Source organism: Pelophylax lessonae (genome assembly GCF_965119305.1).
Source record: "Pelophylax lessonae genome assembly, chromosome: 9".
In the NCBI taxonomy this organism is placed as follows: Eukaryota; Metazoa; Chordata; class Amphibia; order Anura; family Ranidae; genus Pelophylax; species Pelophylax lessonae.
In genome coordinates this window covers 56,821,332-56,892,692 of record NC_138776.1, presented here as the reverse complement: position 1 = coordinate 56,892,692, position 71,361 = coordinate 56,821,332, and the positions used below count along the sequence as shown (strand labels likewise).

General features: G+C 44.3%; 2 protein-coding genes across 2 annotated transcripts; both read right to left on the bottom strand.

Moving 5' to 3' along the window:
• Positions 1-14,526: 14,526 nt before the first annotated feature.
• On the bottom strand, positions 14,527-37,542 carry LOC309563781 (pancreatic lipase-related protein 2-like). Its single transcript, XM_082268385.1, has 4 exons — positions 37,412-37,542; positions 36,856-36,967; positions 33,240-33,401; positions 14,527-14,628 (listed from the first exon to the last, which is right to left on the bottom strand). Exons 1-4 carry the CDS (start codon positions 37,500-37,502, stop codon positions 14,556-14,558), a joined length of 438 nt encoding a protein of 145 aa, XP_082124511.1. The 5' UTR covers positions 37,503-37,542; the 3' UTR covers positions 14,527-14,555.
• A 954-nt stretch (positions 37,543-38,496) lies between these two features.
• LOC309564214 (pancreatic triacylglycerol lipase-like) lies at positions 38,497-62,208 on the bottom strand (the record flags this gene model as incomplete). Its single annotated transcript, XM_082268841.1, has 8 exons — positions 62,161-62,208; positions 59,372-59,523; positions 51,194-51,319; positions 42,524-42,658; positions 42,199-42,307; positions 41,444-41,563; positions 40,527-40,655; positions 38,497-38,627 (listed from the first exon to the last, which is right to left on the bottom strand). Exons 1-8 carry the CDS (start codon positions 62,186-62,188, stop codon positions 38,497-38,499), a joined length of 930 nt encoding a protein of 309 aa, XP_082124967.1. The 5' UTR covers positions 62,189-62,208.
• Between the last annotated feature and the right edge of the window lie 9,153 nt (positions 62,209-71,361).

Below are 71,361 nucleotides of genomic sequence, written 5' to 3'. Positions count from 1 at the left end.
GAGCGAACCATGAATGCCAACATGTACTGTGATATACTGAAGCAGAGCATGATCCCCTCCCTACGGAGACTTGCCAGTATTCCAACATGTTAACAACCCCAAACACACCTCCAAGACAACCACTGCCTTTCTGAAGAAGAAGGGTAAAGGTGATGGACTGGCCAAGCACGTCTCCAGACCTAAACCCTATTGAGCATCTGTGGGGCATCCTCAAACGGAAGGTGGAGGAGCGCAAGGTTTCTAACATCCACCATCTCCGTGATGTCGTCATGGCGGAGTGGGAAAGGACTCCAGTGGCAACCTGTCAAACTCTGGTGAACTCCATACTCAAGAGGGTTAAGGCAGTGCTAGAAAATAATGGTGGCCACACAAAATATTGACACTTTGGGCCCAACTTGGACATTTTCACTTAGTGGTGTACTCACTTTTGTTGCAAGCGGTTTAGACATTAATGGCTGTGTTGAGTTTTTTTGAGGGGACATCAATTTACACTGTTATACAAGCTGTACGCCTACTACTTTACATTGTAGCAAAAATGGGAGGGGTGTACTCACTTTTGTGAGATACTGTATATGTAAAGCACTGCATAAATTGTCGGCACTATATAAATACCTGTAATAATAAATAAATAATAATCTTGTAGATGTTTTCCACTGCCTTTATACAGGTGTGCACTGGATGGACAGAGGTACAGTAAATGGTGGTCATTCAATGCGTCAGTTCAGATATAGGGTGAATTGCATCAGATTCTCCGCAGTACCTTTCAGAATTAAACGTATATAACTTAATAAAAACGTAATGCAAATTAAATGGACCCTATTAGGTTTACAGAAAATCCAGAACAAATGTCCTTCCATTTCTTCTACTTCTTCTCTGTTCCAGCACTGCAGCTTCCTCAGATACCAGTGCTCTCACTGTGACTACATTCTCTGACCACTATGTCACCATGAAGTACAGTGGGAGACATGGGACATTGGAGAGGGGAGTATAAAACCTCATCTATTACAGGGAAAGGAGGGGAGAAAAGAGACACAGGATATTGGAAAGATAAGTATAATATCTCTTCTATTATAGATAATGGAGGGTGGTAGGAGACACAGGACACCAGAAATGGGAGTATAATACATCATCTATTACAAGGAATAGAGGGGTGGTCAGTGGCGGCCCGTCCATTGGGGGCACAGGGGCGCCACCCCCCTATCCATGCATCCAGCCTATGCATCTATGCAATCTACATGAAGGGCACCGGACGCATGGATTCCAATAGGGGAATTTTTTTTTTTTTTAAACATGTGATTAGAGCCAGATACTCTAATAGGCTTCAAAAAAAGGGTGGGCTCGGGGCGCAGAGCACTGCGCCCTGAGCCCACCCAGTTGTATGACAATAGTTGTATGGCCCAGTTGTATCACACTGATTTGCCTCCCAGCCAATCAGGAAGCGGGTCGTGACACCCCTTTCCTGATTGCCTGAAAAAAGAAGCGATATTACTGGCCATTGGCCAGGAAGAGGGAGGAAAATTACGGCGGGAGGAGACTCACAGCCGCTCGGGGAAGGAGTAGGTAAGGATGCTGGCTGTCCGGGTGGGCAGCCAGCCGTCTGTCCTCGGAGGGGCTGGTAGAATTGATTGCCGGCTGGCCGTCCCACTTGGGGGGGGGGGGGTGTTGGTTTTTCCACCCCTCCCCACATTTTCATTCACCAGCCGCCACTGGGGATGGTAGGAGACATGCTACACATTACAGAAAACAGAAGAGAGATAGGCAAAAGACACTGGATGGGAAGTATAATACCTCTTCTATTACAGGGAATACTGTAAATGGTAGGTAGGAGACAGGAGTACAATGGAGGGGGGAGTATATACATCTTTAAAAAGAAAAGCGAGTTGGGGGTACAAATGACACTAGAGAGAGCAGTATAATGCCTCTTCTACTAAAAGGAATATGGGAGAGTTAGGAAACACAGGACAATGGGGGGCAGGACAGCAGAGATGGAAGTATATACATCTATTAAAGGAAACTGGGGGTGGAGGGGTTACACAGGACACTAGAGAGAGAAGTATATTACCTCTTCTACTGGAAGGTATGGAGGAGGAGTAGAGATAGGAGACATATGACAATAAAGGGGGAGAATAATACCTCTTCTACTACAGGAAATGAAGAGGTGGTAGTAGACTTAGGATAATGGAGAGGGGAGTATAATACCTCTTCTTTTACAGAAAACAGGGGGGGGGGGGGGAGAAACAGGACACTGGAAAAAGGAGTATATTACCTCTTCTACTAGAGGGCATGAAGGAGAGGTAGGAGACACAGGACAACGGAGAGGGGGTTATGATATATATTTCTATTACAGGGAATAGAGGGTAAGTAGGAGACAAAGGACAATGGATATGGAAATATATACATCTATTAAAGGAAACCTGGGGGGGGGGGCAGGACACTAGAGAGAGGAGCATAATTCCTCTTCTATTAAAGGGAATGGAGGAGAGGTAGGAACACAGGACATTGGAGAGGGGAGTATACTACCTCTTCTACTAAAGGGAATGGAGTGGTGGTAGAAGACTTGGAACAATGAAAAGGGGAGTATAATACCTCTTCTAGAAAAAAGGGGGGGGGGCAAAGGAAGAAATAGGAAAATAGGATACTAGAGAAAGGAGTATAAAAAAGCTTCTATTACAGGGAACGGAGGGATACATGGAGACACAGGACAATGAAGAAGGGAGTAAAGTACCTCTTCTATTACAGGGAATGGAGGGGTGGTAGAAGACAGGAGATAAAGAAGAGGAGAGCATAATATCTCTTCTATTACAGAAAACAGGGGAAGGTAGGAGGCGCAGAATACAGGATGGGGGATACATAATACCTATAATTTTACAGGGAATGGGTGGTAGGTAAGAGACACACTGGACAATGGAGAGGGGGGTTATAATACCTTATCTATTAGAGGCAACTGGGGGGGCAGGAGGAGACACAGGACACTGGAGAGAGGAGTATAATACCTCTTCTACTAAAGGTAATGTAGGGGAGGTAAGAGACACAGAATTCCGGGGAGGGGCAGTATAATACCTCTTGTACTAAAGGGAATGTAGGGGAGGTAGGAAACACAGAACACTGGGGAGGGGGAGTATAATACCTCTTCTATTATTGGGACCTCTCATCTGAAATATTTTTTAGCTTGACAAGGTTTCCTAGACTTCCCAAATCCCAATTGAAACCTACTTCAGCTCTGAGTGACAGACGGAATATGAAATGCTCACTCTTCTTCTCCCGCAGAGATCCCAGGAAGACTGAAGGCAGCTGTTGTTGTGAACTTCGTCCCTCTGAATGTCACTCCTTCCTGACAATCTTATCATTATTATTCCCTCGTCATCGTTGAGATTTTAATGACACATCCAGTAAAAAGATGAATATTGTAAGCTCAAAGGATTAAAAGTTCTAAATATTATAATGACATTTAATGGAGGGGGTGTTTTACAAAGAGGACTCACCAGGATAGGAACATTGTCATTTTCCTGGATCACCCAGGCTGGCACACACAGGGGAATTAACAGCACACAAAGGAAGGAATTATGAACTAAGAACGAGAAGAGGACAGGTCTCTCCAGTATCTTAATATACTCAAGCCATCAATAGATATGTAGCAGGTTTTCCAGGCATTGAGCCTGAGGTGGGTCTGCCATTGTTACCAGTTATCTCTCCAGCCCATGTGAGCTGTGATCCCAGGTGTGAGAACTGAGACAAGGAACATTTCGGCATCTTTGGTTTGTGTTGTTTTATTGAGTTTAGGGGATGGGAGAAGGGAATTAATGGGATACTCCTTTGGCTCAACTAGGTACAATTTTGGGACTCTTCTAGGAAAATGACTGACGCTTGAATATACTGTAACACTGAAAGTGGTGCTGGAACCTCGACTTTAATTCAGAATATCCAGGACTGTAGAATACTTGACTTCTGACACTGCTTTGCCCAAAAGTCATTAAACAACGCCCTCCAGCCTTGCGCTAGCTTGAGGTAGCTCTTTGTAAATTCCTGTGCTTCTGCAACTCTCAACCTTTACACTCCACACTGTACACTGACTCTTCAGGGCCCAAACTGCAGGCGCCCCCTTTAAACTTCAGGGTCCTTAACCTAGGTACCCCCTCTAATACTTCAGGGTCCTCTGACCAGGCACCCCCTTTACAGCTAGCTGACACTTGAAACCCAGAACCTTCTCCGGAGTGGTCCCCTCTGACACTAGGTAGATCCCCAGGGGCAATCCGCAGTACTCATGACCTTTGTAGGCTTTCCTGGGACTGGACCCCTTTCTCTCTCCGCTGGTTCTTGGCACACCGGATCCCCTTCAGCTCAAGTCAGCATTCTCTGTATTCTCAGGCAGCACCCAGAGACATCCGCTTCCTCTGGCAGGAGGAGAGACAGCCGTTCTCTCCCTCCTGGGACTCTGCTCCCGCCAAAGACGCTGAGTCATGCACTCCCCTCAAACTTATACCCACTCCCAGAATTCTCTGCAGAAGAATCTGCCTTCTGGGGTAGTTACAAGCCTAAATGTGTCCCTGATTGGGTTTCCTTCACTGCCCTATAAGATTCCTCTCACAGAGCCAGTGGGGAGACTCCCCTCTCAGCAGACACGCCTGGAAGCCATGACACCCTGACCAGAAATAAATCATGGCCCTGCTGTTAGGCAGACAAGGCCCACTATGCATTTACCTAGCACCTACCTGTAGGGTGCTACATCCACCCCACACCAAACTGAATCAGGTCCCTCTGACTTTTAGGCAGCCGCCTCCTGTCAAAAACTCTGCCAAAAAATCAGGAGTATCCCACAAACCTGAAAAGGGGGAGAAGTATCTCCCACACTCTGATACTTGTTTACCTTTCTATCTTCCACACTTTGCTGTCATCCCTCTTGGATCACTCTGATCACATTCAGACAAGCACACTCTGCGATTTTAGTCCACTTTCTTTTGGGTTTGGCTTGGTCTTCACACTAGCCTTGTGCTATACAGTCATATCCTTTCTGGCTACTACTAAGTGATACATTGTACTTCTTATACTCTGATATAAAATACCTACATCTTTCTATTCAGTGCTGCATTATGAAACATGCTCAGACATTATTTACCACAAGTGTCCTCGACTGGCTCCCCGTTTCATTGCCGTGGACTCATGTTCCTTCAGCTCCCGGGTCAGACAATTAGCGTCCCCACCATATGGCAATGTTGCTTTCACCAGTGAAATATGGCTCCATGTAAGTATGGTTTCCCCACTTGGGTCATACAATTATTGAAAATCCATACTTGCTGATTTATCCCCAACATCTATTGGTTTTTGACATTACATACAATACTTTTATTCCTTTGACAGGTTTACCTGTATATACTCCTGATGAGTGGGCTACAGACCCACGAAATGCGTCAAGTTTTCTACTATGTTGTACATTATATTTAAGACAATTTTGTGTGTATCCTGCTCACTCCATGATATATGATCTTTTATATCAATATTGCTGTTAAAATCTTGCCATGCCATATTTTGTACTCCATCTGTTGGTCAATGCATGTCTTTGCTTACATGTTTTTTACTCATTAAATTTGTGTCAGATTGCACTGTCTGTCCTTCTAATGATTGAGTCCCCTACCACCAGCACCTGTCTTTCCTTTCCCTTTCTCCTGGCCTCACTGGAGAAGTTCTTCCCCTGGCAGCTAGGGGCGTCGCTCTGCTCCAGCAATGCTGGTCCCTGACTGGTTTCCCCAACATCACGCAATGGGGCGTATTTATAGGGGTGCTCCAGCCCAGGATCGGCCTCCTTGCCTTTTTCCCTTCTACCTACCCTTCCTAACTGTCACCCATCTACTCTGCTCTGATGCCTGCACCTCCGTTTATCCGCCCACCTCTGTGCAGACCCCTGCCTGCACCTGACGGGTACAATCCCAGCTCTCCTTCGGTATGGACAATCATCTCAGTGTTGCCAGCCGCTTCCCTAAATTCAGGACCTGAGCTTCCAAGGAACCAATGTGCTTACATTTCGTGCATTTGTATTCGTCCTTGATCGCATGATCGAGGAACGTATACATATCACAAGATGTACACCGAATCGCATCTCCACACCCGCCGGGCATTGTACCTACTAATCTAATCGAAAGGGGATTCAGTAATTTAGGACTATCCTGTGTGGCTGTTTTCTAGCTTCCTAACTCTGCTTTCTCACCCTCTGGTACTCCACTATAATCACTGACACTCCAAGACACTCAGGTACTCACAGATACTCCCAGACACTCACAGGTACTCCCAGACACTCAGGTACTCACAGATACTCCCAGACACTCACAGGTACTCACAGGTACACACAGCACTGTCAGCCGCAAAGCACTGTCAGCCGCAGAGCACGTTCAGTCGCAGAGCACGGTCAGTCGCAGAGCACGGTCAGTCGCAGAGCACGGTCAGCCGCAGGTCACGGTCAGTCGCAGGTCACAGTCAGTCGCATGTCACAGTCAGTCGCAGGACACAGTCAGTCACAGGTCACAGTCAGTCGCAGAACACAGTCAGTCGCAGAGCACAGGAATAGGTACTCACAGATACTCAGATAGTAAAAGGTACTCACAGACACTCAGGTAGAAATAGGTACTCACAGATACTACTCTACACCCACAGTTATAGTCAGTCAGTTACAGTTCAGTTACAGTCACAGTACAGTTACAGTCACAGTACAGTTACAGCAGTTACAGGTCTGGGACCCTTGCAACATAGGCGTCGCAGAACCCCAATTTCTGAGCCAGCTCCCCTCTCTATAGCTTCTTTTGTTTCCCGATCAAGAGGCACAGTTACTTCGGGACCTGGGGAGCTGCTCCCAGCTTCTGACCCCCATTCCCATTCAGTCTCATCAATAGATCCCCAATCATCCATTCCTTCTTTAATTGACCCATATCTCATGTAGAAAGATGGGGAATCAACTCGCACAGGACACTTTCTCCCTCACTACTGGTGCTAGAGGTTGAAGCTTGAATGGCTGCAGGTTTATCAGGCTTTTGGATGCTGATGGGGGAGGATCCGGTTATGGCCACCGAGGTATTTGCGTCCTCTGGCCATTCTCTCACAGTTTGTGTGTACACAGATGCCCTCCCTACGGAGCTCTGCGACCAAGCCCTCTTCCCGCAAACTACAGGCCTGCCGACTGCTGGCAGGGCCTCCAGCTGAATCATTAACCTGAACATGCCCCTCCCAGGCTCTGCGGAGGAACTTTGACTCATTCCCCGTCACCTCCTGAGTGAGGCCTGTCTCCCACATAACGGTGAACTTCTTGGGATGGCCCTCACTCTTCTCTGCCCGAAGCACCAGATCACCACATTGCCCACATTGAACCCACACTTGCACCCTCAAAGTAACAGTTGCACACTGGGGACATACCACTCCTAGAAACTCCCGGCCTCCTCCCGTGCACAGCGTGAGTCCGCCGCCCGGCACCATCCGGATACCAGTATCCCAGACTAGAGGGGGATCGGGCTGGCAGGTCTGCTCCCGGCTCTGCTTTGCAGGATCTTCACCCATGGTGGCAGTGATAGCAGGAACACTCTTCGCTCCTCTCACAAACTACATACAGTAACAGACTCATAACACCAAGTCTACACACCCTGTTAGGATAGATAACAGCAGACAGCTGTTTATGGTTTTTTGATCTGGTTAAGGCCTCTTTCACACGGGTGTTCCGTATGTCCATATATGACCCCATCCGTTTGCGGGTGATATACGGACATAATGAATGTCTATGGGATTGCGGATGTCCGCTGACACCCGATTTGCGTCCTTTCAGTTCTGTTCCCTTTTTTGGAACGGAACAGAACCCTTTTTTTCTTCCGTTTAAAAAACGGAAAGGACGCAAAATCGGATGTCAGTGGTGTCATCCGCTGACATCCGCAATCCCATAGACATACATTATGTCCGTATATCATCCGCAAACGGAAGGGATGATATGCGGACATATGGACTGGATGACACAAGTGTCATCCGTGTCCGTAAAAAAAAAAAAAAAATACGATCCGCTCCGTCTTAAAGAGGCCTAATGCTTTTTTTCTGTTCTTTCATATACAGATTGTTGTTACTTTTTGTTCTTATTTATTTTTTATTTTTGAATCCAAAGCAGACGTGTGTCTTTTTGTTGTAAGTGCAGTGGTAAGCTGAAGAAAACCTTGGATTTACAGACATCTCTGCTGGTTATAATATATTATGTTGTGACATTAGGAAAATATGTAAGACAGAAACTAAGTTCTTGTGTTATCTTGTTAAAATTAACAACAGAGCAAGCAAAGACAAACTATAATATTGCCAGGAAAAGGTTGTCTTTTTGCACCTGAAACTGCAGTTCTTGAACAAAGAGTGTGATAGGAAAAAAAAAAAAACAAGCCATTGAGATATATTTTATGCAAGCTGGACCCAGTAATGAAGGGTTCACTCGGCTGTATCAGAGCAGTAGTTGTATGCAAGGTGCTACTAGACAAAGTTAAGCCCCGTACACACGTACCGATCGTCGGCCGCAAATATTCGGCCGCCGACCGATCGGCCGATTGTAGGCTTGTTAGTATGATGCTTCCGACAGCCGACAGCGCATTTTCGGCCGAACAGAATCTGTCGTGCAGGCATTAAAATTTTTGTTGGCCAACACCAGAACGGCCGATTGTTCGCCAGTCAGTACAGAATTCGGCCGACAATCAGCAGATTTGCAAGACTGGGCATGCTCAGAGAAGAAAAAAGACACGGAAAGTTAACCATCACATGACATCACTTCTGCAGTCGGCTGCTGTTGGCCGACAAAATTCGTGTGCAGTCTTTGGCACTTTTCAGCGGACAGGACAGCCCTGGACAAAAGACGGCTGGGGCTTTACAGACAATTATGTTTGTCAATTATTGGACGTTAATGGTCCCACATTTCTGTGCAGCAATTATTGCAAACAGCCAAACCAAATATTTGTCTAATGCAAGGTTCACAAAATATGAATTTGTATTGTTGTTTTTGTACAAATCTAACAATAAAAAAGATGTACCATTGAATCCAGCCACTTTATTGCCTTTATTGGAGGAGGCTGGAGACAAAGAAAACCCACATGTGTTAAACTTGATGATGTAGGATTCAGCTGCTTTGAGCCCAGTGCAGGACACACTTGAAGACCCCGATATTTGATTTTTTGTAGATGGATCCTGGTTTCATACCGAGGATGGCAAGATACACACTGAATATGCAGTTCACACTCAAAAGGACACTCTGTATTCAGAGTCACTGGATCCTTCTTCCCAAACTCAAGAAGCAGAGCTCCATGCTTTAGCAAAGCTAATGCCCACCTAACCAGAAACCGGAAATGGTGGCGTGATGTCAGCAAGTAGGCTCCTCCCGATGCGCTTTGTGCACACCCACGTTCTCAGAGGTATGCCATATGCATATTCATAACTCGGTCTCACTGCAGCTCATCATACTAATGCCAAAGGCAACAGTGCCACCTATTGACAGAAGGGAGGAACCACAGCTAAACCAAGCTTAGGAGAAAACCCAACTAATCACAAAGGCTGCAAATCCGCTGGGTTAGTTACCACCTTGCACAGCTAAATTTACCAGTAGCCCTTGTTTAAGACAAGGATGCTACATGTATATATAAACAAAATAAAACCAAAACAAAATAAATCTAAAAACTATAGGTTAAATGAGAAAATAAAACACACACCCAAAATCAAAAATTTAAAACAATTTATTTTTGGCTTTATGACCCCTCCTGACCCCCACACAGTTTTTCTTTTTTACTCTTGACCCCCTGTTTGTTGCACACTCCGGGCCCATGCACCGTGTTTTACACACTCCTGCGCTATATGCAATGTATTGTACATCACATACTCCTGACCAAAATGTGCATTTTCCTAACCATGCTGGTTGCCAAGCAGTCCCAAACACATTTAATTAAGTTCTTTGTCTGAGAGTAGGCTCAGAAAAAGTATTAGCTCTTTTCAGTGTTCACATGTAATGGAAGAGTTTTATTTACTGTTTAGTTTCTGTTTAGGTTGAGAAAACCAGTGGACTTCACCAGACATGCATCACCATAAGGGCCCCAACTCAGCTGGCCAGTTGCAAGGATTGTCCCTTATTATTCCTATATTACCCATAATGCTGAGGCCATTTTAGTACCAATGTCTCTGTCCGAGCCCACAGGCCTAACTACTCAAAACTCTACCCTTCCACTAAAACCTTATTCTTTAAGTGCATTGCAAAGGCCGGCAGGCAGACCTGAACTTAAAGTATTTCTAAAGCCTCAAGGTTTTCTATCTTAATTCATTCTATGCATTAAGGTAAAAAACTTTCTGTGTCCCAGACTCGCCCCCTGACCCCCCTATACATACCTGAATCCCATCACGATCCAGCGCTGTGCATGAGAGCTGTGGCTCTCCTGGCCTTGTCCCTCCTCCCTGGGCAGATCGATAGCAGTGGGAGCCATTGGCTTTGGCAGTTAGTGTTGATGGGGAATCCCTCATGTGGAGCTTTTGTGTTCTCTTGCCAGGGTAGGGCGTGGGGAGCCAGACTGTGATCACTTGAAAAATCAAACATGCTGGTTGTACCCAAGTGGATCGATGGATTGACTTGGGTACATTCAGCCTGCCCATAAATAGTTCAAACCTCGACCGGTTCAGCAGGGACAGGCTGAGATTCAAACCATTTATGGTCAGCTTTAGGGGTATTGTGATTTCCTTGTTTTGTTACCACCAGACTGTTCTTGGTATAGACTAGTTTCAATTCGCTCACCGTTGTTTGATTTGGCCTCCTTTGATTTATTATGAGGATTGTGTCGGAGTGGTAAACAAAAAGTTAATTAGGTGTCTTTACCCCAGGTCAGACTCAAAGGGTGTTTCTCCACTGCGGTGGTGCGCTCAGGGCCAGCCTTAGGTGTTCAGGCGCCCTGTGCAAGCTAATCTTGGGGCGCCCCCAATCCTCACCCCTCACCCCCTGGTCACCTAAACATACACAAAGAGGAATATAATACTGTAACAAATATGAGAGAGATGCAGTGGCTGCGGGCATGGTACAGCAGATGCAGGCGCTGCGGGCATGGTGCAGGAGATGCAGGGGCTGTGGGCATGGTACAGCAGATGCAGGGGCTGCGGGCATGGTGCAGGAGATGCAGGGGCGGCGGGCATGGTGCAGGAAATGAGGGGCTGCAGGCATGGTGTGGGAGATGCAGGGGCTGTGGGCATAATGCAGGGCTGTGGGCATGGTACATGCAGGGCTGTGGACATGGTACAGGAGAGGCAGTGCTGCAGGCATAGACCAGAAGATGCAGAGGCTGCAGACATGGTGCAGGTGATGCAGGGGCTGCAGGCATTGTACAGGAGATGCAGCGGCTGTGGGCATGGTGCAGGAGATGCAGAGGCTGCGGGCATGGTGCAGGGGCTGCGGGCATGGTACAGGAGATGCAGGGGCTGGGGGCATGGTGCAGGAGATGCAGAGGCTATGGGCATGGTGCAGGGGCTGCGGGCATGGTACAGGAGATGCAGGGGCCGCGGACATGGTGCTGGAGATGCAGGGGCTGCAGGCATGGTGTAAGAGATGCCAGGCTGCGGGCATGATGCAGGGCTGTGGACATGGTACATGCAAGGCTGTGGGCATTGTACAGGAGAGACGTAAATGGATGCCCTCCCAGCAATTTAGGCCCATACTGTAGCCATCTTTCGGCTATAGCGTGGGCATACAGAGGTTAAATATCAATGGTATTTGAAATATGCAGCATGAAGGGGAATATTGCATTAGCGACCAGTGTCAGTTAAATAACCCCTTTGTGCTGCATTAGTGCCAGTGGTATCAGTGTTGATAAACCCCTACTTGCTACAGCATAAATGGGTTAATTAATTGACAATGGTCACTAATGCATTAATCCCCTATATGCTGCATATTTTAAATACCATTGGTAATTATGTAACTTCACCCTTCAACCTCACCCTCACCCCTCTCAGTTAGCTGAATAATTAGCTTGCTTACTTTTTAGATTAGTTGGCCCGGTTGCTTCCTCCTCTAAGTCGCACACACTGGCTGCCTGGCTGCTCTCTATGGTACTCTCCCAGCCGGCCTCTCAGTGACGTCATGCCTCGCCGGGACTCAGAAGTGCCTGTCAGGCAGAGATTACTCTGTGGCTCCGCCTGACAGGGAAGTAAAGGCTGGGTCCCAGGCTTGTGCCGGGTGCAGGAACGCACTTGTCACATCATTGCAGGCAGCTCATTGTAGTCCCTTCCGCCCACCCCTTGTACCGGCCCCGGCTGTGAGCTGTGATGGCTGCACGGCGCCCCTGTTGCCCATGGTGCCCTGTGTGGCCACACAGCTCGCACACCCCAAAGGCCTGCCCTGGGTACGCTATACTAGTGTACAACTAGCTTTACTCAAATTACTAGTGGTAAAACTCAGAGGGAGGCAACAAAGCAGTCTTTATTTTTCATATTTTGTACACATCGTCAAGAAGAAAAAAAAAATAGAAAATTAACATCTGAAAACATGACCATATATGTTCTGAGTTTTACAACTTTGTGTAGCCTGTGAACATTTGCAGTGAGAGGGAATGTCAGCCTACTCTAACCAGCTAACACCTAACACAGGTTCTGGGGTTGATTAAATCTAACCCTGGAACTTGGAATCTGCTTAAATCAGATACCTCAGTCATTACATTGACAGCCATTTGTCCAGCAAATCTGCATGCACACTTGTTCTGTGCAAATTAGGCAGAAACAAATGTTCCTTACGGCACTTCTTTCTCTTCTGAACAAATATTAAAATATGAAATTATGGCCACTAGATGGAGCTGAGAAGCATAGGGAAGGCATACACCCTAGTAACAAGAGATACGATGTAACATATGTTTACTTTACCCTTAGAGCCCATTCACACTAGCGAGACTTGCGAGGCAACTTGTGTGCCCTCAAGTCGCCCCAATTCACTTGACATAACAAAGCAATGTTAATCAATGAGTGCCGTCTTAATTGGCACTACTGAAGTCGCTCCGACTTCAGAAAAGGGTCCTGTACTACTTTGAGGCCACCTGTGATCCGACTTGTCCCATATACTTCAATGGGAGTCACCTCCTTATCTTAATTGACGCGACTTGTGATCCGACTTGTGATCCGAATTTCCATAAAAATGGTCCTGAACAAGAAAAAAAAAAGCATTTTTCTTATAATTTTTATTAGAACAGGAATATGGCTCCTCTCCACCTGGCCGTTTTTCTTGCAGGCATTTATCGGGCATTTTTGGAGACAGGCATGATTTTTTTTGGATTTAGTGTCTGGGGGGGTCCAAATAGTGTCCCTGTGAAGTTTCATCTCTGTAGCATGTCCAGAACCAGAAAAAAAAAAAGCATTTTTCTTATAATTTTTATTAGAACAGGAATATGGCTCCTCTCCACCTGGCAGTTTTTCTTGCAGGCATTTATCGGGCATTTTTGGAGGCAGGCATGACTTTTTTTTGGATTTAGTGTCTGGGGGGTCCAAAAAGTGTCCCTGTGAAGTTTCATCTCTGTAGCATGTCCAGAACCAGAAAAAAAAAAAGCATTTTTCTTATAATTTTTATTAGAACAGGAATATGGCTCCTCTCCACCTGGCCGTTTTTCTTGCAGGCATTTATCGGGCATTTTTGGAGGCAGGCATGACTTTTTTTGGATTTAGTGTCTGGGGGGTCCAAAAAGTGTCCCTGTGAAGTTTCATCTCTGCAGCATGTCCAGAACCAGAAAAAAAGCATACTACAGCGATGAAACTTCGCAGGGACACTTTTTTCATATTCTGATTGGCCAAATACAAAGTCGTTCAAAATCGTCTATCATACAAGTCGCCTAAAAAAATTCACAAGTCGCGCCGAAGTCACGCTAAAAGTTGCGCTAGAAGTCGCCCCTTTATGAGGCGACTTAGAGGTTGCGCTAGTGTGAATGGGCTCTTGGTAACATTATTTTGCTAATTCCCTCTGTGTTCTCTAGAATTGTAACACTGTATCTCATGTTACAAAGACATAGGTTATATTTCCTTTTCCCCTCAGCTCCATCTACTGGTCATAATGTGGTTATTTCCTACTGCCCATAATAAAAGAACATTCATTCAGAAGAGAAAATAACGAGCATACATGCAGATTGGCTGGATGAATGGGTATGCATTTTTTTTTTCTTAATTTTAATAAATAGACCACTAGGAGTTATTATCTTGCAGTTTTAAACAGTAAACCAATTGCACCCTGTTCTGAGTAATTATAGACTTGCATTAAAATAAGGAACAGCAAAGAAGAATCACCCCGCTACACTACAAAACAGAACACAGGATTTGCATGTGTAAAGAAGAAAAATGGCTGCCCCAGTAGTTGGAGTCAGCCATCCTGCATAAAGAGGGGACAGTAAAGTTGATACTTTGGGGGGGTTATAACCAACATTTTACCTATCTCTTGCAGCTGATCACATGCTTTTTAAAATGCAGAAGATACACAAGGGAAAAAATCATTACCATATTTTTTGCATTCAGCCTTTTGTGGGGTAAATGGGTAAAAAAAGCGCCATCTTCTGGTCAGGTGAAGGTTACAGTGGTTCGCACAGACTGAGAATTTGGGGGGATCGTGGCGACACGGAGGCACTGCTACAGAATGAGTATCTGAACATAAAGAACATAAAGAACATTCAGTTATTGATAAGTTTGTTCTGTTTTGTAGTTTTAAGAAGTTTGGCTTATGCTAAAAATTCATAGGGGCATATTTATAAAGCAGTGAATGTGACTTTCAGCAAACATTCACTGGTAGTGAATTAGTCACTGTCATTTAAAACTCATGCACCTGGAAGATTCACCTGCAGATAAGGTTTGCTGAATGTCAGACTCACTTGCTTCAAAACAGAGTTTAGGACACACTTTGTTAAAGCTCTCTGAATGCCAGTCAAGGCCCCTGTCACTAATTAAAATGGTTAGCTTACAGTCCTGTTTTTACTTTGTGTTTGCTTTGCTTTGGCTTTGTTTCCAAAATTATACCCCATGTCGCTTTAGTGGTGCTTCAAAGTGTCTTCAAAGCCTCCAAGGAAGTCTATGGCAAACCTCGCTTGAAGCACCTGCCACTTTTGAGAGGCTTTAATTCAGCTTTAGCTTCACTTTGTTTTGGAGAAATTGCAAGTATGAGATATCAACACACACACACAGGATATCTGCCAAGCTTTATTAAAGCTTCAAAAAAGCACCACTAAATCACCATTGAAGCATCTCAGAAGCATCAAAAACACATCAAAAAAGCATGTTGAAGTTGTAGGCGTTTTAATGTGTGTTGAAGTCAATGCAAGTGTAAATGAGCCCTAAGTGTATGTAAACTTTTTTTAAACTTTTGAATACAATAGGGAAGAGTTTTATTGGTTTTTAAGTCTCTACTGGGTAGATTCAGCCTCTATTTGTGTTGGTGAGCATTGTCACTGGGACAGAAACTCATGGGAAATCCAACATTTCAGAGTCATCATCAGAACAAAAGGTGAAGGTAAAGGTGAAGGTCTTCCAATAGGGAAACCTATTCTGATGACAACTGTCTAAGGATAGTTTCACACTAGAAAAAAAAACATACCCTAGAGTCCAACAAGGTATCGACACTGCTCCTATTAGATAGGGGGAGCTACTCCACTAAATACTAATAAAACATACTCACAAGGGGAGTGATCACGATCGCATGGAATTTGATTATAACATGTCTTGTGATGTGTGTTATATATGTGGATTTGACTTTTCTACAATAAAAGCCAGTTTTATATGCAGATGGTAGTAACCGCACATTTACCACCCTCCTCTCACTCTTTTTCATATCTCCATTTGAGGATACTACAATGTCTATAATGAAGAGTTATTTATAGCTGTAAAGGGGGTACCTGGTCAGAGGACCCTGAAGTGATAGAGGGGGTACCTAGGTTGAGGACCCTGAAGTGTTAAAGGGGGTGCCTGCAGTTTGGGCCCTGAAGAGTTAGTGCACAGTGTGAGTGCATCAGTTGATAGTTGCAGCAGTACAGGAATTCACAGCGGGCTACCTCAAGCCAGCGCAGGGCTGGAGGGAGCCAGTCAGTGACTTTTGAACAAAGCCGTGTCAGAAGTTCAATATTCTACAGTCCTGGATCTTCTGGACTAAGGTCAAGGTTCCAGCACAGTTTTCAGTGTTACATTACTTTCAACCGTCAGGAAGCGTTGGCTAGCGTCGGCTGGCGTCAAGACAGCGCTAACAAGCACATTTTTGCTAAAGAGTCCCGAAAGTGTACCTAGTTGAGCCAGAGGAGTATCCCACTCATTCCCTTCTCCCATCCCCTAAAATACAATAAAACAACCAAACAAAGATGCCGGAATTGTCATTGTCTCAGTGCTCACACCTAGGGTCGCAGCTCACATGGGCTGGAAAGGTAAACGGTAACAATGGCAGACCCACATCAGGCCCAATAGCTGGAAAACCTGCTATATATATATATATATATATATATATATATATATATATATATATATACATATACAGTATCTCACAAAAGTGAGTAAACCCCTCACATTTTTGAAAATATTTTATTATACCTTTTCATGTGACAACCCTGAAGAAATGACACTTTGCTACAATGCAAAGTAGTGAATGTACAGCTTGTATAGCAGTGTCAGTTTGCTGTCCCCTCAAAATAACTCAACACACAGCCATTAATGGCTAAACCGCCGGCAACAAAAGTGAGTACACCCCTAAGTGGAAATGTCCAAATTGGGCCCAAAGTGTCAATATTTTGTGTGGCCACCAGTGGCGGCTGGTCCGTTGGGGGCGCAGGGGCGCCGCCCCCCCATCCATGCATCCGGCCCCCTAATCTACATGCGGGGCGCCGGACGCATGGAGTTCAATGGGTTTTTTTTTTAATCACCTGATTAGAGCCAGAGGCTTTAATAGGCTTCAGAAGAGGGTGGACCTGGTCGCAGAGCAGTGCGCCCCGAGCCCACCCATTGTGTGACAATAGCGAATGAAAATTCGCTATTGTCACACAGATACTCCTCCTGGCCAATCAGGAAGCGGGTCCGAGAACCGCTATCACGTACCTGGTGGAGACCAAGCTGTAGAGGGGGCTTCTCTTGCACCTCCTGTCCAACACCCCTGATAGAGATGACAGGCAGTGTAGGACACAGAGTGGCACGAGGGCCGGTATAGCGGGTGATGTCTTGGCAGAAGGCTGATGGCTGTGGATCACCGGATGAACACCTGGAACTGGAACTCTGTGATGCTGGATGAGAAGGCAGTAGCGAAGTCGGAACACAAGCCAAGGAGTTGTCAACAGCCGGACAGCATGGGTACCATAACGTGAGACAAAAGCGGAGTCAGGATACAAGCCGAAGTCGGTACACAGTCTGGCAGCAAGGTACAAAGGCATAAGGCAAGGCAGGGTCAAACACAAGCTGAGGTCACAGGTAGGCAGGCAGGAATCCAAGGAGAGTCAAAGGCAAGCCGGGTCAGTATAACGGGAAATCCACAAGCAGGTCAGGGCACAGGTAAACAGGAACACAAGCTGGAAGACCACTCAGCAATGTGCTCCTGTCACCGCTTGGTATAAATAGGCCATTTGGCGCCAATTGCGTGCGCATGTTCGCGCATTGGCGCATGCGCATTCGCACATTCCTTCCCGTGTGCTTGGGCATGCGCACTGGGCGTCTCTTACACCCGCTTTCTGATTGGCTGAAAGGCGAACGCATGCCATTGGCCGAGGAGGAGGCGGGAGGACTCGAGGAGACGCGTGGGACAGTGAGGAGAAGCCGCCGCTGCTGCAGGTAAATCTCTCTGCATTGAAAGGGGCACACTGGTGACTGCATTGAAGGGGGCACAGTGGTGACTGCATTGAAGGGGGCATGCTGGTGACTGCATTGAAGGGGGCACGCTGGTCACTGCATTGAAGGGGGCACGCTGGTCACTGCATTGAAGGGGGCACGCTGGTCTCTCTGCATTGAAGGGGGCACAGTGGTGACTGTATTGAAGGGGGCACAGTGGTGACTGCATTGAAGGGGGCATGCTGGTGACTGCATTGAAGGGGGCACGCTGGTCACTGCATTGAAGGGGGCATGCTGGTCACTGCATTGAAGGGGGCACGCTGGTCTCTCTGCATTGAAGGGGGCACACTCGTGACTGTATTGAAGGGGGCCCACTGGTCTCTCTGCATTGAAAGGGGCACGCTGGTGACTGCATTGTAGGGGGCACGGTGGTGACTGCATTGAAGGGGGCATGCTGGTGACTGCATTGAGAGGGGCACGCTGGTGACTGCATTTAAGAGGGCACGCTGGTCACTGCATTGAAGGGGGCACGCTGGTCACTGCATTGAAGGGGGCACGCTGGTCTCTCTGCATTGAAGGGGGCACGCTCATGACTGTATTGAAGGGGGCCCGCTGGTCTCTCTGCATTGAAAGGGGCACGCTGGTGACTGCATTGTAGGGGGCACGGTGGTGACTGCATTGAAGGGGGCACGCTGGTGACTGCATTGAGAGGGGCACACTGGTGACTGCATTGAAGGGGGCACGGTCGTGACTGCATTGAAGGGGGCACCCTGGTGACTGCATAAAAGGGGGCACGGTGGTGACTGCATTGAAGGGGGCATGCTGGTGACTGCATTGAAGGGGGCACGCTGGTGACTGCATTGAAGGGGGCACGCTGGTGACTGCATTGAACGGGGCACGCTGGTCTCTCTGCATTGAAAGGGGCACGCTGGTCTCTCTGCATTGAAAGGGGCACAGTGGTCACTGCATTGAAGGGGGCACGCTGGTCACTGCATTGAAGGGGGCACGCTGGTCACTCTGGATTGAAAGGGGGCACACTATACCTTGAATACTGAAGGCCCCTTTTACACTTTTTTGACCTCAAAGTCACGCAATTTTTAACAGCCTTTTTTGCTGCAAAGCAATGCCTATTACATTTTTCTGTTTGCGCCCCCCCAAAAATTTTGAGCACCTGCCGCCACTGGTGGCCACCATTATTTTCCAGCACTGCCATAACCCTCTTGGGCATGGAGTTCACCAGAGCTTCACAAGTTGCCACTGGAGTCTTCTTCCATTACTTCATGATGATATTACTGAACTGGTGGATGTTAGAGACCTTGTGCTCCTCCACCCTCCGTCTGAGGATGCCCCACAGATGCTCAATAGGGTTTAGGTCTGGAGACATGCTTAGCCAGTCCATCATCTTTACCTTCAGCTTCTTTAGCAAGGCAGTGGTCATCTTGGAGATCGTTATCATGTTGGAATACTGCCCTTTTGCCTAGAGAGGGGATCATGCTCTGCTTCAGTATGTCACAGTACATGTTGCCATTCATGGTTCTCTCAATGACCTGTAGCTTCTCAGTGCTGGCAGCACTCATGCAGCCCCAGGCCATAACACTCCCACCACCAAGCTTGACGGTAGGCAAGACACACTTGTCTTTATGCTCCTCACCTGATTGCCGCCACACACGCTTGACACCATCTGAACCAAATAGGTTTATCTTGGCCTTATCCGACCACAGGACATAATTCTAGTTATCCAAGTCCTTAGTCTGCTTGCCTTCAGCAAACTGTTTGCAGGTTTTTTTTATACATCACCTTGTGAAGAGGCTTCCTTCTGGGATGACATCCATGCAGACCAATTTGATGCAGTGTGCAGCGTATGGTCTTAGCACTGACAGGCTAACTCCCCACCCCTCCAACCTCTGCAGCAATGCTGGCAGCTCTCATATGTCTATTTCCCAAAGGCAACCTCTGGATAGGACGCTGAGCACGTGCACTTAACTTCTTTGGTCGACCATGGTGAGGCCTGTTCTGAGGGGAACCTGTCCTGTTAAACCACTGTATGGTCTTTGCCACCATGCTGCAGCTCAGTTTCAGGGTCTTGGCAATCCTCTTTTAGCCTAGGCCATCTTTATGTAGAGCAACAATTCTTTTTTTTCAGATCCTCAGAGAGTTCTTTGCCATGAGGTGCCATGTTGAACTTCAAGTGACCAGTATGAGAGAGTTAGACCGATAAAACCAAATTTAACACACCTGCTCCCCATTCACGCCTGAGACCTTGTAACACTAATGAGTCACATGACACGGGGAGGAAAAATTGTTATTTGGGCCCAATTTGGACATTTTCACTTAGGGGTATACTCACTTTTGTTGCCAGCGGTTTAGACATTAATGGTTGTGTGTTGAGTTATTTTGAGGGGACTGCAAATTTACATTGTTATATAAGCTGTACACTAACTACTTTACATTGCAGCAAAGTGTAATTTCTTCAGTGTTGTCACATGAAAAGATATAATACAATATTTTCAGAAATGTGAGGGGTGTACTCACTTTTGTGAGATACTGTATATATATATATATATATATATATATATATATATATACATATACATATACATATATACAGGTGCGTCCAAAAAATTAGAATATGTTTAAAAAGTTAATTTATTTTAGTAATTCAATTCAAAAAGTAAAAGTCATATATTTTTTTATAGATACATTACACATAGAGTGATATAATTAAAGTATTTCTTTTTTTAATTTTGATGATTATGGCTTACAGCTAGTGAAAATCCAAAATTCAGTATCTCAGAAAACTAGAATATTACATAATATGACCAATAAAAAAATATTTAATACAGAAATGTTGGCTTACTGAAAAGTATGTCCATGTACAGTGCACTCAATACTTGGTTAGGGCTCCTTTTGCATGATTTACTGCATCAATGCGGTGTGACATGGAGGCAATCAACCTGTGGCGCTGCTGAGGTGTTATAGAATCCCAGGTTTCTTTGATAGTGGCTTTCAGCTCATCTGCACTGTTGGCTCTGGTGTCTCTCATCTTCCTCTTAATAATACCCCATGGATTTTCTATGGGTTTTAGGTCAGGCGAGTCAACCACATGAAGCAGTAACAAAGCGAAGGCTGAGTGTCTGCATTGGGTATTATCCGCTGAAAGGAGAGATCAGGGAGTGTGTGTGCTGCAGGCAGTGCAGGGAGGACCGCTGTGCGGGATTGGGGACCGGAGACAGATCGCAGCGGCTCACTGAGACCACCAGGGTTCCGATGAATGCATGAGGACACCTATACAGCCCCTCCATTATAGTGGATTGGATCTTGCAACACATATCCTAAGCCCACAAGGGATCTGTGACCAGCCCAATGAACCACTTACCCACGCTAGACCCCAAGGAGTCGTCTGGAAAGTGGGCTGCACATTTGGTAAAGGATTCCTCACTATGTCTGCATGCGGAACACTGGCACTTTCTCAGAAAACACATATAAGGACTGTTTAAATAATAGTGAAGATTATCTCACATCAGCACTTCTTGCACTTTTTGGCACTAAGGATTGTGGCAATATTATATGCAGTTGGCACTAGTGTTGAGCGAACACGGACTGTATTATTCGTGTTCGTACCGAATAATTGGATTTTTTGTACCCGAACACGGACACGGACACTTTACTGTATGTTCGGGTAAAAATCCGTGTTCGGTCGTTTTATTTCCGGGTTTTGCATGCTTTGGCGCTCTTTTCATGGCGGGCTTTCAACAGCCAATCAACAATCGTTTAACTGGTGTGCCTTAAGCCATCCCAGCCATGCCTGCAAATGTCTCAGTAGCTGTGATTGGCCGTCTGAAGCATGTGACCAAGTCTTTATAAGTTCGAGGCAGCCGCAGCGGCGTCATTATGCTGCTTAGATTCAGGGACAGAGCACACATCAACGTGCTGGCTGCTGATTAGGGAAAGATAGGCAGGAAAAAACCATTTGTGTCCGGATAGAATTGAGGGACAGGTCGGAGTGTTTAGGCAGGGCGAGTTGTAGGCATTTTAGGGATAGAGTCTGCTGAATTATAGGGTCAGTGTCTTCTACAAACTACAATCGATATTGCTGTGTGGGGGGTGGGGTGAATCTGCACTCAATCCTGATCTACGATCTCTTCTCAATCCTGTTAGGGACAGAGTCTGCTGAATTTTAGGGAAACTGTGTTCTACAAACTACAATCGATATTGCTGTGTGGTGTGGGATTGGAGATAGGCAGGTGTCAGTGATCCACATCCATTTTTCTGTGTGTGAGCTGCAGTGAACACAATCTTTTTGGGCTGCAGTGAACACAATCTTTTTGGGCTGCAGTGAACACAATCTTTTTGGGCTGCAGTGAACACAATCTTTTTGGGGTGCAGTGAACAAAATCTTTTTGGGGTGCAGTGAACACAATCCTTTTTGGTGTGCAGTGAACACAATCTTTGTGGGGTGCAGTGAACAAAATCCTTTGTGGGGTGCAGTGAACACAATCTTTTTGGGGTGCAGTGAACAAAATCCTTTTTGGGGTGCAGTGAACAACATCCTTTTTGGGGTGCAGTGAACACAATCTTTTTGGGGTGCAGTGAACAAAATCCTTTGTGGGGTGCAGTGAACACAATCTTTTTGGGGTGCAGTGAACACAATCTTTTTGGGGTGGAGTGAACAACATCCTTTTTGGGGTGCAGTGAACAAAATCCTTTTTGGGGTGCAGTGAACAAAATCATTTTTGGGGTGCAGTGAACACAATCTTTTTGGGGTGCAGTGAACACAATCTTTGTGGGGTGCAGTGAACACAATCTTTTTGGGGTGGAGTGAACAACATCCTTTTTGGGGTGCAGTGAACAACATCCTTTTTGGGGTGCAGTGAACACAATCTTTTTGGGGTGCAGTGAACACAATCTTTGTGGGGTACAGTGAACAGAATCTTTGTGGGGTGCAGTGAACACAATCTTTGGGGGGTACAGTGAACACAATCTTTGTGAGGTGCAGTGAACACAATCTTTGTGGGGTGCAGTGAACACAATCATTGTGGGGTGCAGTGAACTCAATCTTTGTGGGGTACAGTGAACACAATCTCATACTTCTGAAGGTTTGAGGGTGCTGCCTGTTCCATACTCCCCCTACTCCTCATCTAGCCTTTTAGGGGTACAAACAATAGTAATTGGGGCCTAGTGTGGTTGTGTACGTGTGATATACATACACTTTTTTGGGATCATATTTTCTATTCCGCTATTTAATCAAAAACCTTTGGGGATCAGTTAAATTGGGGGATAGTCTGTGTTGGTACGTGTGAGAGAGATCCACCTTTCCAAGTTGTTGGGGTTCATCTCATACTTCTGAAGGTTTGAGGGTGCTGCCTGTTCCATACTCCCCCTACTCCTAGCCTTTTAGGGGTACAAACAATAGTAATTGGGGCCTAGTGTGGTTGTGTACGTGTGATATACATACACTTTTTTGGGATCATATTTTCTATTCCGCTATTTAATCAAAAACCTTTGGGGATCAGTTAAATTGGGGGATAGTCTGTGTTGGTACGTGTGAGAGAGATCCACCTTTCCAAGTTGTTGGGGTTCATCTCATACTTCTGAAGGTTTGAGGGTGCTGCCTGTTCCATACTCCCCCTACTCCTAGCCTTTTAGGGGTACAAACAATAGTAATTGGGGCCTAGTGTGGTTGTGTACGTGTGATATACATACACTTTTTTGGGATCATATTTTCTATTCCGCTATTTAATCAAAAACCTTTGGGGATCAGTTAAATTGGGGGATAGTCTGTGTTGGTACGTGTGAGAGAGATCCACCTTTCCAAGTTGTTGGGGTTCATCTCATACTTCTGAAGGTTTGAGGGTGCTGCCTGTTCCATACTCCCCCTACTCCTAGCCTTTTAGGGGTACAAACAATAGTAATTGGGGCCTAGTGTGGTTGTGTACGTGTGATATACATACACTTTTTTGGGATCATATTTTCTATTCCGCTATTTAATCAAAAACCTTTGGGGATCAGTTAAATTGGGGGATAGTCTGTGTTGGTACGTGTGAGAGAGATCCACCTTTCCAAGTTGTTGGGGTTCATCTCATACTTCTGAAGGTTTGAGGGTGCTGCCTGTTCCATACTCCCCCTACTCCTAGCCTTTTAGGGGTACAAACAATAGTAATTGGGGCCTAGTGTGGTTGTGTACGTGTGATATACATACACTTTTTTGGGATCATATTTTCTATTCCGCTATTTAATCAAAAACCTTTGGGGATCAGTTAAATTGGGGGATAGTCTGTGTTGGTACGTGTGAGAGAGATCCACCTTTCCAAGTTGTTGGGGTTCATCTCATACTTCTGAAGGTTTGAGGGTGCTGCCTGTTCCATACTCCCCCTACTCCTAGCCTTTTAGGGGTACAAACAATAGTAATTGGGGCCTAGTGTGGTTGTGTACGTGTGATATACATACACTTTTTTGGGATCATATTTTCTATTCCGCTATTTAATCAAAAACCTTTGGGGATCAGTTAAATTGGGGGATAGTCTGTGTTGGTACGTGTGAGAGAGATCCACCTTTCCAAGTTGTTGGGGATTATCTCATACTTCTGAAGGTTTGAGGGTGCTGCCTGTTCCATACTCCCCCTACTCCTAGCCTTTTAGGGGTACAAACAATAGTAATTGGGGCCTAGTGTGGTTGTGTACGTGTGATATACATACACTTTTTTGGGATCATATTTTCTATTCCGCTATTTAATCAAAAACCTTTGGGGATCAGTTAAATTGGGGGATAGTCTGTGTTGGTACGTGTGAGAGAGATCCACCTTTCCAAGTTGTTGGGGTTCATCTCATACTTCTGAAGGTTTGAGGGTGCTGCCTGTTCCATACTCCCCCTACTCCTAGCCTTTTAGGGGTACAAACAATAGTAATTGGGGCCTAGTGTGGTTGTGTACGTGTGATATACATACACTTTTTTGGGATCATATTTTCTATTCCGCTATTTAATCAAAAACCTTTGGGGATCAGTTAAATTGGGGGATAGTCTGTGTTGGTACGTGTGAGAGAGATCCACCTTTCCAAGTTGTTGGGGTTCATCTCATACTTCTGAAGGTTTGAGGGTGCTGCCTGTTCCATACTCCCCCTACTCCTAGCCTTTTAGGGGTACAAACAATAGTAATTGGGGCCTAGTGTGGTTGTGTACGTGTGATATACATACACTTTTTTTGGATCATATTTTCTATTCCGCTATTCAATAAAAACCTTTGAGGATCAATTGAATTGCGGGATAGTCTGTGTCGGTACGTGTGAGAGAGATCCACCTTTCCAAGTTGTTGGGGTTCATCTCATACTTCTGAAGGTTTGAGGGTGCTGCCTGTTCCATACTCCCCCTACTCCTCATCTAGCCTTTTAGGGGTACAAACAATAGTAATTGGGGCCTAGTGTGGTTGTGTACGTGTGATATACATACACTTTTTTTGGATCATATTTTCTATTCCGCTATTCAATAAAAACCTTTCTAGGGCAAGATCTTAAATTACAGAAATATGAGGAGACCGTCAAATAAGGGCCGTGGCCTGGGTCGTGGTGCTGCTGGTAGAGCTCCTGTTGCAAGGAGAGGACATGGTCGATCTGTGCCAGCTACACGCACAAGTGAAACACCTTCCTCAAGTGTGAGTAGGCGACAGAACCTGCATCAGTATTTGGTAGGGCATCAAACGCCCCTAGAAGTGATGAGGCCAGAACAAGTTGAGGCGATAGTAGATTGGTTTGCTGCTGACAGTGCCTCCAGTTCCTTCACATTGTCTCCCACCCAGTCTACTGCAGAAAGGTCAGAGTTGGCACCTGCAGCCAATGTCCAACCGTCTTTCACCTCACCCCCTTGCAAATCAGGCCAGCAGTCTGAGCCCCAAGCCATACAGCAGTCTCTTATTCTTTTTGAGGACTCTGTCAGCAGGGTTTCCCAGGGCCATCCACCTAGCCCTGCCCCAGAAGTGGAAGAGATTGAGTGCAGCGATGCCCAACCACTTATTTCTCAAGATGAGTACATGCAAGGATCATCGCAGCACGTCTCCGATGATGACGAAACGCAGGTGCCAACTGCTGCGGCGTTCAGCATTGTGGAGACCGACAAGGAGGGCAGGGGTGAAGACTGGGTGGAAGATGATGTGGAGGACGATGAGGTCCTCGACCCCACATGGAATGAACGTCATGCAGGTGACCTGAGTAGTTTGGAGGAAGAGGCGGTGGTCGCACAGAGCCACCAGCACAGCAGAAGAGGGAGCAGGGTGCAGAAGCGGAGCGGCCGTGCCCTAGACACTACGCCCGCTACTGCCCAACGCAGCAAGGGAACGAGCGCACCAAAGTCAGCTCAAAGGAGTTCTCTAGCGTGGAAGTTCTTTAGAAAATGTGCTGATGACAGGACACGAGTGGTTTGCACCCTGTGCAATCAGAGCTTGAAGCGAGGCATGAACCTTCTCAACCTGAGCACAACCTGCATGATCAGGCATCTAAGTGCAAAGCACGAGCTGCAGTGGAGTACACACCTTCAAAACCAAGAAACGTCTCTGGCTCATCCTGCTTCCTCTTCTGCTGCAGTCTCGGCCGCTCCAGCCACATCTGTAGTGATACCGGCACCTGCCACCCCGCAAACAGACGATCTTTCAGCAACACCACCACCTGGGTCACCAACAACCATCTCCACAATGTCCCGTGGAAGCGTTCAGCTTTCCATCTCCCAAACACTTGAGAGGAAGAGGAAGTACCCCCCTACCCACCCGCGATCCCTGGCCCTGAATGCCAGCATTTCAAAATTATTGGCCTTTGAAATGCTGTCATTCCGTCTGGTGGAGACGCACAGTTTTAAAAACCTTATGTCGGTGGCTGTCCCACAGTACGTCGTGCCCAGCCGCCACTACTTTTCCAGGCAAGCCATCCCTTCCCTGCACAACCAAGTGGGGGAAAATATCAGGTGTGCACTGCGCAACGCCATCTGTGCCAAGGTCCACCTAACTACGGATACGTGGACCAGTAAGCACGGTCAGGGGCGTTATATCTCCCTAACGGCACACTGGGTAAATGCAGTGGCGGATGGGCCTGAGGCGGATAGCAATTTGGCGCATGTCCTTCCACCACCGAGGATTGCAGGGCGCTTCAGTTTGCCTCCTGTTCGTAACTCCTCCTACTCCGCTTCCTCATCCTCTACCGCCTCCTCATCCGGACAGCGTAACACCTTCACCACCAACTTCAGCACGGCCAGGGGTAAACGACAGCAGGCAGTTTTACAACTTGCCTGTTTGGGGGACAAACCACACACCGCGCAGGAGTTGTGGAGGAGCATGGAACAGCAGACAAATGAGTGGTTGCTGCCAGCGAGCCTCAAGCCCGGCCTGGTGGTGTGTGATAACGGGCGAAATCTCATAGCAGCTCTGGGCCTAGCCGGTTTAACGCACATCCCTTGCCTGGCGCATGTGCTGAATTTGGTGGTGCAGAGGTTCCTTAAAAACTACCCCGATATGTCAGAGCTGCTGCAGAAAGTGCGGGCCGTTTGTGCGCACTTTCGGCGTTCTCACCCTGCTGCTGCTCGCCTGGCAGCGCTGCAGCGTAACTTCGGCCTTCCCGCTCACCGCCTCATATGTGACGTGCCCACAAGGTGGAACTCCACCTTGCACATGCTGGAAAGACTGTGCGAGCAGCAGCAGGCCATAGTGGAGTTTCAGCTGCAGCACGCACGCGTGAGTCGCTCTGCGGAACAGCACCACTTCACCACCAATAACTGGGCCTCCATGCGAGACCTGTGTGCCTTGTTGCGCTGTTTTGAGTACTCCACCAACATGGCCAGTGGCAATGACGCCGTTCTCAGCTTAACTATCCCACTTCTATGCCTCCTTGAAAAAACAATTCGGGCGATGATGGAAGAGGATGTGGCACAGGATGAGGAGGAGGAGGAGGATGAAGAGGTAACATTTCCAAGGCTTTCAGGGCAGTCATTCGCAAGGGGCTCCGAGGGTGGGTACCTGCACACGCAAACGCCAGGGACGCAATTGTCCAGCAGGGGCACAGTTCTGGAGGATGAGGAGGATGAGGAGGAGGAGGAGCTGGAGGAGGAGATGGAACCATGTTCACAGCAGGGTGGCACCCAGGCCAGCTCATGGCCATCACTGGTGCGTGGCTGGGGGGATACAGAGGACACGGACGATACACCTCCCACAGAGGACAGCCTTTCGTCGCCTCTGGGCAGCCTGGCACACATGAGCGATTACATGCTGCAGTGTCTCCACAACGACCGCCGAGTTGCCCACATTCTAACTTGTGCTGATTACTGGGTGGCCACGCTGCTGGATCCCCGTTACAAGGACAACGTACCGTCCTTAATTCACTCACTGGAGCGCGATCGCAAGATGCGCGAGTACAAGCGCACGCTGGTAGACGCCATGCTGCTGGCATTCCCATCTGACAGCGGGGCCACAGTGGAAGCACAAGGCAGAGGAGGAGGAGGAGGAGGTCGCCAACGCAACCAGGGCACCGCCAGCACCTCAGAAGGCAGGGTTAGCATGGCCGAAATGTGGAAAAGCTTTGTCAGCACGCCACAACAAACAGCAGCACCAGCAGCTCAGATGGAACGTCTTAGCAGGAGGCAGCATTTTACCAACATGGTGGAGCAGTATGTGTGCACACGCCTACATGTAGTGAATGACGGGTCTGCCCCCTTCAACTTCTGGGTCTCCAAATTGGGCACATGGCCTGAGCTTGCCCTTTACGCCTTGGAGGTGCTGGCGTGCCCTGCAGCCAGTGTATTATCTGAACGGGTATTTAGCACGGCTGGGGGCGTTATAACAGACAAGCGCAGCCGCCTGTCCAGAGACAATGTGGACAAGCTCACGTTCATTAAAATGAACCAGGCATGGATCCCACGGGACTTTTCCGTACCTTATGCAGAATAGCAATGGATACCGACCTTACCCACCCATTGTTCCATTTTTGCTCTTTCTCACTCTTTTGGGGTGTACCCTCATTTAAAATTTTTGAAAAGAAGCAGTGTTGGCTACCTCGTCCTCCTCCTCAGGGCCAGATTAATGTAGGGGCTATTGGAGCTGCAGCTCCAGGCCCCTACCTTTTATATAGGCCCCGGGTTGGCCATATTCACTGTTACCGCTCTTCTGTCACTTGTAAACACAGAAGTCTGGCTTCTATGCTCGCTTCCCCAGGCAGCACCCTCAGAACCTCCCCACACAGCGTGAAGGCCGGACAAGGAGGGACAGTTGGCGATGCATGGATGTGTTTATGGGCTTCAGAGACAGCATCCCATGTTGAATTAGGCATGCATGGCTGCACCCTTCCTCCTCTGGGTGCATGGCAAGGCACGGCCCTTAAGGCCCTTCAAAATCCTCAGCACCAAGCCCATGATGCTGTTAATCCGGCCCTGGTCCTCCTCCACCGCCGCTTCCACCTACACCGCCCATAGGTGTGCGCAGCCTATTGCATTAAGGTGTGCACCCCAAAGTTGAAATACACATGCATGTGTTTGCCAGCAGGGAGAGTAATGTATCGGGGCCATGTACCTGTAGGCAAGGAGAAATAGAGCAGAGCAGGTCCCAGGGAGATCTTTCCCATCTCCTCACTGGCAATGCTATGTGCCCTAGGTGATTAGGGTGTGCCCAGGCACACCCAGCACACCCTGTGCGCACGCCTATGTCACCGCCACATCCACCACCACCTCAACCTCCCTCCTACTCCATATGGGCCTCGTCCTTCAGAGATGAAGAAGAACATTGTTTTATTTTTCTGTTTTTTTTTTGTTGTTTTAAGTTATTTCCCTATCCACATTTGTTTGCAGAGCACTTGCCATGCTCTTAATTACGTTTTGCTGCCATTTGCAGCACTCTAGCCCTTTCCTTTGGTGTTTTAGAGCCATTTTAGTGCCTTAAAGTTCGGGTCCCCATTGACTTCAATGGGGTTCGGTGTCCGGGAAAAGTTCGGTAAAAGTCCGGGACACGGACCCGGACTTTTTTTTAAAGTTCGGCCGAACCCGTCGAACACGGACATCTAGGTGTTCGCTCAACCCTAGTTGGCACTATAAGGATTTTTGTTTACAAACCGTATTTTCAAGCACAGCCACCTTATCCTTTTTTAGCACAATTGCATATTGTTGCACATATTGCTGGGACTATTATGAATTTATTTGTATTGATTACATCAATTCTCCAATTCTAAGCACAGTCACTTTAATTTTGTATATTGTCGCACATGATATTGTTTGCTAATATCGTGTTAGTTGTTTGAGCGCTGTCCCCTTGTATTGCAATCCACATAATTTTATTATTTTTTTGTTTGACTAGCAGCTCAAAACCACTATTAATTTGATATTATTCGTTTTTCACAAATTATTCATTTATCTAATATTTAGTCAATAATTTTAAAATATTTATTTGTTCACAAACATCAAAAATACCTAGGCGCGTTTACACATATTGTTCTTCACAGTGATACCATGATCATTAAACCAGGTATTGGTACTTTAGGAAGTGTGGACAGGTGCCAAGTGCTGCTGGAAAATGAAATAATTTTCCACAGTCCGGGATGATTTGAGGAGTCATGCCATTTACTGGTGTTGGTCGACTGTGTTTTATCAAGTCCAAAGTCAGCGCAGCCCTCTACCAGGAAATTCTAGACCACTTCATGCTTTCCTCTGCTGACCAGCTTCATGGAGATGCTTATTTCATTTTCCAGCAGGACTTGGCACCGCCCATACTGCCAAATATACCAATGCCTGGTTTAATGATCATGGCATCACTGTGCTTGATTGGCCAGCAAACTCGCCTGACCTAAACCCCTATAGAGAATCAGTGGAGTATTGTCAAGAGGAAGATGAGAGACACCAGACCCAACAATGCAGATGAGCTGAAAACCACTATCAAAGAAGCCTATGCTTCCATAACATCTCAGCAGTGCTACAGGCTGATCGCCTCCATGCCTCACCCTATTGATGCAGTAATTAATGTGAAAGGAGCCCTGACCAAGTATTGAGTGCAATGTACATGGACATACTTTTCAGTAAGCCAAGATTTCTGTATTAAATATTTTTTTATTGGTTGTATTATGCAATATTCTAATTTTCTGAGATATTGAATTTTGGGTTTTCACTAGCTATAAGCCATATTCATCGAAACGAATGCAGTAATTCATGCAAAATAAGCCCTTTTATTGGTCTTATGTAATATTTTAATTTTCTGAGATACGGAATTTTGGGTTTTCACTAGCTGTAAGCCATATTCATATATTACTCTGTGTGTGACTCATTTATATAAAATGTATGAGTTTCCCTTTTTGAACTGAATTACTGAAATAAATTAATTTTTTGATGATATTCAAATGTTTTGAGATGCATCTGTATGTGTGTGTGTGTCACCCTCTAGTGTGCTACTAGAATAGTGTAGGCAAATTTATTTGACTCATGGTAAAGTGAGTCTGAATCTGGGTCTGGTTACTGTAGGTCAGGCTGGATGACTCACAGATGCAGGTCTGTATATATATATATATATATATATATATATATATATATATATATATATATATATATATATAGCAAGGTTTCCAGGTTTGTGGCCTGATGTGGGTCTGCCGTTAGTACCGGTTTCCCCAGCCCATGTGAGCTGTGACCCTGGGTGTGACAACTGAAGCAGTGACAACTCCGGCATCTTTGTTTGTGGTTTTTATTGGTTTTGTAGTTGATAGGAGAAGGGAATGAGTGGGATACTCCTTGAGGCTTAACTATACACAATTAGGACTTTATCCTTGAAAAATGCCCGTTGGCGCTTCTTTGACGCCAGCCGACGCCAGCCAACGCTCACTAACGCTGAGAATACCTTGATGAACACAGAAGTACTGAATCCTCGACTTTTAGTCCAGAAGATCCAGGACCAAATACTTTAGAACTCCTGACTATATTTGGCTGTGTAATTCACTGAATACTGGCCTCCACTTTGGCCAGCTTGAGGTAGTATGAAGTAGAACTCGGTTTAGCTGTGCAGGCAACTGACACACACTCTGTACACTTTAGGGCCCAACTGCAGGTGCCCCCCTGAACTTGAACTCTTCAGGGTCCACTGGCTATGCACCCCCTCTGTAACTTCAGGGTCCTCAACCTAGGTACCCCCTTTACAGCTAGCTGACACTGGATCCCATAACCTCTTCCGGAGTGGTCCCCTCTGACACTAGGCAGACCCCCAGGGGCAATCCTCAGTACTCACGACCTGTGTAGGATTTCCTGTCACTGGACCCCTCTCTCTCTCCGCTGGCTCTCTGCACACCGGATCCCCTCAGCTCACTCAGCACGCTCTGGACACTCAGGCGACACCCTGAGACATCCACCTTCCTCAGACAGGATGAGAGACAGCCGCACTCTCCTTCCTGGGACTCTGCTCCCGCCAAAGACACCCAGTCACGCACTTCCCCCCAAACGTATATCCACTCCCAGAATCCTTTGCAGCCTAACCTGCCTTCTGGGGTAGTTACAAGCTGGGATGTGTCCCCTGATTGGGCTTCCCACACTGTCCTATGAGAAGCCTCTCACAGGAGCCAGTGGGGATACTTCTCCATTCAGCAGGCACATCTGGAAGCCCTGACACCCTACCTAACAAATCACAGCCCTGCTGTTAGGCAGAAAAGGCCCACTATATCTTTACCTAGCACCTACCTGTAGGGAGCTACATATATATATAGTGCTTTGTTGTAACGTAGATCAATGAACCTGTTTGTGTTTCTTCAACATAAGACCCACAAGTGCCTATTCCACTGGACCATTTGTATAAACTTGCATTGAGTGCACCCAGGCAGTCTTTGCTCCAGAGGCTTGGTAGAGTTTTGAGTGGGAAAAGCCTCAATCCATGGGTCCACTTCTCATCTGGTAGCCAGACTGCATTATTAGTCTCAGCTGTGAACAGACCTTTATATTCCTGAACTGACTGATGCTCAGGGCTCTCTTTGGCTCTCTCTGTTTTGAGTTTGCTGCTGGGTGAGGGGCTGACTACTGACAGAAAACTAAAAAGGTACTACTGTAGAGCTGCCTGTTTGTGCTGGAGAACCTATTATCCTATTGATCAGGAACTGACCTGAGTGACAGTAGTTGTTAGCTCAGATGTGCAGATATTTTGTTTGTTTTATGCTATGGACTTATTGTATAAAGACCTCCTCATTAAGACTGGGTTTTTACTACCTTTCTGAATTTAGGTGCAAGACAAACCTGCTTGGACTGTTCCTGGGTGTCCCTGTCTCATACATGGTTACCCTTGCCAATACCAGTTGAGCCTGTCCCCATGACAATGTATATTTACTGTATATATGAAAATGTTCAGCCAAAAGGCCTAAATTGAACTCTGGAGCACAAAGAGAATACGGCCCCTGGTTGTCTCTGACCTCCTGGTATACCAGCATTTGATCTATGAATTAATAGTTTGTGGAACTTTTTTAAAAATGACTCCACGGGGAAATACTCACGTTGCTCCATCCTTCCCAGATTGCACTGTCACAGAAGAGGCACCTAGGCGCACATTTCCAAGCACGACACCATTCCAGATAAATGTCACCTTACTTATTTGTCCAACATTAATCTCAGCATCAATAAACTCTGTGTATAGTGCATCTGTTTGAATTAATCCCCTATAGAATACAAAACCAGTACAGTTTGAATAAATCAACGCATTTTTTTTTCTAACAAGTACAAAGACACAGAGAGAAGCAATGACCCTCCCAGACGATTGCACATATATCATGAAAATCCTAACAAGGAACTTGTTTCTTCCTTTTGGTTGGTTAACCACTTGCCGACCGCCGCAAGTAGATTTACTGCGGCAGTCAGCCCCTCACAGGCAAAGTGATGTAAATATACGTCACTAGCCTGTGAGGCTCTGGGGAGCGAGCGCGCGCCGCAGGCGGCACGCTCCCGCGCGGTCACGGACTCCCCGCGTGTGTGACCGGCGGACCCGATGTCCGCCGCTCACTCTGCGATCATCGGGGGAGAGGGAGAAAGGCAGGCAGCTTGTGTAAACAAGCTGCCTGTCATTCTCCCCTGTGCAGAAACACCAATCATACGGTTCTACTATGTAGGACCGTTGATCAGTGTAACTACAGCTCAACAGACAGCCAATCACAGTTAGAATCACGCCCCAAGGAACACACACAGCCCCTCCCTCTCAAATAAAGTTAACCCCTTCACTGACAGTGTATTTTTACAGTAACAGTGCATATATATAGCACTGATTACTGTAGAAATGTCACTGGTAACCCCAAAAGTGTCAAAAATGTCAGTCAAGGGTCCGATCTGTCTGCCGCAATGTCACAGTACTGCAAAAAAAATCGCAGATCGCCGCCATTACGCGTTAATAAAAAAAAAAAACAAAAATGACAAAAATCTTTCCCTTTGTTAGTAAACGCAATAACTTTTGCGCAAACCAATAAAAATACGCTTTTTGTGATTTTTTTTACCAAACATAGGTAGCATAAAACAAATTGGCCGAAAATGTTAAAAAATTTTGATTTTTACTTTTTTTTTGGGGGGAATTTCATATAAAAAATATTGTTATTTTTGCAAAATTGACGCTCTTTTTTTGTTTATAGCGCGTGATCAAAAAATCGCACAGGTGATCAAATACCACCAAAAGAAAGCTCTGTTTGTGGGAAAAAAAGGACGTCAAATTTGTTTAGGTACAGCGTCGCACGACCGCGCAATTGTCCGTTAAAGTCACGCAGTGCCGAAAATCTTCCAGGGCTTAAGTGGTTAAATGACTGAAACTGTTTCATTTTTTCTGTTCAATAAGTTCATAACAAACCTATTATTCCCGCCAGAAAACTTGTTAGCTGATAACTTCCTGTGCTCTCTTCTTGTGCTGGCTATGACCAGTTATGATGTTTTCAGCTATCTTTGAGGACTACAGAACAAATGAAGTCCATATAAAGTCCAATACAAATATATGATAATAGGTAGAATCCGTGATTTTCAATCCAGATTCCCAATGGTCATGTGCTTACCAGAAAGGTTAACATATAGAGCGAGTAGTCCAAAACCAAGGCCTTGCCGACTTGATTGTAGGAAAATCAGGTTAAGCTTGCAATAGTTGTGTAATTATTGGGTCATAAATTGATCAAAAAAAAAGAAAAGCCGACCACCCAGGACACCCTTACTTGCTCTTCCTGCTGCTGCACGCTGCACACCAGATGTGACACGTGTCTGGTGTGCAGCAGCAGGAAGAGCAAGTGATGGTGTCCTGACTTCTGGGTGGTTGGCCTAGAGGACCGGAGGTTGAGCTGGGCTGAAGGAAGGGATCCGGTGTGCTGTGGACCGAGTGGAGCTGCTGGGCAGAAGTTTCCAGGAAAAACAGTGTTGTGGTGATAAATCTTGGGGGTCTCTTTGGAGTCATTTCGAGCGGAGCCTGCATATAATTTATGAGCTCTACAAGTGTCTACATTATTTGAGTCCGGTACAAGGCGTTATATAAGGTGGAGGATAAGCACCAGTCTGTTGGTTGTATATGTGATTGCCTGTTTGCTCTATGGTAAGGAGTACCCACAGGTGCCTTTCTCACTGGGTTCTATTTCCCTTCACCTCTGTTTATTAATTTGACTATGCCTATCTGATTTACACTATGGAGTTCTTTCTTTTTCATGGTGGTGACATCCATTTGAGAGTTTTTCTGGATTAACTCCGTGTACAGATAGTGATATTCATTTATCCTAAGATTCCTACAAGCATTTACATCATCTCAGTCTGGTAAGAGGCCTTTTTATATGGTGGAGGATAAGCACCAATCCCTTGGTTGATTTATGCAATTGCCTGTCTGTTTTCTGGTAAGGAGTACCTACGGGTGTCTTCATCGCATTGGATCTTACCTCTTTTTGATGTATCTCTGTGTATACACAATTTGTGTTCTGGTAAGCAGCGCAAATACTGGTGGAGGATTTCATATATTCACTCTAAAATTTAATTTGAATATCACCTCTTTCCTTTTTTATTTTTTCACTGGATACTTATTCACATTGGTGTCATTTAAACAATACTGAATGTACCCATTGTTGTTGGGTTTTACGCTATTGCGTTTTTTTCTTTTTTTTTTGATCAATTTATGACCCAATAATTACACAACTATTGCGAGCTTAACCTGATTTTCCTACAATCAAGTCGGAAGGCCTTGGTTTTGGACTACTCGCTCTATATATTAACCTTTCTGGTAAGCACATGACCATTGGGAGTCTGGATTGAAAATCACGGATTCTACCTATTATCATATATTTGTATTGGACTTTATATGGACTTCATTTGATCTATATCAATGTTTAGCGCAACTTAATTTTATACATTTCACTGGGGTGTGGTCACACTTGAAGTTGCAGCTTTGTTTTTGTTTCACTAGCGCGGTTATTATTTCAATTTTTAGGACTACAGAACACCCTTGGCTATGGAGAAGAGAAGTGCGGTAGGTGTTCTCTACGCCTATCCTAGGGTGAGAATAATGCATCTCCATAGTAAGAGGAGTTACAAAAAGTGTAGCTGCTGACTTTTAATAAACACACACTCATCTGTCACACGATCCAGTGATTCGGCCGCCTGAAGCCTCGCTCCTCTCCCTCTCCCTCTCCGCTGCGCCTGCATCACTAGTGTGGGCACCCGGCTGTTACAGGTTGCGGCTTCACAGCCGGGTGCACACTGCGCATGCGCGAGTCATGCTGCGCGTCGTGAATGGCTGGGCAATCTTTTGGGACCTCTGACGTGTCCCAGAAGTTTGCAGGGAGGGAGGAGAGGAGAACTAGGTGTCTAGAGCAGGAGTGGGAGCGGGTACCTGTACCCACTCCGGCCCAAACAAAAGACATGCCAAATGTGGCATGTCAGGGGGTCAGGAGCACCCTAAAGCGGAATTTCCACTTTTGGGTGGAACTCCACTTTAAGTGTTGTCACCATAGGACAGGGAGTATGTTACTGCAGAATCACCAGGTGAAAATAAAAAATAATAATAAAAAAAATAAAACCCTGTAAAAAGAAACTGAATGCAGCCACCACATCTAAGGACTGGTAAGCTAAAATAAAATTTCAGCTTCTAACAAATACAAAATCCTTACACACCTGTATAATGTGTAATCCTTAGTCTTTCCATTAGATCCTTCTAACGAAATGGAAAAGGATCCAAGAACAGCCAGACTGCCAGAAATGTAGAGGGTGATATGGTATCTCCAGCCTGGAGAACAGAAGATGATGGGACATTTCCAATGAAAGAAAAACATTTTTTATATACAAAATCAGAAAAAATATGTAGGTGCTACACAAGCCATTTAATATGAAATTAGGTTTTTATTAAAAATGATCTTTCTATTTCAATCTACAACTTGCTACAAGGTCCTGAAACTATCTTTATGAATTTTGCTTTCTTAAAACCCTTAAGATTAAAAATAGGAATATAAATAAATAAAACTGCCCTGTCTTTGCCTTAAGTTCATTGTTTCCTTTCCTGAGAACTTAAATCCAATCCTACACCATGCCGAAAAAAATACAATGTTAATTTTTATTTTTATTATTAAATCTCCGCATTATTTGAGTTACATTATGATTTCCCCCTGAATGGAATGAGTAGGGATTGTAATCATAAAGGGCTGGTGAAGAAAGTAAATCTTCTGAAACTTACGGGAAAATATTATATGATCTCCGGTGTTTAGGTAAAATATCTGAGAGGCTGATGTGATTCCAGAATACTTGTCTGCAAAATGTCCCATCATTGGGCAACCCTCGCTGGGACATGGGAAACCGGCACCCGGTGGGGAGAGAGAAGAGACTGATATGAGACAAAATCAGAGGCTATGGGCTGTACCCTCCCCTTACCGTATTGAGAAAAGTACAATGGTTTAACTTCTGGGAGTTTGAGGGACTCTTGGACAATCTCTCAGGAGACCCTAATCCATTAGTCTATTTTCCTGGTGCCTGTATTAGCATAAAGGAACACTATTTTGACTATGATCAAAAGAAAACTAATTATGAACATCCTCAACCTGCACCACCAAGGAGCACCCCAATGTAGTCAACTTCTAAATTATTCACACTCCTATTAGCCACTATACAGATTTTTTTTTCTTTTCCCATTATGCACCAAACACCAGGGAAGTGATGAGTGTGGAGAATTAAAGAAAATTATTTTTTTATGTGTTTTTTACAATTGATATGTTGCTTTTAGAAGTCATTTGAAAATAGAAGATACATAAGTCAGTAGCTTATTATTGTGTTGAATAGGAAACGTCATGTTTTACAATGAGTGTGACAGATGTAAATGAATGAGACTCTAAATTAAATGGAATAACATCACATTACCAACCACTGACAATGGCCTATTGGCTAAAATGCACTGAGCGAAGTTAGTTACTTTGACGACAAATGCTATGCATGCTGGTGTATTACTACTGAGAAAGGTCATGCTTCTAAATTTAAAGTTTGTTTTTCCCCATAATGGATACAAATTCTGGAGTCCCTCATCATGTGTAGGAGAGCAACCTAAGTGACACTGTCCACAACCCTGTGCCAGCCAGTGCCTCACAATATACCTATATAAAACATTGTACATTCCCAATAACCTGAACCTACCTTCCACACTTTGCTACAACCTTAGCTTTGAAACAAACTCTTAATCTGACAATAACTTCACCCCAATGCCAATTCTACCAGCATCATCATAACAAGGCAAACAACAAGACCAAGGAGCGTACCATTTTCTGCACAGTGTTAGGGACTCACCTGCTTGAAGGCATTGTAGGAGGCTGCAGAGTATCCAAGGAATCCATCGGGGGTAAGAATACTCTCTATGTAATATTTGAAGCTACGTATGTGATTGCAGGCCACCAGCTCACTTGTTACTGAGGATGAACAATAACACATCATGTAATACTATATTATTTGTGCCTATAACACCTCCAAAGAAGTTCTCTACATAACTAACTAGTATAATATTATCCAACAATAACGTGCCAGCAAAAGGGTCACTAGTAAAGGCAAAAAAAGAACACTGACAATCGTTTACCAGGACCAGTAAGGCTCCAATTTCCTTGGAGAGGCAAATTTTGCAGGGTTTTGGCCAGCAAGGAATCTCCTCTTTGCTCCCTCTAATGATCCTGTTTGTGAGTTACCACCATTGAAAGGATCACCAGTGGGATAGCAGCCTAAGAGTGTGATGCAAGAAAAGTAATGATCATGCTGCGCTGTTTCTAACACTGGGAAAAGGCATTCCCATTCATTGTCGTATGATTTATTGTCAACTTGTTGTAACGTAATGTAAAGCACTCCTACTCCCAGAGAATGTGCATTGATCAAGTAGGGCTAAGTGGAGGAGCTTTGAAATCAAGGCATAACAATAGTCATCAATGATGTGCAGAGGAAATATTTAGGGAGTGCTGTATACTGTACATAATTGATGTGGTGTGCGTGTATATGGAAGGGACACTAAATGTACAGCTGCTGTAGTGTGTGGGAATTGTATGCACCATAAGGCCAAATGTCTGTGAACACCTGACCATTATTATTATTATTTCAGGTACTTATATAGCGCTGTCAATTTACGCAGCGCTTTACATATACATTACACATTCACATCAGTCCCTGCCCTCAAGGAGCGTACAATCTAAGGTCCCTAACTCACATTCATACATACATAGCAGGGCCAATTTTTTTTTCTTTTTTTTTTTTTATACAGGATCCAATTAACCTACCAGCATGTCTTTGTAGTTTATTTAAAACCATCCCACCTGTATGCCTTTGTTGGACATCCCATTCCAAACCGACGGTCATTATTATGGATTTGCGCCCCTTTGTGGCTATACCAGCCTTCAATCCTCTTGAAAAACTTTCTACAAGATTTTGGAGTTTGTTTTGAAGGATTTGTACCCATTTGTGAAGTCAGATACTGATGCAAAATGAAGAGACCTGACTCACAATCAGCATTCAAACTAATTCTAAAGGTGTTCAGTAGGGTTGAGGTCAAGGTTTTCTGCAGGCCAGAAGCTTAGTTTGTGAACAGGGCAGTCATGCTGGAACACAAAACAGCGTCCAACCTTACCACAAGCCCAATTGTATAAGATGTCTTTGTATGCTGTAGCGTTAACAATTCTCTTCACTGAACACACCTGAACTTAAAGTGACAGCAAACTCTGGTTTAAAAAAGAATTCTATTCAAGTATGTATTACGTATATGTAACACCTTATGTTTCTCCTCCAAATTTTCAAATTCCTTTATTTTTGCTGCTGTTATCCGACTTCCTGTTAGAGGGTGGCTACATTCATTCTCCATGGTCAAACTGTAAGTAGGAACGTAGTCACGCTTTCTTGCTTGTTCCTGAGATGGACTATAGACTATGGGATGTGTAGTGTGCATAGAACAGTGCATAAGACTGCAACTAGCGTGCACTGCTTGTTCCAAATAGAAGTGAAAGGAGAAAAGGAGAAGGCAGAAAAACACAGTAAAAAAACATTTTGTGAAAAATAGATCACGGGGCCATAAGAAGTGGATGTGTATAGATTGTTTTTGGAGAATAAGAATAGTACTGCTTTAATCACTTGGGGGGCTCCACATAATTTTGGTCATATGGAATATCTGGCATCTGTTTTGAGTGGGGGAGCACTATTGGTGGAAAATACCTATGTCCAATCAGTGATGCATTATTGTGTCTTCTAAATTTTGGAGATGACCCATGTACTGTATATAGTATATGATATATTTACTACTATTTTACCTAACTTACAAATGTAATAAATATAATTACCATCCAAAATGTCATCAATGTTTGGGCCTTTAAAGATTTGAGATTTTGGACATCCCGGCATTAGTTTTCCTCCGTTCGGGAAGAAGTCTAGGTGGCCAACAGTTTGGCTTATTCCATATCCTCCCAAAGCTGAAAAAAAAATCATATTAGGATCATATTTTTGATTGACCAACCATTTTTATAATTTCCCTCAGTTCTTTACAGTTTACAGGCTATTGATTGGCTAGCTGTATGGTACAAACTAGTTACCAACGTAGCTAGTTAGATTATGACTAATCTAATTTCTATACCTTGTATATTAATTATGTACAGTACATTTTGAGCTGGACGTCTACAAGAAGAGAGCAGAAGTGTATTTGTACTCACAGTTAGAAGAGCTGAAATGGGTTATTTTCGGTAAAGTGGTGCAACAGAAGATGTGTGCCCTTCTATTTGTTTCTGACAAATGCTTTTTTTTAAAGAACTGCATTCTGATTCGACTAAACTGACCCTTGCTATGGCTAAGATAGGTATTACCTTTATCATAAGAAATAAACCTAGTCTATACTCAGGGTCCAGGCCTGTTAATGGCTTTTCATTGTTATGAGAGTCAGGACAGCCAGGAACGTAATCTCCAAATTCCTAACTGTAGATCGGAGATATAGGCAACCAAGAGTATAACCAGATCAAATTTCTATAATTCTAATAATTCTAAATGAATTTCAATCAGTTTGGGGAGAACCATAAAAGCTTTCCATGACAAGGTAGAAGACATGATGACCTTCGTTGTATGTTCTTGGGTTGTGTAGATAAAAAAGATCACTTGAAAGATCACAGAGAACCACAAGGAGGAGAGGACATACAAACTCAATGTGAACAGATGCAAACCCCCTTTTAGCTGATGAGTAAGGCTGTGCATTATGTTGAAAAATAATCACCAAGATTGAGCAGCAATGGGCTTGCATCAGTATGAATGACGTCAACAAACAGAGCATCTGAGGGGTCCAGTCTGACCTCGATTGGAGTGTCCTCGAAGTATGGCTGAGCCGGGTCCAGTCCTGTATAAGAAATCAATATATATCATATTTAAGGAAGTTCACTCTATATAAAATGTTTCTTGAGTTTATAACAGCTGAGGTACTTGGCAGATACATACAGTAATAGTGCCGACAACTTTAATAAGTTTCAATGAGATATAATCTAATATATTTATCTATTAATTTTATATTACACTTTGCATCATCACCATTTTTGAACTATGGTAGACCCAGAGGAAGATGATAAAAACTCATTAAAACAGACCAATTTCCCTTTTGGATTTGTTCACACTAAAATGTGCTACAGAGCAGTGTGCAGTAATGCACTGTATTGCGGTGCACTGCTGTTCATTGATAATGGTACCTAAACGATATATGACTGCTGCAGGGCACCACAATGCACAGATGAAAATGGTCTATGTGTTGTGGAGTGCTGCCTTAGATAGAGAAATTTTAGAGAAGACCTATTCTTTGTGCATTGAGGTATGTTCATAGCCATTTAAAATTAATAGGTTGCACAACGCAACGTGTATCAACACACATGTTGTGGTGTAGATGGTTTCTTCTAGAAAAAACAATAAATATAATTTTTTTTAAAGCCAATTTTATAACCAGATAACTACAATTAACAACTCAACAGCTGTTGTTAGCCTCACCGGTTATTCTACCAATCCCGGGGTGCCTCTTCCCAGCCTCTCCCGCGGTGTGTGCCCCCAGACTGTGCCCAATAAGGTGAACATCGGATGGCAAATAGTTAAAAATGTCCTTGAAAAGAAAAGACAAAACTGAGATATAAGAGACTATACAAAAACAGAAGCCTAATCAAAAATTTTCAAGAAATGTACTTGCAAAATGTATGCATTATTTGTTCTTATTGCTTGTATGATACTGTTTTTCTTTTCCTGTTCAGATTTTGTCTTCTTGTCTTTGGAACAATGACAACAGAGCAGATTCATGATCATGATTCATGAGTTCCTTTACCTTTAGAGCTTTAACAAAATAGGCCACTTCGGCCCCCACAACACGGATATTATTTGAGGCCTGCGTGTAGAGGGCCACAGAGCCACCATGCCAATCTACGCAGATACAGTTCACATCTTCCACTTGCAGCATGGCCTGGAATCAGAAAGATTATGGATTAAACTTTAGTGGATCTAAGATACCTTTGTGGATTTATTATATTATCACTGATAGGTAAGACAATCAAATAGAATCTACAGCCATGGCCATCAGTTTTGTGAATGACACAAATAATAATTTTCACAAAGTCTGCTGCCTCAGTTTTTATGATGGCAATTTGCATAAACTCCAGAATGTTTTGAAGAGTGATCAGATGAATTACAAATAATTGCAAAGTCCCTCTTTGCCATGAAAATGAACCTAATCCCATAAAAAAAACATTTTCACTGCATTTGTGAGGAGGGCTTCAAGGCGCCCAAGGAAGTCCAGCAAGAGCTAGGACCATCTCCTACAGTTGATTTAGCTGTGAGATCAGGTGTCAGGGTGCCAGGAAATCAGACTGCATGGGGATGCAGGTAAAATAAAGCAGTTTATTGGAGCAAACAACAATAAACGCACAACAAGAGTGAGGAAGTGAGAGCAGGAACAAGCCAAGTCAAGTCCAGAAGTGGGTAGTCATCCAAGCCGGGGTCGAGTCTAGAAGCGGGTGGTCTGCCGATGCCGGGTTGCCTGCCGATGCCGGGTTGAGAGCCAGGAGAGTCATCAGCCAAGCTAGGTCATACATGGAGGAACACAGAGAACAGAAGACTGCTAGCAGAGATGCACCTTGGAGCACAAACACAAGGGAAAGGACTGCAACCTATCAGGTGATAGATATAGTCAGGTGTACAGCATCATCACTGTGTGACACCCAGGCAGCAGGGAAGTGAGGATGCAATCAGAGTTCATAAAAAGGCAGCAGTCTGCACATGTCCAAGATTGCTGCCAACAGGAGGGCAAGGTGAGACCCTGACAGTACCCTCCCCTCAATGGCCCCTCCGCCGCGGAGAAAAAAACGGTTTCTGAGGAAAGCAAGCATGGAAAGTGCGGAGAAGGGCAGGAGCATAGACATCAGCAGAGGGAACCCAGGAGCACTCCTCAGGACCATAATCCTTCCATTGCACCAGGTATTGAACCTGACCTCGGAAAACAGATGAGAATCCAAGATGCTGCTAACCTCATACTCCTCATGATTGCCCACAGGAATAGGACAAGGGTGAGAAAGTGAAGAAGTATTGCAAACCAGTGACTTCAAAAGTGACACGTGAAAGACATTGAAGATACGCATGCCAGGTGGAAGATCAAGGGCATAGGCCACTGGGTTCACCTTTCGGAGGATGCGAAGTGGCCCAACAAAACAGGGTGCTAGTTTTGGAGTGGGCACCCTGAGGTTGAGATAATGGGTCGACAACCACACCCTCTCCCCATCTTTGTACAAAGGAGCAGATAAAAGTCTTCAGTCTGCCTGGAGCTTCTGACACTGTTGAGAGACCTGTAAAGACTCTTGAATCTGCACCCAAGAGGAAGGGAGGGCACGAAGATGATCCTCCACAGCCGGAATATCCTGTGGCGAGAAGGACCCGGGCAACACAGCAGGTTGGAATCCATAATTGGTCAAAAATTGAGACATTCCAGAAGACAAGTTAATGGCAGAGTTCCTGGCAAACTCTGTCCAGGGTAGCAGATCAACCCAATTGTCCTGATAGTCAGAGATATAGCAGCAGAGAAATTGCTCCAGAGCTTGGTTGGAATGCCCAACGGCACCATTGGACTGCAGATGGTAGGCTGAGGAGGAAAGTTAAATACCCAACTGGGAGCAAAAGGCGTGCCAGAACCTGGAGACAAATTAGCTCCCACGATCCGAGACAATCTCCTTAGGCAACCCGTGTAAACGGAAGACCTCCCTGGAAAACACCAAGGCAAGTTCCTGGCAGTCGCTTAAACTGAACACAGTGGCACATTTTGGAGAACTGGTCAACAACCATGAGGATAACCATGTAACCTCGAGACACGGGAAGTTCCACAATAAAATCCATGGCCAGGTGAGACTAGTGACGCTCCCCATTGGGAATGGGATGCAGTAGGCATAAGGGAAGGTGCCGAGGAGATTTGTTCTGGGTACAGTCCGAACAAGCAGCCACAAATGCAGCAACATCAGTGCAGAGAGATGGCCATGAGAACTGATGGGAAATAGCCCAGGACATCTGGTTTTTACCATGATGACCAGCAGTCTTGGAATTGTGGTACGTGCGCAACAGTGTAATGTGCAACCCCTCAGGTAAAAATTATTTGTCAGCAGGTCTCTCAGTGGGAGCATCAGGTTGGACAGCCAACATCTGTTCCCCAAGAGGAGAGGTTAAGTTGGTGCAGATGGCAGCCAGGTTATGATCTGAAGGTATGACCGGTGTCGGCAAGGAGTCCTCCCTGGACAACTTAGAATATTGGCGAGACAAGGCATCAGCCTTAACATTCTTAAAGCCTGGCAAATATTAGACCAAATAGTCAAAACGAGACAAGAATAAGGCCCATCTGGCCTGACTGGGTGTGAGCCTTTTGGCCTAAGAGAGATACGTCAGATTCTTATGATTGGTGAGAATGAGAACAGGAACCACAGAACCTTCGAGCAAGTGTCTCCTCTCTCGTAATTGCATTCAGCTGGAGACAGCTTCTTAGAGTAGAACCCACAAGGAAGTAAGGGTTTAGGCACCTATTCCCATCTCAGACGCATCCACCTCTAGGACAAAGGGCAAACCAGGATTGGATGAGACAGAATGGGAGCTGAGGAGAAAACAGACTTGACGGCCTCAAAAGCTTGAATGGCAGCAGGCGTCTAATTGTGGGAATCGCTGCTCTACTTGGTCAGATCTGAGATAGGTTTCGCCAAAGAGGAAAAGTTCCTGATAAATTTCTGATATTAGTTGACAAACCCAAGGAAACTCTGAATTAAACTGGGACGAGGCCATTGTAGAACAGCCAAAACCTTCTGAGGGTCCATGGAGAACCCTTCAGCAGAAATAATGTAGCCCAAGAAGGCAACCTGAGACAGGTAGAATTCACATTTCTCAAGCTTACAGAAAAGCCCATTTTTCACGTAACCGTTGCAGCACCCGTCTGACACCCAGGTGTTGTGATTCAGTGGAGTCCGAGTAAATCAAGATGTCCTCCAAATAGACTACCTTGCATTGCTGCAACATATCATGAAAGACATCATTGATGAACTCCTCGAAGACAGCGGACGCATTGCATAAGCAAAAAGGGCATCAATAGAGATTCGTAATAACCGGTTCTGGTATTAAATTCTGTCTTCCACTCGTCACCCTTCTTGATCCTTACTAGGTTAATTAAATGCAGCCCTTAGGTCAAGCTTGGTAAAGACCGTTGCTCCCTTGAGATGGTCGAACAATTCATCAACGGAATCAGGTATGCATTCTTGACCATGATGCAATTGAGGGCCCTGTAATGAATGCAAGGTCTCAACTCACCCCCTTTTCCTTTACAAAGAAAAAAGTGGCACCCACTGGAGAAGTGGACTTGCGAATGTGCCCCCGGGCAAGCGCATCCACAACATACTCCTCCATGGCCTTATTCTCTGCAACTGAGAGAGGATAAACCCTGCCACAAGGGGGAATGGCACCAGGTTGCTAGGCTATGGCACAATCGTAAGAGGATGAGGAGGAAGAGTACCAGCCTGTACCTTGTCAAATACATCTTGATACTCACAATATTCAGTAGGCAACACTGAATTTGAGGAGGTACAAAGTACCTTAACAGGCCCATGGATACAAACAGCGCCACACTGTGGAGACCAAGAGAGGATCTCGACTGACTGCCAATCAAAGATCGTATCGTGTTTCTGAAGCCAAGGGTACCCCAAAGCAATGAAGTAGTGTGGGGATGAAACAACCTATCGCCATATCAACCAGTACAGTCTCGTGGGTAACCTGTACCGGTTGCAGGGGTCTGCCATCAATGGCCTCGATAACTAATGGAGAAACACGAGGCTGCAAGGGTATGGAATTCACAGTAGCAAACATACTGTCAATAAAATAACCACCAGCACCGGAGTCTACCAGTGCCTGAGTAATCATCAAACTCGCTGCCCAGGAGAGGACAACTGTGATTAGTGGTTTATCTTTACTGAAAACCGGGGATGAGGAAATTCCACCTAGGATCTGCTCCCAACAGATGGGTCGGACAAGATTTCAGGAAATGCCCACCAAGACCACAATTCAGACACTGGCCCTCCCTCCTCCTAAAGACCCGCTCAGCCCCGGAAAGACAAGTGAACCACAGCTGCATGGGTTCACAGCCAAGTGCACCATCCCCAGGAGGCGTGGGAAGTGAGGGAGGAATGGGTGGGTAAGAAAAAGTAGGAGCCAATCTGGTAGGAGGTCTCCGGAGGAGCTCCCTAAACGATGGTCTCTGCCTGAGCCTGGTATCGTTCAAAATTTGGAAGGAAATGAAAGCTTCAAACTCGTCAGGGAGATCCTTGGCTGCAATCTCGTCCTTTAATGCATTGAAGAGACCATGAGAAAAGACAGCCAACAGAGCCTCATTATTCCAGCCCACCTCTGCTGCCAGGGTATGATATTCAAAGGCATACTAGCCAACAGTTTGTTTACCCTATTATATGGACAGGAGCAGCTTAGCAGCAGAGGCAGAGCGTGCAGGCACATTAAATACCCTACAAAAGGAGGCAATAAAACTCAGGTAATCGAGTATCACAGGATTATCGTTCTCCCATAAGGGATTCGCCAAGGCCAAGGCCTTTTCCGAGAGCGACCAGATTAGGAAACCCACCTTGGACCTGTCAGAAGGAACTGCCTGAGGAACCATCTCATAATAAATGCCCACTTGGTTTAGGAAGCCACGACACTGACTCGGTTCACCCCCATAGCGCTGTGGGAGGGGGGCTGAACCAGTCACCCCCCTGGTAACAGCGACTCCAGCTGCAACTGCAGGAGCAAGAGCGTCAACAGGAACAGCAGCAGGTGCAACAACAGGAGGAAAGGACAAAAAAAGAAAAAGAGGGGCGCACCGACCTAGTGCATCACCATAAAAACATTCATTAAAATATTAAAAAGTGTACAAAGTACTCACAAAACTGGTGTGATACAACACACATCGAGAATAGCATATACAGTCTCCAAGGTAGCCAGGTCCCAATTGTGACAAATGGGCATGCAGATGGTTGCATGGGGCTGCTATGGCTAGGCTGACGCGTTTCAGGGGCGAACCCCCTTCCTCAGAGCCAGATGAAATGCTGCTAGATCACAAGTCGAACGGCCGAAGACTAAATGGGAGTAGACCCCACCTCTTCCTGCTCCGCCCCAACCCCAAGGGCGGGGCAAAGGGGAGGGGGAAAGGGAAGAAAAGGGAAGAGGAGGAGAAAAAGGAAAGGGAGAAGAATAAGACGGAAAAGGCAGCAAGAAGGAAAAAGAGAGGAAGGAAAAGTGGGGATGCTGGGACAGGAAAGGAAGGAACATGGAAGAGGGGGGGGGGTGTTCAAGGACACTTGTCCAGCCCGAGCCAAGCCACACCCACCTTCCACGGTCAGCTCGGACTATGTGATCAGCAGCAAAAAATGTACAGCAATTGAAACACTTGTTAGAAAAAAGGGGGAACAATAACAAGCCAAATGTAAAGGATAATACATTGAGGATAAAGGCGGTATATATATGCATATATATATACACACATGCACACATGCACACATGCATATACACATGCATATACATACGCACACATATGAACAGTCAATACTTTTGGGTTTTCCATAGGAATAGGAGAATGCAAGCAGAACAGTATCAACCACCCCCAACCTGTAACACTGCAGGGGGGACTACCCATGGGAGCAAACCTTGTACAGCTCGCCTGGCATGGTGCACAGGGATCCCGCTAGCCTCCACACACAGATGATCCTTGTAATCTTAATGTGAGAAGGGTGCCGCTGGCCGGGACTAAAGAGGTCCGCTATATGTAGAAAAAGCGCCATTCGGATGGCTGTGTCCCTTCTCTGGGACACATGCCAACCCGTACCCGGAAGTGAAAAACCGGAAGGGCGGGTAGATGCGTTCCAACAACAGGAGGAACCACCGGCCTAGCAGCAAGTGTGCTGTGCATGCAAGCAACGTCTGCAATGCCTGAGCGAACTAACCCAAAAGGTTATCTTGTTGATCGAGCCTGGTAACCAGCATGGGGAGCGTAGGAGCACCTGCATTATTAGGATTCATGGCCATTGTGTACTGTCAGGGTGCCAGGAAACCAGACCACATGGGGATGCAAGTAAATTAAAGCAGTTTATTGGAGCAAACAACAATAAACACATAGCAAGAGTGAGGAAGTGAGAGCAGGAACAAGCCAGGGTCAAGTCCAGAAGCAGGTAGACATCCAAGCTGGGGTCGAGTCCAGAACAGGGTGGTCTGCTGATGCCAGGTCGTCTGCCAATGCCGGGTCATCTGGCGATGCCAGGTCGAGAGGCAGAAGAGTCGTCAGCAAAGCCAGGTCATACACGGAGGAACACGGAGAACAGAAGACTGCTAGCAGAGATGTAACTTGGAGCACAAACACAAGGGCAAGGACTGCTACCCATCAGGTGATAGATATAGTCAGGTGTGCAGAATCATCACTGTGTGACACCCGGTAGCAGGCAAGTGATGATTCAATCAGGTTTTAAAAATTTAAAAAATGTTTTATTGTGTATGTTTTATAGCTGAAAGTAAAAAATTATTGTTTTTTTTTTTTCTTTTTTCAAAATAATGGTTCTTTTTTTGTTTATAGCGCAAAAAATAAAAACCTCAGAGGTGATTAAATACCACCAAAAGAAAGCTCTATTTGTGGGAAAAAAATACATCGATTTTATTTAAGTACAGCGTCGCACGACTGCGCAATTGTCAGTTAAAGCAAAGCAGTGTTGTATCGCAAAAAATGGCCTGGTCAGGAAGGGGGTAAAATCTTCCGGAGCTGAAGTGGTTATTCATAATTTAATAGTCCTTAAACTTTTTTCTGATAACCAGGAGTTGCGTTTCAATGTTTATTGATGAATTTTAGTGTAATTGGATTTGTGTAGCATTTTGTATGTTTACAACCATTTTGTTTTTTTTTGTAACAAGAGGAAGGAGAACCCCAAAATGTGTTGGAATTTTATGTTTTCTTGTTATAATCTAACAGGCGCCTTCATCAGACTTTCTATACATGTATTCCAAACTTTGCATTCCCTTAGCTTAGCTCTTGTTGTTTAATACTTTAATTGATTTTTTTATTTTTTATTTATAGATTTTAATTTAATTCTTTTTTAAGTAAAATGTTGGTGTGCAAACACCTTGGTGCACTTAAAAAGAAACTAAAAAGAACACAAGAGGTAAAATTTGGATGTTTAATGCTCATAGCATACTACAACTGTATCAGTCAATAAAAGTAACATTTACCTTAATGTATCTCTATGTAACCCTGTGTGATTTGTAAGCAATATCTCATTATACAAGTGGAACATATTTAGCACATACCGTATATACTCGAGTATAAGCCGACCCGAGTATAAGCCGAGACCCCTACTTTTACCACAAAAAGATGGGAAAATCATTGACTCGAGTATAAGCCTAGGGTGAGAATGCAGGGCGGCGGGCATGGTGCAGGAGAATGCAGGGTGACTGGCATGGTGCAGGAGAATGCAGGGTACTGGCATGGTGCAGGAGAATGCAGGGTACTGGCATGGTACAGGAGAATGCAGGGTACTGGCATGGTACAGGAGAATGCAGGGTACTGGCATGGTGCAGGAGAATGCAGGGTACTGGCATGGTACAGGAGAATGCAGGGTACTGGCATGGTGCAGGAGAATGCAGGGCACTGGCATGGTGCAGGAGAATGCAGGGTACTGGCATGGTGCAGGAGAATGCAGGGTACTGGCATGGTGCAGGAGAATGCAGGGCACTGGCATGGTGCAGGAGAATGCAGGGCACTGGCATGGTGCAGGAGAATGCAGGGTACTGGCATGGTGCAGGAGAATGCAGGGTACTGGCATGGTGCAGGAGATTGCAGGGTACTGGCATGGTGCAGGAGATTGCAGGGTACTGGCATGGTGCAGGAGATTGCAGGGTACTGGCATGGTGCAGGAGATTGCAGGGTACTGGCATGGTACTAGAGGATCCGGGGTTGTGGGCATACTACAGGAGATGCAGTGCTGTGGGCATGGTACATGTGGACCATGCCCGCAGCACTGCATCCCTCGTAGTTTGCCCGCAGCCCATGGCAGGTAGTGAAGCTGTTTCACTTACCTGTTCCAGAGGCGCCTTCATTTTAAAAATGGCGCCGCCCGGGGCCGACACGTCATTGCGCACGCGCCGCCGCCGCTCGTATACTTTCGGCTATTCCCGGCCTCTCCCGAGCGGCGCCGGGAATAGCCGAAATTACACGAGCGGCGGCGGCGCGTGCGCGGTAACATGTATGCGACGGGCGGCGCCATTTTTAAACCTTAAACCCGTCGGAGAGGACATTTTTTTCCTTGACTCGAGTATAAGCCGAGGGGGACGTTTTCAGCACAAAAAAATGTGCTGAAAAACTCGGCTTATACTCGAGTATATACGGTAATTATTGAGAAAAATCTGCATTGTCCTCTACTTCTCGTATTTAATTCTATCTCTGACAGAAGTATACCTTGCACATGTTAGTCAGCCATACATCCTCGCCGTTGTCAGTAAATCCATGAATGATAAATCGCGTTTTTTGAGTCTTCCGAAAATAGGATGCTATGATGGTTTCTGGTTTAACAGCGCTGATCTCCTGAGCAGAAAAATTTGAAAGAGAATGAACAAAATGTATTTTCTGACTCCTCAACCTGATTTTGCATGTCAGTGGAAATGTATAGAGGCCTTATACAATATTTAGATCAGAACTAAAAAATATGTTTTTTTCTGACAGACTTCCTCGGCAGCCTACGTTTGGATAGCCCCGCCCTCGCTCCTACCCCATAAGACCCCACTCTCAGAAATTTTGAGGCTGCGTTCCTTTTTTTGTCTTCCTCACTCATAAGGAGCATTTCGTGTGAAGTTTCCTACCTTTTGGAAGACGTGGTGACTGGGGTCTCACGCTGGACAGCCGTGCGAATATTGGAGTGTCCTGTGGTGTCCAGAAGTTCCAGGATGGCTCCAGTAGTCATCACATGCCCAGCTAACAGCAGGGTTGTGAATGGCCCATGCGCAGAAGATTGACACCTGTAATAACGGAAGCTCTGCCAATAGCGAGCGGTTGCAATAATGCGCTATGTCGGATGCCCTGCTAAAAGCAGATGACCCCTGAAGTGTGCCCAGCATGACGGTGTGCTCTGCTGTTCCTGGGATCCGGGTCACCCTGCAGAGGCATCAATTGCTCTGTGGAAGAGGTCCAGGATACATGAGTATGTTTGGCTTGAGGGCAGCAGAAGGGACTAGATGCCATGTGGGCTGCTAGGGAGTAACTCCACTTGTGTTAGAAAATAAAAATAAAAATAAATAAATAATAACCAAAATGAGAACGTATGGAGATGTCTATGCTCTAATGTACATTGTAGAATTTTTATCAAAGTTTGGTGCAGTTGCTTTCTGTCCTGAACAGATATCTGTTTGTTTTAGCAAGGTTTTTCTTTATGTGTTGGAGGCTCTGTCTAATGAAATCACCTGTGTAAGTCTGCTGTGGTAGTATTCCTTTAGCAGTGGTTAACCCCTTAGGGGTTTTCTCTCACCTAACAAACAACTGTTACTTTGTTTCTCTGAACAAAACTTCAGCAGCTGTAGTTTGTATTAGGAAGGTTATTTAATAAATTACTGCATGGCTTGAGTAGCAATTGTACATGTTATAATATTTATTTTCTTAACAATGGGGAGTTCTCCCCTAAACTTACTGAGATGTGTTTTTTTCTGCAACAAGCCCTCTGCAGCCTTATAACTCTATTCCTTGTCTGCTCTATGCAGGTTATAGCTGGAGGTGGCAGTGTCTTCCTGATACTGTTCCTGGATTTTCACCCCTTTTGCGGGTCTCTTAAATCTAGTGTAAGAAAAGCTGACTAATGGACACTTGCCATTAAGAATCTCCAGATCTACATTTATTATGCACACCATAACCTGGGCCTTTGCTGCTCATGCCCTGGCTGGTAAAACCCTGTATAAAATTCCTGCCTTGTTCAGGCATCCAGGGAGCAAGATGACAGCGACCATCAGGTTACCACGGGTAGTCAAGACACTCTGAAGAAGTCTGTTACAACTCTCACTGTGCAAGGATTCTCTACTCTGACAATGTCAAGCTTTTCCTTGCAGGACCAGTCAATTTTTCCAATTTAACTCTCTTCAAACAATTCCTAAAAGGAATATGCAGGTGAGGAAGATCTTTAAGCAGGTTTTTTGTACCTCCGTTCGTAGGCTGCTAGGATGCCTAAAATGGCAGAGGTAGTTGCAATGCAAATATTTAGCACTTCCAAAGGAGTGCATTGATTTTTTTCCTATGATATGTAAGCTAGAAGATCATTCTTCAAGAGGGGTGCAAATTGAACAGAAGGACAGAGCAGCAGAATGTCTTAGTGGTCAGCACCTTGCAGTACTGGGTTGCTCAACTTCAAATCCCAACCAGGACACTTCTACCTGCACTGCAGAATGTTAGATTAAGGCACTTATGGGGAAGGTTTCCTGGCATAATGAGTCCCCTGTTTGGTTGATGTGACCTTCATCGGCTTAGCCGTATACATGGAGTTGTGATTGGAGGATGCTGTGTCCTTTAAGGGTATACTCAATCGGGATGATTGAACGTGTCTTTGGAGGGGTGTAGTGTCTTCTGGTGATAGCCTTGTGTGCACCCTAACAGGTATATCTGTCTGCAGTTGCAGCCTGGGAGCCTGCCTTAACCCTTGCCTCTCTTCTAATGCAGTGGAAGTTGGGGGTGAAGATTATTCTATCCTCTATAACAGGGATCCTCAAACTACGGCCTGCGGGCCGCATGCGGCCTGCCAGGGTCCTGAACCCGGCCCGCCGGCCGGGATGTATCATTCATGTTTTTTTTTTTTTTTCATGAATCACCTAATTAGAGCCAGAGGCTTCAGAAAAGGGTGGACCCGGGGCACAGAGCACTTCACCCTAGCCCACCCATTTGTGTGACAATAGGGAATGAAAATTCGCTATTGTCACACGGATCCTCCTCCTGGCCAATCAGGATGCGGGTCCGAGACCCGCTTCCTGATTGGCCGAAAGGCGAGCTCATGCCATTGGCAGAGGAGGAGGCGGGAGGACTCGAGGAGACGCCGGGGGACTGAGGAGAAGCCGCCCCTGCAGGTAAGTGCACTGACTGGTCTCTCTGCATTGAAGGGGGCACGCTGGTCTCTGCATTGAAAGGGGGCATGCTGGTCTCTGCATTGAAAGGGGGCATGATTGTCTCTGCATTGAAAGGGGGCACGCTGGTCTCTGCATTGAAGGGGGCACGGTGGTATCTGCATTGAAGGGGGCACGCTGGTCTCTGCATTGAAGGGGGCATGCTGGTCTCTGCATTGAAGGGGGCGCGATGGTCTCTGCATTGAAGGGGGCGCGATGGTCTCTGCATTGAAAGGGGGCATGCTGGTCTCTGCATTGAAAGGGGTCATGATTGTCTCTGCATTGAAAGGGGGCATGCTGGTCTCTGCATTGAAGGGGGCACGATGGTCTCTGCATTGAAGGGGGCACGCTGGTCTCTGCATTGAAGGGGGCACGCTGGTCTCTGCATTGAAGGGGGCACGATGGTCTCTGCATTGAAGGGGGCACGATGGTCTCTGCATTGAAAGGGGGCACGATGGTCTCTGCATTGAAAAGGGGCACGCTGGTCTCTCTGCTTTGAAAGGGGGCACGCTGTGGTCTCTCTGAATTGAAAGTGGGCACGCTGGTCACTCTGCATTGAAAAGGGGGCATGCTGGTCACTCTGCATTGATGGGGGCACACTATACCTTGATTAGTAAAGGCCCCTTTCACACTTTTTTTACCTCAAAGTCATGCAATTTTTTACAGCGTTTTTTTGCCGCAAAGCAATGCCTATTACATTTTTCTGTTTGCGCCCCCCCAAAAAAAAAATTTTTGAGCACCAGCCGCCACTATATAAATAAAACAATAAAAAATATGCGCATTGGAATTCGTTCATATTTTTTTTCAAACTATAGTCCGGCCCCCAACAGTGTCTGAGGGACCGTGAACTGGCCCCCTGTTTAAAAAGTTTGAGGATCCCTGCTCTATAATAATTCTGACAAGTGGGACAATCTGGTCTGCATTGCAAGAGTTTATTCTGCTCCTTCAAGGGCTAGCCTTATCTTGATAGCAAATAGCTGGAGATACTTCTACAAGTAGAACTTTCTTGTCTGCATTGCAAGAGTCTAAACAATCTCCTTAAAGGGTTAGCTTCATTTGATAGCAGATAGCTGGGAATAACTCTACAAGTGGGACAATCTTGTCTGCATTGTGAGAGTCTAGCAGTCCCCTTAAAGGGCTAGCTTCATTTGATAGCAAATAGCTGAGAATAACTCTACAAGTGGGACAATCTTGTGAATTGTGAATGTCTAAACCAGGGGTCCTCAAACTACGGCCCGTGAACTGGCCCCCTGTTTAAAAAGTTTGAGGACCCCTTCAATTGCTAGCCTCATTTGACAGCTAAGAGCTGTGTTTAGTCTGGCCTCCTTCCCTCAGAGTACATGTCTGCTGAATAAAAGGGGACTGCAGACCAAGAGTCAGTGTCTAACTTCAAAAAAGTTTGCTCCCGCAGCTCCAGCCTGGAGTCCAGAAATATTTGAAGAGAGAAAGAGTCCTCATAAAAGTAGTCAGCAAGAGCTCCACTTCTGGGGGAGAGGTTGCTATATTTGTGCCACCCATACGTATCTTTTGGGTACCTGGTTGCTCCTCTTCTGCTGGGTACAGCTTTGGTCTCGGACGGTTGGACCTTCAGGTCAAGCACTTCAGGCCATGTTGGTCAATCAGCCACCTTCAAGCCTCTGGCTGTGCTAGGGAATCCTTTTCTCCAGAAACAATAAGCAAGTTCTGCTAGCTAACATGGTTCTTACCGTCTCTAGGGACAGCAATTCCAATTCCAGCAGATGTGATTTTAAGAGGAGTACTATTGTTGCTCAAAGGTATGCCTATTTCCAATTCCCAGAGCTGTCTGCTGACATACCTCTGTTTCTACATGGATTAAGACATCATGCAGCATATACGTCTGTGGTTGGGTTCTTGATCCACTCCTCCTCTAGACAGGAATTCCTGTCAAGTATACGGAGGGAGTTCTAAAAGAGATTGGCCGGCTAGTCTTTCAAAAAGGGTCTTGTGATTCCTACGCAAATCCTTGTGTATCTGAGAGCTTAATCCGTCACGGTTCAGGATACAGTACATAGTTTTTGTCACTGGAGCATACTGGTTTTAGGATGCTGGGTATTCCGGACTCTTCCCCTTTCACTTGTCAGCATCTCAATAACAGATGATCAGGACCATGGTCTCTCCCATCCCTATATTGAGGTATGCTCAATGGAAAAGGCCTTCTGCCCTGAAAAGGGTTTTTATCTCCAATGTTGTTAATGCACCATAACTTTGTATGAGAGCGCCCGCGCTGGGTAAGCAGAAGAACCCTGCTCTTTGTAATCAGGAGGCGCTCTAATTCCTGGGCACTAATCACTCTGCATTAAGGGGGCACTAATCACACCGCATTAAGGGGGGCACTAATCACTCTGCATTGATGGGGGCACTAATCACTCTGCATTAAGGGGGCACTAATTACTCTGCATTAAGGGAGCACTAATTATTCTGCATTGATGGGGCACGAATCAGTCTGCATTATTAAGGGGGCACTAAGATCCAGCAGTACCAGCCAGAGCCAGCAATACCCACAGCAGTACCAGCCAGCAGTACCCACAATATTACCAGCTAGAAGTACCCACAACAGTACCAGCCAGCAGCACCCACAGCAGTACCAGCCAGCAGTACATACAGCACAGTACCAGCCAGCCGTACCAGCCTGAGCCAGCATTACCAGCCAGCAGTACCCACAGCAGTACCTGCCTGAGCCAGCGGTACCCACAGCAGTACCAGCCAGCAGTACCCACAGCACAGTACCAGCCTGAGCCAGCAGTACCCACAGCATTACAAGCCAGCAGTACTGGCCAGCTGGACCCACCAGCAGTAACAGCCAGCAGTACCGGCCAACAGTTCTTTTCAAAACTTACCAGCACAAAGAGTCGACTGCACTCCAGACTGACCAACGCAAACCTGGAAAACCAGTTGGCAGTAGCAACATCATCAATACCAGCTAACATCACACACCTCACCAAAGAGAAGCAGTTGCAGCCATCACATTAGGGGTGAGTTAGTTAAATGTTTGACCAAATATAATAGGCACATTTTTAAGTTGATAATATTGTACAGCCCCCGAATGATTTTATAAATACCCAAATGGCCCTTGGCAGAAAAAAGGTTCCCCACGCCTGCTCTATGTCTACATCCTCAGCAGGAAGCTTGGCCAGAATCAGGGCTCTTAAGGCCCCTTGACAGCTTGCTGCTCCAGGTGGAATCTCTTTCAGCTCAGTTTTAAGTAAAATCTCAGTCATTAACGCAGCCTTTCTACGCGTTCTTTTCCTCAGTCAGGAGATTGTCGGGATCTGGGCCTTGTACCAAGAGGGATCCTTGTGGCTTTCTGCCTAGTACGGGTAGTGTTTAAATCCATACTTGGCGGAAATCTGAAGTGGCATTGGCATTCTATGGGAACAAAGAATTTGTTCCTCTCATATGCAGGACCACCAAGAATAACTGGTTCCTGCCATGGATATTGGGATTTTTCAAGCATGCTCTCAAGCTACTGTTTTGCTCAGAGTTTTAGGACATATTTGTCACTCTCTCTAGCAGAATCAGCGGGACAGAGATGTCATCCAAACTTTTTGCTGGATGGGTCATTCCAACTAGTCATTAGTTTTATAAAGCTTAGGGCTTGGTTCCTATGGAAGCAGTCACCACACACTCATCCAGGAGTATGTAGGCTTTGTGAGCTCCCTGCGAAAGGGCACCAGGAAAAGTAGGAGGATGACATATCTTCCATTAAAGCTGTTCTGTCTCTTTGTGGGGTGTAGCTATCTTCCTTATGCTGTCAATATCTATCCATTGGGTTTGTTGGCTATTTTTGAAACCCTACTTTTTCGACATTCCACCCTTGTTTTTGGGGATAGTTAGTTCCCAAACGTATGCTGCAATTGAAGTCTGTCAGGAAAATTGAAAATTTACTATCAAATACTTACTGTAATTTTCCTTTCCTGATGGACTCCATGGCAGCAGGATTTCCCTCCCAGACTCATGAGTAGACTAGTTACGGAACGCAGCCTCTGGCTCAGCCTGAAAATTGATGGGAGTGGGGTCCTATGGGGTATGAGTGAGGGCGGGGCTACCCAACCGTATGCTGCCATGGAGTCCATCAGGAAAGGAAAACTATGATAAGTCTTTGATAGTCAATTTTCCGTTTTTTTTGTTGGTAGATATATTTGAAATACCCTGTTTCCTCAAAACAAAGCCTTACCCAGAAAAATAGGCTTAGCGTGATTTTCCAGGATGGCTGCAATATAAGCCCTACACCCAAAATAGGCCCTAGTAAAGTCCTTGTAAAAATATGTAATCTATTTTGTAAAAAGATTATATAATGTCCAGCGTGTCTACTTTTAGTATCTTTATTGTCGAAAATACATTATTTACAGTGCTGCTGGGTGCTCACGTGACCTGCCAGACATCTTCTCCTCTCCTCCCACCTGACGTCAGTGGCCCCTCCCTCGGCACCTCGGCAGTGCTTGGATCGGGGAAGAATAGCTCCAGCGGGTCATGTGTAAATAAGGTATTTTCCACAACAAATTTACAAAAGGAGACACACTGCAAATTACAGTATATAATCTTTTAACAAAACAGATTACATAATTTTACCATGACTTTAACTAAGGTTTTTTTTTGGATTACAGATTGTCACAATGCTGACTCCTGAGCTGACAGGGGGAGAGGGGTATAGAAGACAGGTGACAAAGGAACCTTTAAAAAAACATTTTATTGTTTTATTCCAGATATTTTAGAACATAAAAAGGGGTGCTTTAAAGTATCAGGGTATTTTTTTTTTTTTTTTTAGGGTTACAACCACTTTAGGATAGTCATTGTACATACCATAAATAAATAAGACATCCCCTGAAAATAAGCTTTAGTGTGTTTTTTGTAGCCAAAGTTATTATAAGTCTTATCTTCGGGGAAGCACAGCATGTAGCTATGAACTTTTTTTTTTCTAATGTATCTATTAAAAACCATCAGGGGGAGCTGTGGGTTTCTTTGTTACTTTTACAAGGCTAATCTTAGCTGCTTTGCTGAAAAAAAAACCTGTTTAGAGAGCTCAATATGTGAAGCTCAGAATACCTCCCTCTCTTCTATAGGTCTGCTTACCATGCCTATACATTGAACTTTTATTAAAGAAAGACTGAAAGGAGAGAGCTACTTCTCTGCTCTCTTAAAAAAATATTGTCTATAGTGAAGGACAAGGACCTGACCTCATCCCAGCTGCACAGATGTGGGAAGAATCAGAATACCAATCCTTTGGTTAGAAATAGGGAAAGTGCCATTATTGGGGCAGATGGATAGTCAAAGGTCACCTGAAGATCTCTCCTTGCAGCGGAGGGTCAGAAAATGTTATAAATCAGGTGAACTCTGATTCCTCACTCAAGCTAAAGCTCACACAAATTAAAAAAAGCAGAGAAAGGGGGAATATAACATTTTATAAGGTCACATATAGAGAGAAATAATTTACATGGAAGGTGTGAGAGGTCAGACAGGTATTTTATACTTGTAGGGCACTCACCTGGTAATTGTTGAGGTTGTCTCTGGTGTAGAGCAGGAATCGAACATTAATCTTCTCTGGAGACCAGGGTAAGCGGGGGATGAGTCTCTGCAGAGTCCAAGCAAAGGGCTTATCATCCGAAAAGCAGCCGAGACGATCATAGCACACTTTACCTAATAGGAATATATAACATACATGCCATGTACTGTATAGTCTGTATAAACATTTACAACATATTACACAACCAAATCATATTAGATGTACAGTAAACCCCCCTTCATCGCTGGGGTTATGTTCCATACTCACCCGCAATAAGTGAAAATCCGCAAAATAGAAATACCCTATTTAACCGGTTGCCGGCCGCCGCAAGTACATATACTGCGGCGGTCAGCCCCGGCCAGGCAAAGTGACGTACCGGTACGTCACTAGCCTGTCACTAGCCTGTCACTAGCTTGTGAGCCAATAGCGGGCGGGCGCGCGCCTCCGCTCGTTCCTAAACAAGTCAGTGCGTGTGACCGGCGGACACTCGCGATCGTTCGCCGTGAAGGGAGAAAGGCAGGCGGCTAATGTAAACAAAGCCGCCTGTCATTCTCCCCGGTGTAAAAATGGAGATCACACGGTTTTACTATGTAGGACCGTTGATCTCTGTTCTTACACCAGTAGCCATGTCCAATCACAGTTAGAAACATTCCCCTAGGGAAATACTTAACCCCTCCTTCCCCAATAAAGTTAACCCCTTCCCTGCCAGTGTCATTTTTACAGTAACAGTGCATATTTATAGCACTGATTACTGTAGTAATGTCACTGGTACCCCCAAAAGTGTCAAAAATGTCAGTCAAGGGTCCGATCTGTCTGCCGCAGAGTCGCAGCCCAGCAAAAAAAATCGCAGATCGCCGCCATTACTCGTAAAAAAAAAAAGACAAAAATCTTTCCCTTAGTTAGTAAACGCAATAACTTTTGCGCAAACCAATCAAAATACGCTTATTGTGATTTTTTTTACCAAGCATATGTAGCAGAAAACAAATTGGCCAAAAATGTTAAAACATTTTGATTTTTACATTTTTTTGGGGGGGAATTTCATATAAAAAAATGTGAAAAATATTGTTATTTTTGCAAAATTGTCGCTCTTTTTTTGTTTATAGCGCATGATCAAAAAATCGCACAAGTGATCAAATACCACCAAAAGAAAGCTCTGTTTGTGGGAAAAAAAGGACGTCAAATTTGTTTAGGTACAGCGTCGCACGACCGCGCAATTGTCCGAATCGCAAAATAGGCCCTGGTCAGGAAGGGGCTTAAGTGGATAAATACAACCTAGGCATGTTTTATAACTTTCACTGTACTTTTAAAAGCATTTTAAGGTCTTTAAAAACTATTTTAAAACAATAGAAACACATTTAAACACATAAAAGATACTGAGAGACAGAGTAAGAGCAAAGGAAAACACAAAAATATCGGATTAACAATGATTTAATCAATAAAACAATAGTAATAGGTCTTACAGAAAAAAGACGCAAAATACCAGGACTGCGAAAACTGAACCGCGATATAACAGGGGTTTACTGTATTATTTATTATATGCTAATCAGGTTTTAAAAGATCTACTTATTCACAGAAAACCACGGAACACATCAAGGAAGGAGGTGGTTGAGGGTAGGGGGAGAGACAGGAACTATGGCTTGATAATCCCACTTTAGTAATAATCAAGAGAAATAAGAATCTAGTACAGGACTTGGCCCACAAACACCTTACATGATATTTAACCACTTGCCGACCTCCCCATATACATATACTGCGGGATGGCAGCTCTTCTGCATGAAATCACGTACCTAAATGTCATTTCATGCTCCCAGGTCTGTGGCAAGCACATACGCCGCCGGCGACCAGCTCTCAGTGTGATTGGACACAGAGGGAGCCCGATGTCCGCCAGGACCCGCCGATCGTTCTCGAGAGAGGCAAAATGGTAGTCTTACTATGTAAACGAGGCAGATCGCTGTTCTGCTAGTAGGGGAGATAGGCATCCTTTGTTTCTGCTAAGCAGGAACACGGATCTCCGTCTTCTCACAGCCAAAGCACCCCCCCTCCACAGCTAGAAAGCACTCTCTAGGAGCACATTTAACCCTTTGATTGCCCCTGATGTTAACCCCTTCCCTGCCAGTGTCATTAGTACAGCGACAGTGCATTTTTTTTAGCACTGATTACTATATTGGTGTCACTGGTCACTGGTGGGTGCTATAACTTTTGGGCAAACCAATCAACATATGCTTATTTTTTTACAAAAACATGTAGCAGAATACATATTGGCCTAAACTTATAAAGAAATTCAATTTTTTACATTTTTTTTTTTTTTTATTGAATGTGTTTTATAGCAAAAGGGAAAAAATATTGTTTTTTTTTTTCAAAATTGTTGGTCTTTTTTTGTTTATAGTGCAAAAAATAAAAACCACAGAGGTGAAAGCTCTATTTGTGGGAAAAAAAGGACATACAAGCTATTTGTGTACAGCACCGCACGACTGCACAACTGTCAGTTAAAGTAACGCAGTGCCTTATGGCAAAAAAATGGCCTGGTCAGGAAGGGGGATAAACCTTCTGAAGCTGAAGTGGTTAAATTAAATTGAGAAAATGAGCCATGCATCTGCTTTTTTGCAGACGCTAGGAAGGTATTGTCACAATGAGCCTATGGGCAGGAACTGAATATTCCCATAGTACAGGGGGATAAGTACATTATTGTTGTTGCTCCAGGCAGTACAAATAACAAGATCTATAGTACATGTATGTATAATACTGAATATGGATGAGAACAGACAACTCACTCGGTGCTACGGACGCAGCGATGGACATCACCAGCAAAATCTGGCTCAACATCTGTAGAGTAAGAAGAAACACCACATGTTACATGTACATTAAAGATAGGATAATGCATTTTGCCATTATTCGGAGATAAAAAAGAAAATAGCATTTTTTTTTCTTTTCTTCAGTTTATAGAAATGAAAAAGACAGGTTTGATTAACAGTAATGTTAATGATGTTTCACTGGAGGTACTGTGGTTGATTGAAAACCAGGTACAAAAGAGACTAGAGAAACTAAATGTGAATAAATCACAAGGTCCAAATAGCTTACACCCATGAGTCCTTAGAGAACTTAACCTTACTGACTGGAATCGTACTAACTGGTTGGTATAAATGTGGTTACCAAAAAAAAAGATTGAGATATTCCAGGAAACTACAGACCAGTCACCCTAACATCAATTGTATGTAAGGTATTTGAGGGAATAGTAAGGGACTTTATTCAGAAATTTGTCTGTAGACAGGTCATTGTGGCCTGCACTCCCCCGCTGGACACACCGCATTATCGGGAGATCCCTCCCCGATGTGTGCATTATGCAATGAGCGGCCCCCCTGGACAGACTCATTTCTCTAAGGAATTTTGCATTCCAAGACAAGAAGGGGCAACATCTGAAAGTTATGCCCCATACACACGTGCAGATTATCTGAAGACTTTTGTCTGCAGACTTACCAAAACCATATAATATGAGGTCAAACCTAAACACTTTCAATTTGTATGCAATCCGGCAGGCCCTTGCACTACATAGAAAAGGTAAATCTGAAGACAAAAGTCTTCAGATAATCTGCACGTGTGTACGGGGCATTACTCCACTTGGTTAATGGATCCTTCCTTTATATAACCTGCACTGAGAAAAGCAACACAACCCTTTTATACAAAATTATGCTATGAACTTTTATGTTCTAAATATGCATATATCGGGAACGAGACCCTGATTCGGCAGCACCACAGGATTGCCAGTACCTCTATGGATGTATTTGGGAAGGTTTTTCTCTACAGCACTTTTGGCTTTTCCATTAATTTGTAAGCCAACCCATTCTGGTAAACTGCTATCCTCTACATTGCTGGTGTTGCACACGGAGGATCTGGGGAAGCTGGCTCCCCTATGCATGCATCTATCTGTTTTTCTTTCCCATGAAATATGCTCTTCTGGGACACTGAATCTATTCTTAAATTGTATTGATTTTTTTTCACCTCATTTTTTTATTTTTATGGCCCTTTATTGATGAGTTTGAGCCTGTATTATGTCACTTACATATTGTCACATTAATTTATGTTACATTTTATAATTTTTTTTGTTACACCACATATTTTGATTGTTTTGGGTGTCTTATCAGTTGGGTTGTTTCTTTGTACACATATCTAGAGCTGATATGCTTTTGCATTTTATGTTTATAGTAATCCACAGGAACTCATAAAAGTGCAGTAGCGCCAGCAACCAATTAAACTGCAGTAGCCCTCAGTAAATTTAATTTCCCTTTGCTGATGTCAGAGCAGAACAAGATGGTTTCTGGGTCTCTCTGCAAATTTGCTCCTTTTATTAAATATACCTGTTCTGGTCTGTATATGCAATGTTAAAATAATCTGGAATAATCTGAAATTCACAATTTACTAGCAAACATTAGCTGTGATCGGCATATACTGTATGTTGGAACAAGAATATTTCTGAATCTTGCCCCATCCACTAAACTAATTCACAAGCACCCTTGTAAAGAAACAAGTTAAAATGATCATAGGTTCTATTCACACTTGTACGTTGCAGCAACATGCAGTAAAATGTATGCAGTAATACAATGCCCGTGTGTGTGTGGCGGTATGTGTGGTGCACCATTTATTGTACATGGAACCCCGATGTATTGTACAGTAGAAGGCAACACATAATCTACCACAGCTCACTACAACTGCGGGTTATGGTGCACTGTGTTGCTAAATGGATTTTGGTGATCTTATCTTGCAAAAATTATTATTTTTTAACCACTTTAGCTCCAGAAGGTTTTACAACCTTTATATCCAGGCCATTTTTTCTATTTAGCACTGTGCTATTATAACTGGTAATTGTGCGGTCATGTAACACTGTACCAAAACAAAATAGCACTGTGCTATTTTAACTGGTAATTGTGCGGTCATGTAACACTGTACCAAAACAAAATGTATATAATTTTTTATTTCCACACTAATAGTGCTTTCTTTTGGTGGTATTTAATTGCAACTGGGCTTTCTATTTTTTTAAATTATATAAACAAAATTAGACTGCACATTTTGAAAAAAAAAACAATATTTTTTAGTTTCAGCTATAAAACATATCTAAAAAAAAAAAAATTATAAATCAAATGTATTCATAAATTTAGGCCAAAATACATTCTGCTACATGAATATGAATATATATATATATATATATATATACAGTATATACTGACTGACATCACCAGTGGCACTAATACAGTGATCAGTGATAATACTTTAATCTATAACTGTACTAATGACACTAGCTGGGAAAGAATTAACATCTAGGGTGATCAGAGGGTTAACTATGTGCCTAACAATGTGTAATGTGTGCTATATGTGCTGCTTTTAACCAATAACCTCTTTGTTTCCTATCCCTGCTTTTGCACAGATTGTTCTCTCTGTACAGAGCCCTGTGTTGACTGTCAACATAGGGCTCTGGGCTGTGATTGGACACAGCTGATCAGCAGGTTTCGGGCATGAATCATTGGCTGTGACCTGCTGACAGACTCCTGCTGTGTACAATTAAAGCAAAGGGTGTTGGGAAAGGGGCACACCCTAAACCCAGAAACAGGCAACGATGTACCAGTACGTCGCTTTGCCTGTATGGGCCACATATCCACAGTTCATTGCAGGTGGGCGGTCCACAAGTAGTTAATGCAATCCTTAGACAAAAACTCTAACAAAAATAAAATTAAAAATTAAAAAAAAAAAAAAGGAAATTGTCTTACTTTTTGTTACTGTAGATAAAAAGTATACATCTTATTCTACAATCTGTCCTTTTAAAATTGGCTCAAAATTTACGATTCTGTTACAAAGTTATTTATAAATGAAATAAAGATATTTTTAAATTTAATAAAATAACTAACAAAACGAATAAAAACCAAAAATATTTTAAAATTAATGGTTATAAAAATAGTAACTAAACAAAAATATCATAGGAAAATAATATCTGAGGGGAGAAGGGGAAGAAGCACACTAACTGGGGTAAACTAAGGATTAATACGGGTTACAGTATATAGGAACAATTTTTGTTTAAAAAAATAATAATTTACACAAGAATTCCAGGATGTCATTTTGACAGTTGTAAATTGCAGCAATTGCAAGAATGGGAGCGGTAGCCTGGCAGAAGGACAGGACATTCTATACACACCACGTACTTTGATTACATTTTGGGGCATGTGTGGATGGATGTGTTGCAATTTCACAGAACACCATTGCATGGAGTTTGTATTCACCCGTCTTCACTCAAGGCTTCCCTCTCTGATTACCAGCCATTTATGTTATATGGACTTTTTATGGCTTCCTTATTTCATATTTAGTGTATTTATGATAAATCATTCTCTATGCGCTGCACTATTTTTTCTTTTGTTGATTATCTTTGAGGTTTTTGGTTTGACCTTCAGTGTTCAGCAGCATTATATCACGGTTTAGATGTGTTAGATATAGCACTGAATATTTTCCTTTATCTGTATACTTAGCATGTGTAGCACACCCAATGTTTGCAATTGGTTACAGTGCAACACCCACCAAAAAATGTCAGGTTTTAGTTGGGAGGAGCAGAATGTCAGAACTTCTGTCAAGTTTAATTACTGTCTGTATGCCTAATGTAGTGATTTCTACAGTCTTCATAAATAGCACTGGAACATTAATATTGTATTTTACTGTCTTCTTAGTTCTGGACAGAGCAGAAAAAAGTCTGTCAGTTTTTTTTTTTAATCTTACCTTAATTTATTATCCTAGAGATAAAACAGGAAATGAGAGGAAATCTCTCTATAGTGGGTTGGGGGGGGGGGGGGGGGGGTCAGCTTCCAGACAGCTTTGTCTGGCATTGAAATAATTCTGTTCCTCTGTAGGGATGATCAAACTTTTGAAAAGTTCGGTTCGACCAGAACACTGGAACTTCCCGAAAGTTCAGGTCCGGATTCCAGAACCCCATTGAAGTCAATGGGACCCGAACTTCGGTAATCAAAAAACACAATTTTGAAGCCCTAAAACCCAATAAATGCCCCCAAAAAGTGCCTAGGGTTCGGAGTCATGCCCCAGGGACTATTAATCACACAAAAAAAAGTTCTTAAAAATTGTCGTTTTTGATAGAGAGCCAATTATTGAAAAAATTATTGAAAAAAAAGATTTCTTTGGATTTTTGTCTGGGGGGTCTAAAAAGTGTACCTGTGAAGTTTCAGCTCTGTAGCATGTCCAGAACCAGAAAAAAAAGATCATTTTTCTTAGACTTTTTAGTATAGCAGGGATGTGGCTCCGCTATTTTCACACTTGGGCGTTTTTGTTTCAGGCGTTTATTGGACATTCTTTGGGCGTCTTTTGAGGCAGGCATGACATCTGAACTTCTGTGTAGGGGTATATATACACACACACACATATATGTATATATACACATACACACATATATGTGTGAAAGGAGCGAAATCCTATCCATGCGCTAATTAAATAATTTGCATGGATAGGGTTCCGCTCCTTTCACACCTATATGTGTGTATGTGTATGTATATATATATTATATATATATATATATATATACATATATGTGTGTGTGTGTATATATACCCCTATACAGAAGTTCAGATGTTATGCCTGCCTCCAAAGACGCCCAAAAAATGCCCAATAAATGCCTGCAACAACACACCTTGGTGTTTTTGTTGCAGGCGTTTATTGTGCATTTTTTGGGCGTCTTTGGAGGCAGGCATAACATCTGAACTTCTGTATAGGGGTATATATACACACACACATATATATGTATATATACACATACACACATATAGGTGTGAAAGTAGCGGAACCCAATGCCTGCGCTAATGAAATTATTTGCAGGCATAGGGTTCCGCTCCTATCACACCTATATGTGTGTATGTGTATATATACATATATGTGTGTGTGTATATATACCCCTATACATGGATGAGTTCGGTCACCCTGGCATAGCAGTCAGAGTCAGTTCACCCTACACTACACTACGGTCACCCTGACACTTAACACTTTCCCTACAGAAACTAGATTTTTGATAAAGGATTTTTGCTTAAGAATCTGTCCTCCTGTACCTGTTTATGTTTTTGGAGTATCCTGCACCCTCATCCCTCTTTCTTATTTATGCACTGCAATAAAATTACAAAAAAACACCCCTAGACGGAGCTTGGGTTTTTTTGGTGTGCTCTTGAATTGGAATCTGCACCTGGCAGCCTCTGAACAGGTCTAAAGACGACAAGCGGACACACAATGAAGTTGGATGACAAGCAGTTCAATTTAAAACTGCATAAGGGGTTCTCTACTGTAAGAGCAGCAAGGATGTGGAACACCCATCCACAGTTGGTGTTGTCAGCAGGGAGTGTAGATACATTCAAGAAACTTTTAAATGTGTTTTTCTGTGAATGCAATACACAGAAATATTGAAAATGATAGTGACATAAACACTCAAACACAGGCAGGTTGAACTGGATGGACCGGTGTCTTTATTCAACATTTATATATGTGTAAAAAGGGCGCTCCCACTATGAAAACCTAATATGTGTAAACAGTAACATAAACGTATATTTATACACACAATATCAAAGTTCGAAAATCAATAGAAGTCAAAATCAAATATAATAAAAGTTCATCATATTGGTAAAACATTTTTGCATAACAGAAGTCATGTGCGCTTTGCAAAACATCTCAGATGCTGGAATTAGTAGTCCTCCAAAGGAACTTATTCTTTGTGGATGTGGATTCCCTTCATTTATAGTATAATGCCAGAAAAGAGGAGCAATATATAGTGTAATTACGTGTATTAAAATGATACTAAAAACACAGTATTCCACTCACTTGTATACAAGGTAAAACAAGAATAAAAACCGAAAACATGAAGTACACCACCACTTAGGTGTCACCAACCGGATCTGACGTCACCACCCGCAGTCAACCGACACATTTCATCCCTCACACAGGACGTTATTAAAGGATAGCTTTTGATAATGTCCTGTGGGAGAGACAAACCGCGCCAGTTGACAGCGGGTGGTAAAGTCAGATCTGGGCGGTGACACGCAAGTGGTGGCACACTTCCGGTTTTTATGCTTGCTTTACCTTGTATAAAAGTGAGTGCAATACTATGCTTTTTAGTATCGTTAAAAAAAAAAAAAAAAAAATGAATTACGCTATATATTCCTACAATTCAGCACTTTGATTTTGATGCAACTGCAATAATTTTCACCAATATGATGAACGTTTTTTAATTTTGATTTTGACTCCAGTGGCAACCTGTGAAGCACTGGTGAACTCCATACCCAAGAGGGTTAAGGCAGTGCTGGAAAATAATGGTGGCCACACAAAATATTGACACTTTGGGCCCAATTTGGACATTATAACTTAGGAGTGTTCTCAATTTTGTTGCCAGCAGTTTAGATATTAATGGCTGTGTGTTGAGTTATTTTGAGGGGACAGCAAATTTACACTGCTATACAAGCTGTACACTCACTACTTTACATTGTAGCGAAGTGTCATTTCTTCAGTGTTGTCACATGAAAATATATAATAAAATATTTACAAAAATGTGAGGGGTGTACTCACTTTTGTGAGATACTGTATAAGTGTATATATATATATATATATACATATTTACAGTTTATTCAACATTGCCAACTATGAGGTTTATTTACTAAAACTGGAGTGCAACATCTGGTGCAGCTGTGCATGGTAGCCAATCAGCTTCTAACTTCAGCTTGTTCAATTAAGTTTTGACAAAAAAAAAAACATGGAAGCTGATTAGTTTCTATGCAGAGCTGCACCAGATTTTGCACTCTCCAAGTTTTAGTAAATCAACACTTATGTATCTATATAACTCTGATGGGGATCTTTTTTTTTTTTTTTCTTTGGCCCACAAATATTTGTAAAATAAGCCACGTCTCCCCCTTAGTGAAAAGTTAGGAGACCCCTGGTTTAGACTATACATACATCAAGGCAGCTGTTCATTTAAAATAAGTTATCAGTAACATAAATAAGCGAACAACATAAAACAATATACAACAATACAATAAGAAATAATGTTAATAAAATTCCATTTCACTCAGCTAAATTCTATTATTTGTCAGTCAGGAAATTCATGGTTCCTGTAATGTCGTCACTCACCTTTGTCACTGATGGCACAGCTGGGTGTCTATGAGATGTGACAAAGGTGAGAGCACTCATATATAGTGCAGTTAAAGGGAGGAGACAACTTCTGTTTCAGATTTTTACACTCGGATGAAAATTATCATCTAACTGAAACAAGATTGTATGGTTTTTATAATATTAAACTCTTGTGAACCCACCCTCCCCTCCAGGCTGGTGGCCAAGGGACATCATTGAACTGTATAGGGAGATTCACAATTATGGTTACATACCTTCCTACAGAAGATATAGAATGGAAAATGAAATGGGAATACATCCAAGATGGACAGAATGGCCTCCTTTGATATGCACAGACATGAGACCAGCTTAAAAAGATGTTTTTTTTATTTTCTCTATGTAAATCTACTTACTAAGATCTCATATAATCTTTAACATGTTTTCATCAAATCTATACCTGGTGATCCTGCCATGAAGGTCCTTTACTCAGGCCCTTCCTGTCCCTGTCTCTCAATTGTGCTCTTATATTGTCACCCTGTCACACGGGCTTCTGATGGGGACTACAAGGGGCTGTTTCAACTAACATTATACAGGCATGGTCTGTCCACGTTTGTCACCATCAGGAAACCCACCCTGAGAAACAACATGTAGCCATTGCTGAAGCAAATGTGGACAAGAAGTGGCTACAACAAAGGCTGAAGGAAATCAGTAGCACTGAAATGTAAGAATTGGTTAAAACAAGGATTTTACATGCAAACCAAAGAAACCAAACTAAACCAAGCTAATTTTAAATGTAGTAGTAAAATAGGAAGCTGGGCTCCCATTGATCTTTTTGAAATTGGGCCAACAATAGTCCTCTGCCAGGAATCCTCTTACTATATAAATGTGATGATTAAACATCCAGGTTGACACTTGATCAGCATGACATTTTAGTTTTTATAGTTGTTGACACCGATGTGCATTTAGTTGTAAGCAATAGTACACTTTCCACAGGAAATCACTTCATAGCATGTGAATCAACCATTCTTAACCAGGGTTCCTTGAAATCCTAGGGTTCCTCCAGAGATTGCTAGGGTTTCCTTAAGCAGTAAGCAACCTCTGCCTTTTAGTTGCTGCAAGCCTCAATGATCTTTTTAGCCATCTGCTAGAGGGACAGTTTTCTCACTGATCATTTCTCCACTAACCACTGATGGACAGGGACATTCCTTCACTGACCATGTTTTTGCCTGCCACTTAGACTGATCTTTCACCCTGCTACTGGAGTAGTGGGATTCAAAATAACACAGGAGTCTCCCTTTTGGGATGGGGCCTCAGAATAGTGTTCTTAGTTGAGAAAACCAGTTTTTGGTTTTCTCTGGGTTTTGTAATTCCCAGAACAAGGTCTGGAGTTTTGAGGCTTCAAAGTGATTCGGGTGGGAGAAGCCTCTACCCCTCTACCCCATTCTTTCCTGATCGAGGCCCTAAGCTTGATGGTCCTGCCTGCTACCTGGACCAATACTTTGGCTGTGCTGATAATATCTCTGCCGGCACTGACCCAGGACTTTTTATGGAACATGTGCCTGTTGCCTGGACCAATACTTGGGCTGTACTGACCATATCTCTGCATGTTGCCTGTACTAACTATGGACAGTATTCCTGCCTGCTGCATGGACAATACTTTAGCTGCTGCTGACCACATCCCTGCCTGCTACCTGGACCAATGCTTTGGCTGTGCTGACAATATCTCTGCCTGTACTGACTATGGACATTGGACAGTACTCCTGCCTGCTGCCTGGACAATCCTTTCACTGTCGCTGTCAATGATCCTGCCTGCTGCCTGGACCAATGCTCTACTCTGTGGACTACTGCACTGC

Excerpts from the sequence above, each read along its gene's own strand:
- LOC309563781 (XM_082268385.1), bottom strand. The coding sequence starts at position 37,502 with ATGATGGGACATTTTGCAGACAAGTATTCTGGAATCACATCAGCCTCT. Across the intron at positions 33,402-36,855 it reads AAGGATTACACATTATACAG|GGGATTAATTCAAACAGATG; the intron begins GTGTGTAAGGAT and ends TGTATTCTATAG. Across the intron at positions 14,629-33,239 it reads TCTGGGAAGGATGGAGCAAC|ATACTCATTCTGTAGCAGTG; the intron begins GTGAGTATTTCC and ends CTTTATGTTCAG.